Source organism: Primulina tabacum, chromosome 14 (assembly GCF_025594145.1).
Source record: "Primulina tabacum isolate GXHZ01 chromosome 14, ASM2559414v2, whole genome shotgun sequence".
In the NCBI taxonomy this organism is placed as follows: domain Eukaryota; kingdom Viridiplantae; phylum Streptophyta; class Magnoliopsida; order Lamiales; family Gesneriaceae; genus Primulina; species Primulina tabacum.
In genome coordinates, this window is record NC_134563.1 from 3,678,188 (window position 1) to 3,750,276 (window position 72,089).

The 72,089-nt window shown below is 35.3% G+C and overlaps 5 protein-coding genes, 1 long non-coding RNA gene and 1 pseudogene across 6 annotated transcripts in view; 4 read left to right on the forward strand and 3 right to left on the reverse strand.

Moving 5' to 3' along the window:
• Positions 1–7,852: 7,852 nt before the first annotated feature.
• On the reverse strand, positions 7,853–9,278 carry LOC142524594 (transcription factor bHLH36-like). The gene is made up of 3 exons (XM_075628627.1): positions 8,880–9,278; positions 8,406–8,741; positions 7,853–8,302 (listed from the first exon to the last, which is right to left on the reverse strand). Exons 1-3 carry the CDS (start codon positions 9,144–9,146, stop codon positions 8,234–8,236), a joined length of 672 nt encoding a protein of 223 aa, XP_075484742.1. The 5' UTR covers positions 9,147–9,278; the 3' UTR covers positions 7,853–8,233.
• Positions 9,279–20,693: 11,415 nt separating this feature from the next.
• Positions 20,694–22,530, forward strand: LOC142525513 (uncharacterized). Its single transcript, XR_012815083.1, has 3 exons — positions 20,694–20,900; positions 21,500–21,547; positions 22,262–22,530. It is a non-coding gene; the product is annotated as an uncharacterized LOC142525513 (long non-coding RNA).
• Positions 22,531–22,926: 396 nt separating this feature from the next.
• On the forward strand, positions 22,927–27,460 carry LOC142525043 (uncharacterized). Its single transcript, XM_075629216.1, has 7 exons — positions 22,927–23,737; positions 23,806–23,907; positions 24,107–24,748; positions 25,527–26,161; positions 26,336–26,511; positions 26,866–26,955; positions 27,076–27,460. Exons 1-7 carry the CDS (start codon positions 22,927–22,929, stop codon positions 27,458–27,460), a joined length of 2,841 nt encoding a protein of 946 aa, XP_075485331.1.
• A 9,683-nt stretch (positions 27,461–37,143) lies between these two features.
• LOC142525125 (3-ketoacyl-CoA synthase 5-like) lies at positions 37,144–40,410 on the forward strand (annotated as a pseudogene).
• Positions 40,411–42,200: 1,790 nt separating this feature from the next.
• On the reverse strand, positions 42,201–45,573 carry LOC142525225 (3-ketoacyl-CoA synthase 5-like). The gene is made up of 2 exons (XM_075629438.1): positions 44,515–45,573; positions 42,201–42,765 (listed from the first exon to the last, which is right to left on the reverse strand). Exons 1-2 carry the CDS (start codon positions 45,472–45,474, stop codon positions 42,268–42,270), a joined length of 1,458 nt encoding a protein of 485 aa, XP_075485553.1. The 5' UTR covers positions 45,475–45,573; the 3' UTR covers positions 42,201–42,267.
• Positions 45,574–66,884: 21,311 nt separating this feature from the next.
• LOC142524221 (alpha-L-fucosidase 1-like) lies at positions 66,885–69,983 on the forward strand. The gene is made up of 3 exons (XM_075628095.1): positions 66,885–67,535; positions 68,564–68,803; positions 69,184–69,983. The coding sequence occupies exons 1-3, from the start codon at positions 66,979–66,981 to the stop codon at positions 69,872–69,874; spliced, it is 1,488 nt and encodes a 495-aa protein (XP_075484210.1). The 5' UTR covers positions 66,885–66,978; the 3' UTR covers positions 69,875–69,983.
• Positions 69,984–70,589: 606 nt separating this feature from the next.
• The window catches only part of LOC142524219 (cytochrome P450 704C1-like), a 17,211-nt gene continuing 15,711 nt past the window's right edge, over positions 70,590–72,089 (reverse strand). Inside the window, exons 3-6 of the mRNA XM_075628094.1 lie at positions 72,026–72,089; positions 71,282–71,602; positions 70,997–71,200; positions 70,590–70,911 (exon numbers count right to left, since the gene is read on the reverse strand). The exon at positions 72,026–72,089 is cut by the window's right edge and continues 224 nt beyond it. Coding sequence (XP_075484209.1) covers positions 70,720–70,911; positions 70,997–71,200; positions 71,282–71,602; positions 72,026–72,089 — 781 coding nt within the window. The 3' untranslated portion in view covers positions 70,590–70,719. The remainder of the gene's footprint in view (positions 70,912–70,996; positions 71,201–71,281; positions 71,603–72,025) is intronic.

Consider the following 72,089-nt stretch of genomic DNA (forward strand, 5'->3'; position numbering starts at 1 on the left):
TCAGATTCACTCCGATTGTAGACATTCGATACAGACATGACCGAAGTCTAGGAATAAGACGTACAGTTACCCCGATTGGGAGGGTAGGTGACATACAGTGACGTCTTATTCACACCGGGATCCCTAGAGTAGAGTCGAGTCAAGTCAAGACATGATTTGATTTGAATTGCATGTTTATATAGATTGGTTTCATAGACTATGGAGCCCACTATTATTGCCATGATTCATGATTATGTATCAGCATGTATACATGTTTTATACTGGGATTTGTTCTCACCGGAGTTTTCGGCTGTTGTTATGTCTGTATGTGTGCATAACAACAGGTGGGGCAGGATCAGGGTCGCGACAGAGATGAGAGATGGACATAGCGTGGTGATCACGGGCGTAGCAGATGAACTAGTAGTTGTACTTTTGATATGTACTGTATTTAATTACTGGTTTGTAGAATATGAATAAAACGAGGCATGTATATTCTGTTTGTTGTAATGAAATGAATATAGAATTATCTTGTGCTTGAGTTGTAAACATTGATTTAATGTTAAAAGCAAAATTTTGACCCGTATTTTTGAACAAGGATCCGATTAATCCCGAAAAGAATTGAGTTAGAGCCCGGGTCCCCACAACATATCACTAGTGATTATGACAAAAATCAATTTTTTCAACAAGTTGAGAAAATAAAGCTTTCTAAAACTACCAAAAATATTAAAACGTGAACAAGAAAGCAAAAGAAACGTGTGTAAAAAACTGGAGTCATAGAAACACTCTTCAGCCAACTTCGTCCCGGATGTTGTCTGTAGATGTTTCCAACATTCAAAGCAACACATCCAGTACTCTTCAAAACAACAACGTCTTTGTAGAATTATTTGTCTCTGAAATCTCGACGTGCAAAAGTGCATCAGTTATGCATTCATGAAAACCTACAAGCGAAGAGTGAAAACCATAAAAATCGAAAAAGCTCTCTCTTAAAAGTTTGCGTGAATCCTCAATCCAAGAGTTCTCTTCAAAGTGCGTGTATCAATAATCGAGAAGGCTTGTGCACAAGAGAGAGAGAAGAGAGAGTGAGAGATAGAGCTTCAACAATGTCCTAGATCTCTTATTTATAGATGTAGACTTTTATTCTTCAAGGAAACCTATTGCACAAGGAAATTGAGAGTTTAATTAGAAATAAACTCTTTTTAAACATTGATACCATAGCTCATTAAATCATTATCATAAATATAATATCTAGAAAAGGCAAACATAATATTCCACATAATCTTATCAATATGAAATTAAATTTAAGGGAGATATTATATCACAATAAAATCTTAACATAATTATCTAGAAAGAAAAACCATAATTAAATATTATACTCAATCAAATCAACAAGGAAAAGATAATATTAGGAAAATTAATTTAATATGGAAATTATATTTCCCTTCAATCTCCCCCTTTTTGCCTTTCTGGACAAAATCAAATCAAACTCAATTTCTCAGTTGAACTCCAGTTAACTCCCCTTAATATGAGAATTTTTCTCCCCCTGAATAACATCAAGTTAGTACGGGTGTTGTTCGTTGTGTTGGCAACACCTGAGACACCACCTGCAAAAATCATTAGCAGTTCATTAAAATATAAAAACATCACGGAAGCAGAACCTTAACAAAGCAGAACATTAAAAACGAAATCAAGCAAAGGTATCAGATAGATGGTATCATTTGATCCTTTCAATTCACACTCCCTTGAGTTTGAGTCACGTCTTCTCCCCCTTTTTGTCCAGAATGGACATCTACCTCTATAGCCAGACGATAGTCAGAAACTGATATCTCGTAGGAGACAAGATCAACTTTAGCTCGTAACACTATCCAAAATTACTGAGATAATTGCGTCAAAAATCATTTCAAAAATAAATTTCCTGAATTGAAACCCACATCGATTTAACAACACTGAACCATCAAAAATCACACATATTCAATTTTTCGTAAAATCTGGATTTTCAACGAATTTTCTCTGTTGAAATACTCATACCTCATGACACAACAATATTCACAATGTTATGTTTATGCATGACCTATTTATGTCTAATAACATAATGTAACAGAAATGGAAACATGAAAACAAATATGAGATATGTTCACAAATGAAGTGTTTTCACAAATGTTGGCAACATCTTCTGACAACACGCACAATTCCAGAAAAGCAATTTTGATTTTTCTTCACACTTGGTGACTTAACAGCTTTCTGATCATAGAAGTAGTAGCTCCCACACTAGAAGAACGGTCTTCTTTAGGACTCCTCTAGGTAGGTTTTTCTAATTTCTTCTATTTTACCTTCTGTATGAAATTCAGAAGAGGTAGCAGCTCCCACACTAAAAGCACAATCTTCATTGGACTCTTTTAGGTAGCTTTTTCCCATCTTGTCTTCTGATACATAGCATATTGATTTTGTTTTTGTTTTGTTTTGTTTTTTTGTTTTGTTTTTTGTTTTTTAATCTTTTCAAGTCACTTTTCGTATGGGACAATGTCATGGAATACATGATCATCCTTCAACTACTTTGTGATTTAATCAGATTGTTAAGCATATCCAAGTGTGTTAAGTTTAGATAGAACAAGAAATTGTAAGTGCACCAGAAGATTATACATCATTGTGATAACACATCATATAACAGTGTGAATGTAATGCAGAATGCCGAATCCTAAAAATGCACATGCATGTTAGGTGTTGTCCGAGATGTTGTAACATCTGGGACAACATCCATGAATGATCAGGCAGAACACATGCTGAGAGATTTCCTAAGGTTGGAGAATCTCTCAAAGTCTAATGCTTTTGTGAATATGTCAGCCAATTGGTTATTTGTATCAACAAATTCCATCCGAATCAATCCTTTTTCTACTAAATCTCGAATAAAGTGATGTCTAATGTCAATGTGTTTAGTTCGAGAGTGTTGTACTAGATTTTTTGAAATGCCAATTGCACTAGAATTATCACAGTACACAATTAAAGTTTCATTTTTAAATCCATAGTCTTCTATCACTTGATTCATCTACAAAAGTTGAGTGCAACCACTTCTTGCTGCCACATATTCGGATTCAGCAGTTGAAAGTGACACAAAAAGATGTCATAATGCATTTGTTTTATTTGTAAACCAAGAAAGAAACTTAATTCACCAACCATGCTCATTTCAAATGTACATGACATGCACTCAACAAAATTATCAGCATGCTTTTGAGATGAGGAACCAAAAATTATATCATCAACATAGAGTTGACAAATAAGAATCTCACCTTTAGATTTATGAATAAAAAGAATTTTGTGTACCTCACCTCGTTTGAAGCCAATTTCCAGTAGATATTCACTCAATCTGTGAGTATAAGGAGCTCATGCAAATAAGTCCAGCCATCTTTCGGTAATCCACTTTTTCTTTCTTTCGAGTTTGGACACCTTCATGCATACTTCTAATTATTTGAGATGATGGATGGTTTTTCTGAATTTTACTTGGAATATTCTGTCCATCATCTACTGCGTCATCATCGCTATTCGTTTCATCCTCATCTTTAGTGACTTCAGTGTCACGTGTTGTGCTAGGTGTTGCAACATCTGGAGGAACATCTGCATTTCCAGTATGATTGGAATTTTCAGTAGGTTTTCCACATCATCTTCAGCTGTTTTCTTTTTCAAACCTGCACAGTCATCAAAAGCAACATTAATGGATTCTATAATAGTCCTAGTTCGTAAATTAAACATGCAGTAAGCACGACTACTAGTTGCATATCCCAAAAACAAACACTTATCACTCTTTGAATCAAATTTTGCAAGTTGATCCCTGTCATTCAAAACATAGCACTCACAACCAAAAACATGAAAATATTTAAGGTTATGCTTCTTTCCCATAATTATCTCATACGATGTCATAGTCGAACCGACTTCTCAAATACACATTATTTGAAATATGACATGCGGTGTTAAGGGCTTCTGCCCAAAAACGCTTTGAAATGCACTTTGAAGTCAACATCACCCTTGCCATTTCTTGAAGTGTTCTATTCTTACGTTCGGCTATCCCATTTTGTTGTGGTTTCTTTGGAGCAGAAAATTCATGTGAAATACATTTCTTGTCACAAAAAGATGAGAATGAAGAATTCTCAAATTCCTTACCATGGTCAGTCCTGATTCTTCTTACCTTCAAACCATGAAAGTTTGTGATTCTTGTGACCATTTTTTAAAACGTACTGAAGGTATCTGATTTCTCCCTAATAAAACTGACCCATTAAAACCGTGAGAAATCATCAACACAAACAAAGGAATACTTCTTGCCTCCAAAATTTTCCACTTCCACAAGGACCCATAAGATCCATGTGTAGCAATTCGAGGCAACGTGTTGTCCCAAAATAGGGCAACATGTGATGTGACACGCGAGTTTGCTTACTCTTTTGACAGTCTCCACAAAAATATGGTGTACTAGATGATAGGTTAGCCATACCTCGTACAGCATCGTACTTACTCAAATTCTTCAGGGTTTTGAAACTAGCATTTCCATGTTTTTGATGCCATAGGTCAAGTTCACTAACTTCTGCATGTTTGCATAAAAGTTCTTCACCTATTTGGTAGCAATTGTCCGAATACCTTGTACATGTCATAATGCACAAGTTAGTTTCATCAAACACTTCACACGTATGTTTATCAAACTCGACATGCAAATTATCATCACACAGTTGACTTATGCTTATCAAATTCGAATTTAATCCTTCAACATGAAGCACATTGTGGAGCTTTGGTAGGTCCTTCAACATTTAATGTTCCCTTTCCAACAATCCTTCCTTTAGCTCCCCCTCCATAGGTTACTCTACCACCTTTTTGATCAACATAATCAGTGAGATATTCTCGTAATCCTGTCATATGGCGAGATCTTCTACTATCAAAGTACCAATGACCTGCAGTGTTAGTTTTTAAAGGATTATAGACAACATTACAGTGAGTTTTTACCTTTAGTACCCAAATTTGTCTTACTGTAGGTCGATGGTTGGAGGTTTTGCGGGAAATGTTGGACAACATTCGGGGCAACATCCGGCTCGACTTTCGATTCAAGCAGTCATCCCTGAGTTTAAAACAGTAGGGTCTGATATGTCCAGGTTTAAAACAGTAGTGACATACATACCTGCGTTTTCTTTTCTTTGGAGCGAGTGCAACATGTTGTCTTTTTGGTGGAGAACTTTTGATTGAGGGTATGTGTTGTGGCTTTATGGATGCATCAGCTTTCCCTTTCACAAAGACTGTTGATTTGGAATATTCACCAATTTCAAACACACTGTCTTTGAAGCCTAAGCCTTTCTTGTCATATCTTCCCATCAAAAGTATGGAATCAAACTTGGATGTGCTTGAATTAAACTTGGATAAAGTCTCAGTTGCTGTTCGAAGCTCATCCTTGGCCTTGCCAAGTTCTAAGTCTTTTTTGCTCAAAATTACTTCAAGTTTGGCAACCACGGCTCTTAGATCAGTGTTTTCCTTTACAAGAGTGGAGTTAAGCTTGTTTCTTTTGGTCCAATCCTCAAACAATTCTTTATAAAGCTTTTGAACACTCTCAAGAGTCATCTCTTCATCATCAGCTTCTGATTCATCATCTCCACTCGAATTTCCAGAAGTTGTGGATTTCAAACACACTGATTTTTTGCAGATGTTGCGACCAGGTGTGGCAACACCTAGGGCAACACCTAAAGGATTCATTTGCAACCAGCGTTTTTCTTCATTCCTTGGTCGAAACTGTTGTTGGACAGGAGGTTTAGGAGCTGGTGGTCGAAGTGCTCCGTTTGCAAGTGATGTGTCCATTTAAATATTTCTGTTAAACAAAACAAAAACCAGAATCAACACTTAGTATATCAAGAGTAGGCTCTGATACCACTTGTAAGAACTTATTTTGTTCAAGAGATACCACAAATAATAAAAATATCAGAATATGATGTAAAATAGTAAATTTGTGTTTTATCAGAATTAAGTGTTGTGCCAGATGTTACAACATCTCGGACAATATGCAGCGGAATATTATATTTTGTAACACAAATTGACTTTTAAATAAATAGATGAACAAGATTAAATTTACACAAGTATAAATACTTGTACGGTGCCTTATGACAAAAATTAATCACTAGAAAATCAAACCGATTACAAAAACATATCACTAGTGATTATGACAAAAATCAATTTTCTCAACAAGTTGAGAAAATAAAGCTTTCTAAAACTACCAACAATATTAAAACGTGAACAAGAAAGCAAAAGAAACGTGTGTCAAAAATTGGAGTCACAGGAACACTCTTCAGCCAACTTCGTCACGGAAGTTGTCTGCAGATGTTTCCAACATTCAAGGCAACACGTCCAGCACTCTTCAAAACAACAACGTCTTTGTAGAATTATTTGTCTCTGAAATCTCGACGTGCAAAAGTGCATCAGTTATGCATTCATGAAAACCTACAAGCGAAGAGTGAAAACCATAAAAATCGAAAAAGCTCTCTCTTAAAAGTTTGCGTGAATCCTCGATCCAAGAGTTCTCTTCAAAGTGCGTGTATCAATAATCGAGAAGGCTTGTGCACAAGAGAGAGAGAAGAGAGAGTGAGAGATAGAGCTTCAACAATGTCCTAGATCTCTTATTTATAGATGTAGACTTTTATTCTTCAAGGAAACCTATTGCACAAGGAAATTGAGAGTTTAATTAGAAATAAACTCTTTTTAAACATTGATACCATATCTCATTAAATCATTATCATAAATATAATATCTAGAAAAGGCAAACAGAATATTCCACATAATCTTATCAATATGAAATTAAATTTAAGGGAGATATTATATCACAATAAAATCTTAACATAATTATCTAGAAAGGAAAACCATAATTAAATATTATACTCAATCAAATCAACAAGGAAAAGATAATATTAGGAAAATTAATTTAATATGAAAATTATATTTCCCTTCACATGACACTAGACTCGTGAACCTCATGGTATTTATAGTATATTCAAGAACTTTATCTATGAAGTTTGCATAAGTATACAGATAAAGTGAATGTTATAATTAGATTAAATCGTAAAATGTTATTAAAATAAAGATAATTTTAATAAGATTCGATAAAGTCCAAGCCACAAGTTGACTTGCTGGTGTCACGCCCCGAGCACAGGCCCGCGGCTGCGTGACTGCACAATGGACCCCTATAGCAACTACTTCGTATTCGTCCTCGCTTTACGAAAATGATTAACCCTAAGTTGCTATAAAAGTCCATTTGTAAGCCATTATAAACTCATTTTAAATCTTTCATTTTTAAGATGTGGGACAAAGGTATCACAGCTGGACACCTACTCTGACACATTGCTGGTAAAACAAATTGACCTGTTGCTGCAAGATCCAATCTCGATCATTTGAAGGTGGCTTGGATGATCATCAAATATACAGAAGCTAATTTATACACTTCAATATATTCTTCGCACATAAATTTAGAATTTTGCTCTCCCCTACTGACAATTGGAGTATAATTTCCCCGCTTATGATAAGCCAAACTCCAGCCAGCTCCGCCACCGTTTCAGCAACTGAATAGTTAGGCACAGCTCAAACCACGTTATAATACATCAAAACTTTGCAATGAATTAAGAGAGTAAAGACGGGCACTACTCCTGCAACAGAAGGGCTTACAAGCTATTAAAGAATAGAAGAGGACTAATGGATGGAACCGCGCGGAGACACGACATACATGATACACTCCACCAGGTGAGTGTAGTGCCCCATTTTTCCGAACAATGATTCAATGTTCGTTATGCATCTCGTACCACGATATGTACTTCGTAACGAAGTATTTGGCTTATTGCACAGAGACTTAATCACAAGAGGCTAACAAACAGAACCGAACTGAACATCAATTGTTCCAGAAAGTTTGTGCATACAACAAATGTATCTGCACAGAAACGCTAACCAGCAAGTGCAACACACACACACACACACACACACACACAAAAAGAACAGTGTTACGAAGAATCTCTCGAATAAGGATCCAGGGGAACTGAACAAGGTATATTTACGGACAGAAATAAAACCCAATCCTCAATTGGTTGATCTAAAAAATCTTATTTCAAATAACGAGAAAAACCTAAAACAATATAACCATTAATGGAAACACAATTCCCACATGTGTACAATGTAAAGTTCAGATTCTCCTGCCGGGACAACGCTCATCAGTCTCGAAAAAACCCAGGAAGAGATCTGACAGATCCATTCGTCTCCATTAATTAATCAAATGGAGCAGTCTTTCTTGCATAACGGGTAAGTCAATGTCTTTAAGATCATCAATCAACTGCAAATATATGAATCAAGCAGAAAAAAAATCAGAAGAAAAGTGGATAAAAAGAACTAAAAAAACCTAGCTAATTCATCATTCTGATTATCAGAAACTTTACCTCGGCATGGATTTTGTGAAGAAATCTCTGATCATTTTCTTTGGTGGAAAGACAAGAAACAACATTTAGGCCTCTGGCCTGAAGCTCCTGTAGCACGCCCGAGAGCCCGAGACCGAAACTTTTGCAGCTGCTGCTGATAAGAATCTCCACTCCTTCCCGGCCCGGAGTCACCACCACACGATTGACCAATTTTTCGTTACTATTTGAACTTGCCATTTTTGTCCCTGAGAAATTAGATCGCTTTTCTCGTCGCATTTTCAGTTCTAGAATACGCTTCTGCATGTGTTTTATGTAATTCACAGCCTCCTGCATGTGATCTGACACTGAGCGCTTCCCCTATGTAGCATCAACAACTCAGATATGAGGAAAATAAAATCATAGCTAGCACAAACTTAGTACCTGCTAGAAAATAACCAGATGGATAGACTCAAACTTGGAAAAAACGAAAAGGGTTTGAGAATCTTTCTCTCGGACCTTGATATACTCAAGAGGCAGAAGGGTCCGAAGAGAAGCGTAGAGATTAGCCATTTCTTGCCTTCTGTGCCGCTCATTTTCTCTGTGCAAAACCCTCTTCACATTGCATTCATCGCTCCTCTTTCTTTTGCTTTCTTTGGTATTATTATCAGTAAGATCATTATCAGGAAAAGCGTGATTCGCGAACTGATTATGTAGGATTACTTCACCTGGGTGGGTGGAAGGGGCTCCGAAAACCAGCTCATCTCTTTGTTGTAAAGGAAACATCTTTAATAAATACAAATCTCCAAATCCTATCTTCTCGGATTTCTTGAAATTTATAATAAGGAAGAAGATTTGGTTGGTTAGGGGTTGAGATCTGGAATGGCCCTAATTTGGTGGTGTGGATCCATTGCAAGATGCTCGAAATATAGGAGATTGAAGAAATGACCCCACAACTATAATTTTAAATGAACAAAATTTTATTTTGGTGTGAAAACTTTTTGATTAATTATAAAATGATAGATGAATTATTGTACTTATTTAATTTAGTATATTATTAAACTAAAAAATAAACTTATTGTATATTTAAATATTTTGAAAATATTTTATATTTTAGTATATAATTTATCAACTGATATATTATTTTATTAATTAATAATTTTACAATTTTTATATGAAGAGTATAATATTTATTTCTTATTTAATTTATTATAATATTATTTTTAATTAAATATAAATTTATTTTTAAAATTTTAAGCAATAAAATGTGTAGTTAGTTTTAAAAGCAATTTTATTTAAAGGTAAAATTGATTTTTTAGTTGTCTCATGTACTAATTAAGTTATACAATGGCCATCTTTTCTTTGTTGTTTTCCGAACAATTGCAACTAGGGATAACAATGTGTGCGGATAGAACGGATATCTAACCATAACTCAACTCGTTTGGATTAAGTTTGAGTAGTGTTATATGAGTAAGAGTTGGATATGAGTATTCAATTTTTGTATTCGAACGGGTATGTATCGGGTAATAGATTTTACAATAATCAACCCATTCCCATGTCATTTAGGATTGGCAAAAACTTGTGTGAGACGGTCTCACGAGTCTTATTTTCTGATACAGATATCTTATTTGGTTCATCCATGAATAAGTATCATTTTTTATGCGAAAATGATTACTTTTTATTTGAATATCGGTGGGGTTGATCCGTCTCACAGATAAAGATTCGTCAGATCGTCTGACAAGAGACTTACTCTTTAGGTTTTTGTTAGAGTAAAATATTATTACTCTCAATTATAAACATCCAACTTTCCTCTTTGAAATTTTCTTTTATATGGTTTTTTATGGCTTATTTATACTTTAATAGTTAATTATTTTGTTGTGAGATTTTTATGAATTATTGGATTGCAAGAATTGTTCCTTTAATATTTGGTTGAAATTGTGTTGCGGGCTTTTTTTGAATTTTTTTATTCAATTTATGCTATAAATATTGAAGTTCAAATTTTAAATATAAAAAACTGTTACGAACATAATCATTTGATGGGTTGAAGGGGTTTGACGGTTGAAACTAGTTAATTTTTGGGTATGCACAAGGCAACATTATAGGTACTAGCAAACTTTTGCAAGCAATTGCGTGCATACAATTAAATTTAAATATAAATATTTATTTATATATAATAAATTTTTGTGTGAAATATTATTGTGGTTAAAGTAATTTTTAAAATTAATATCCGAGGTTTTATTTTATTGTATTGTATTTTGTTTCATTCAAAAATAATGATATTATGAGAAAATAATATTTTAAGGAAAAAAGGTAATTTGCTTTAAATCACCACACCAAAACTTAATTTGCATTCAATTCTTGTTAGAAAAATAATGTGGTTGCACTCGTTAATCCACGACAAAATGTGTGTGCACTCTCCGAGCCATGTTTTTTTCTCAGATGAAAATCGATAAAAAAATAAATAAAAATATGATACTAATATACTATATTTGAGAACTAATTATTTCAGATTTGATACTAATATATGATTTTTGAGTATCCAAATATGTATAACAAATATTGGTATTAATGACACATTTGTCTTTTCATATGAAATTCAGTACATAACAATGAAAATATGGTACTAATATATGATACTTGAGTATAAGCTATTTTAGATCTGATACTAGTATATATGATACCCCGGGAAGTGCCCGAGTCATCCTAGAACATAGGCAGAGGATAGATCGAAAATATAAGGGAAACTGGGGTAAGAACCTGCCCGAGTAAAGAGACTCTTCAGTAAACCTTCCCTGGATGATCAGACTAGCACATGCTCCAGTAAGCCCGGATTCTCAGCTTAGCCCAGACGGTGTAAGAATATTTAACAAAGCAGGGGACCTGTCGATGTTCTTGCAGCACAATCACTACCCGAGCACTTCGAGACAGCTGGAGAATCTAAGCCCACAAGTGTGGTAAGCCATGCTTCGAATTCATTAGCATGTCATTCAGCGTACGTAAGGGTGACGTAACAAGACTAGAAGCAATATGGGTTTTCAGTTGTGATAGTGTCAGGAGGAAGGGTGGGTATGGGCTTCCATCTTGCCACAAGGAGTGGTAGAGCACTGAAAACAAGGTCATCATTTACTTATCCATTATAAATACTCAGGTTTACTCTATCATAAGACATTCTACTCGCTAAAAAACTATTCACAAGCACTCAATATATATTCTCTATATCGTATTTTCATTTACGTAAACACTTGACTGACTTGAGGTTGGAATAACTATGCCAAAAAACCTTCTACCGCCCCTCTAACGTTCTCTATTCTTAAAAGTGTGTAGATTATTCAGCTCGAGTACTATTTACTCGGTCTCTAGCATTCTCGTGAATCATATATCTGGCCCAGCAAATCGCTCATCCAGCTCGCCCGATTTACCTAACTGAGATCATTGGCGTCGTTTGTGGGAAAAAAATCGATTACATAGATATAGTTTCCACCCGAAAATCAGTGTATAAGGATGATTCCAGGATGGAGATCATAGACTCAGAGGTCCCCTAGTGAATCCACCTCCTCAGCAAACTTTAACAATCAATCTAGAACAGCTAACCCAGTGGATAGCAGTGGCTGTCCAGAAATCTGTTGCAGAAAAGTTACCTCCCACCAACTGTCATATGCATCAAGAAGACATATCATAGGTGAATCTAATCCCCAGGACAAAATAAAAAAGGACGAAATTCGTAGATTTAAGAAAGATGGAAAAAAGTTGCAAGGAAAATCGTGTCCTCCCAAACCACTTGAGTCCAATCAGAAGGGTGTTATTTCAACCCTCAAATAGTTAATGAGCCCTACCTATCTACTACAAGTCGACCAAAGTCAGAGAGTATGATGGTAACACCGATCCCAAAGAAAAATTGATCTTGTTCGAGAACATTACCATGCTGCATTGCTACGAGGATAAGATCGAGTGCAAAGCTTTCTTGACCAAGTTGATGGACTAAGCTCAACGGTGGTTTGAAAAGGTCAAGCCACAAAGCACACACTCTTTGGATGTCTACAAGAGCATTTTCTTGCACCACTTTAGCAGCAGCAAGAGGTAAAAGAAAATTGCTTTCAGTCTATTCGAGGTGAAACAAAGTGAGGACGAGTCATTGTGGGCATACATCTGTAAGTTCAACAAAGCAGTCCTATAAGTGCCTTCCGGTGCCCCAAGACCAAAACTAAAGCCTTTACATTGTAACTCCGGGACGAAGACTTCTTCCAATCACTGGTAAAAAGGCTATTGTGGCTAAATATATCGACGGTTTTTCGTAAAACCGCTAATTTTGAATTAGCGACGAATGAAAACCATCGCTAAAATGAGCGCCGGTTTTTAAATTTGCGACGGTTAAATGAAATTACTGTTCCTAATAGCGACGGTTTAACCATACACCATCGCTAAATTGTCTATAAATATCCGCATTCTAGGTTCATTTTCAACACACCACTTCACAACACTTCAAATTTTTCTCTTTCACGATTTTAGTTTCGATTTAGGTTAAATTTTTTCGCTTTAATTTTTTTAAAATTTTTGAGTGTTACTTAAGATCGTGAATATTGTTAGCATAGTCAGATTATAAGTAATTTTTTTAGATTTATTAAATTATTAAAAATAATTTTTTTTATTTTATTAAAAATATTAGCAATGGACATCATTAAAAAACCGTCGCTACTTAGCGACGGACTTGATGGGAGACCGTAATATTACCTGCAACAACTTGATGGGAGACCGTCGCAAATTGAGCTACAACAACGGATAAAAACCGTTGTCGTTGAACGGAATTTCAACAACACCCTCAGTTACAACAATTTTTAAAGGCCTACGACAACAGATTTTATCCGTTGTCGTTTAGCGTTTTTCTTGTAGTGTGTGAGGAGTTTTGTGATTAAAGTTCTATAGGGTATCATGAGGGATGTGATTGCATGACTCAAAAGAGACAGGTCCATGAGCCTTACAATAAAAGACCTAGCCCTTTTGGGTCTTGCACTCACTGACCTCATGATAGCCCATGCAACACTTACTCACATTTGTACCAAGATTCTTTAATCCAAGTACCTATAGCATGGACGAGGTTTTGCGTTCGAAACCAGGGGAGGCACGTACTCCACAGCCAGTTGTGGGGAGTTCTGTGACTAGGGTTGTATAGGATATCATGAGGGCTGTGATTACATGACCCAAAATGGGTAGGTCCATGTGCCTTAAACCTGGCCTCATAAAATTTTATGATTAATATTCATCAAGTGTTAAGAATAATTCAAGCCTGCCCGGTTATCTTCTAACATTCAAAGAACTTTTACAAGTTTTATATTCATTTATCAAGGTGACTGGATGACATTAACCCAACTTTGAAGGTCCAGTCACTTCTCAACACTTAGAATATTTTTTTGTGCTTATCTTAGCTCGGTCTACTTGAAAATTATAAAAAGAAGTGGATATGGGTAAAATCAGGAAGAAAAATTTTTTTTCGCACGTCGGAAAAGTAAAAATCAAGGCCCAGAGGACAGAAATTCAAAGAGAAAGACAAACTTTTACCAGCCTATTCTACATTATTCGGGACCTCGAACCCTGCAACATCGGTATCCTTCCTTCTACACCTTCCTCATCCTTTAGAAGCAAATTGATAGCCCGTCAAAGTTTGGGAAGCATTCCTTATCTTCCGAGAGAAGTTCGGCCTCTTCAAACTGTTCATGACACTTATCAAAGGCTGTCCGGAAGAAGGAGTAGGCCATGTGCTCAACCACCACTTTAAACTCTTGGGATTGCAAGAAGGAAGTTTGTCATTACTCTTCGGATAGCCGCTAGTAGCCAGGGCAGAATTTGATTCATTGGCCTGAGCCTTGTGACTATTAAGCTCTTAAACCAGGGATTGAACTCGTGCCTCCGAAGTGAGGAGCTAGGCCCTAAATATGTTTGCCCTAGCAATGGCATCCCCGACCTCTATTTGGGATTTTTTCATGCTCTCTTGGGACTCTTCTAACTGTTGGTAGGCCGCTTCAAAAATCATCTTGATCTCGATTACAGACTCATTATGTACCACCCGAGCTCGATACAGCTCATCTTTAACCAGGGCATGGAGTTCACAGGCATCCCTGGTCGGCTCGCTTCTTGTTTGGTTACCAAAGAGACCTATTCATAGGCAGCTATAAGCATTTGGAGGCCCTGAGTAAACGAAAGGCAAGATAAGAAGAGTTGTGATTGACAAACTGAGGAAAGACACAAGGCAAGATTACTTACTGAGAAAGTCCGAAAAGTTCCCACGAACAGTTTGTGATTGGGTCCCAGGCCCCGAGATGATCCTCTTTAGCAGAAGAAGTCAAACTCTTTACAGGTATAACCATAGCCGAAGAGATTATTTCCAGGAAAAGGTTACCACAGGCTCTTGGCAGACTGGGTTGGTGCGGCTCTAATAAGGCTTGAGCGAATAAAGAGGGGGTAGGATCGATTGCTCGAGAAGATCTCAGGGCCCCCTCCTTGGTATCACTCAGAAGGATTATCTTGGGATCAGCTACGGCCTTCCGCTTCCGACAAACAAGGGGGATGTGGTCCAAGGAATTCCCGAGGGACAAGTGAGCAACCGGTTTCTTTCTGCTCAACTTGGGTGATGGTGGTACTGGCCTCAACCCTTTTCCTAGCATCGGCTTTTTCCCGAGCCTCGACAGGCAACCTCTCTTCTCTTCCGCTACCTTATCAGCGGCTTTTCTCTTAGCGAATGCTTCTTGCCTATCGGGATTACCTGCAAAGAACGTGAAATTGTCAAACAATAAAGTGTAAAAAGACAAAAGGAAGTAAAAAAAAGAAGGAACATACTAGGTTGAGCACGTGAGGCGTCAAACTAGTCTATTGCCCTGTCCATAGAGTCTTCAACCTTGGCATTCAACCCAAAGGCCACTAGGTTTTCCTCCAAAATTAGGATAGAAGAGGAAAATTTTCGTCTTTCCATGAGCTCCTGACTCTGGGTATAGGGCTCGTGACTTTCGTAGTAACCAGGGAGCTCGGACTAGGCAGGAAGGTTGGGTCGAAAGCCAATCGGGCATTTAGGAGAAGATGGAAGATTGATACGGAAATACAGACCGTTCCACTCCTACAAGGAAGAAGGGATGTCATCAAGGAATCAGTTGTTCACCCGAGATGTCAAAGAAAAGGCATCACCAAACCGACAAGCAGAAGTTGTGGAGAATAAAAGTGTTAATTAAAAGTTTGTGCATCTTGAAAAATGTAGGACAAGACCATTATACAAAAAGAGTTGGGACCCTGGCCTTCCACTTATGGACTCTACAATCATAGTTCCTGGACCCGGCTCAGCTTGCACTTACTCACAGGACTCACCACCCCTGGCAGTGGTGCACGTGTATCCCCAGGTTTCGATCCAATGACCTCCAGGACAAGTACATTGATCATTGAAACCTGTTATCACTTGACCTCCAGGACAAGTACATTGATCATTGAAACCTGGTATCGCTTGAGCTAGCTAGCTCAAGCGATACCAGGTTTCAATGATCAATGTACTTGTCTTGGAGGTCATTGGATCGAAACCTGGGGAGGTACGTACACCACTGTCAGGGATGGTGAGTTCTGTGAGTAAGGTACTTGGGCTCTCATGAGGGAAGCATTGGCTCAGTCCAAGCAGGCCCAAAAGAGGCAGGCCCAGGTCCTTACAAAAAATGTGAAATAAAGTAAGACGGTTAGTATTTATAGGACAGAAGAAGGTGATCCAAGCCATTGATCTTGAAATAAATGAACGAACAAGTTGAAATTGAACTGGGTCAACCCGAGGAGATGGAAAGTCCGGTCAGGTAAATGAATCATATTCTGCCAGGAATTTGTCTCTTTGATTGTTAGGTCTTACATCATGATTTCATCAGCCCTAGCCTGCGTAAATTCAAAATAAAAATTAATATCTCGCCCGAATCCAACAACGAGTGAGGTTCTAGTCCGATTATAGATGGAGAGAGTGGTGATATCCCAGGAAGCACCCGGGTCATCCAGGAACTCAGGCAAGGTATAGATCGGAAAGATATGGGAAGTCGGGGTAATAATTAGCTCGTGTAATGAGACTTTTTAGTAAACCTTCACTGGATGTCCAGACCGGCACATCCTCCAGTAAGCTTGGATTCTCATCATAGCCCGAACAGTGTAAGAATATTTAACAGATCGGGGCGCTGTCAATTGTCTCGCATCACGATCACTACCCGAACACTTGAAGACAGCTGAAGATTCTAAGTCCAAATATGTGGGAAGCCATGATTCGAAATCATTAGCATGCCATTCAGCGCACATAAGAGTAGTGATGTGACAAAACCAGAAGCAATATAGGTTGTTGTGACAGCATCAGAGGGCATGATATGGGCATCCATCCTGCCATGAGAAGTGTATGAACACTGAAAACAAGATGATCATTAACTTTTTTCCTATAATTACCCCGGTTTATTTGATCATAAGACATTCTACTCACAAAACAGTTTTCACAAACACTCAATATATAATCTCTAGATCTCATTTTCCTTTACGTATACACTTGATTGATTTGAGTGTCGGTGTGACTATGTCGGAAAATCTTCCGACGCTCTACTAACGTTTTTTGCTCTTAAAGTGTGCAGATCATTCAACTCGAGTACTATTTGTTCGGCCTCTAGCATTCTCGTGAAGCACATATCTGACCCGATAAATCGCTCATCCAACTCACGCGATTTACTCGACTGACATCAATATAATTTTTGAGTACTTTGGCTTTATTTATAATACAAATTCAAGAATCTAACCACCCCCAGCATCGATTATCTTTTTAATAAAATAAAATTTGAAGGAACAAATTCTACAGTTTTATTCTTGGAAGAAACGTGGGAAGAATTCCTGAAGTTGACCCTCGTGCCGACAATACCAACAGTAAACATTAAAATAACATTGTTGGGTTACAGTAGTAGAGTGGGGTTTTGACTTTTCCAAATTAATAAGTTAAATCAATAGGGGAAAAATAGACTTGTTGTCATTTAGAAATAATTCACACTATTTTATATAGTAAAAAGGGTACGGGAAAAGTAAAATAGCAAAAGTGTCATTTAAATTGGTGTGTATTAGATTTTAATTAAAATTATGTCTCATACAGTAACTTGACTTCTTCTGATAATTAGTCATTTTTTCATAAAATTATTGACATTGTGTTGGATGTCGTCGACATTGGTTCGACATTATCACAGCATTAAAAAAAAAATGACTAAAAATATAAAAAAAAAATTAAGCGATGAATTAAAATCATAACTTTTTATAAGAATAAATTCCAATTTGGACAAACTTGCATACCATTTGATATCTTGATATGTTTTTTTATAAGTTCTTTAATGAATTGTCCTTTTTTAAATTAATGGGTATAATATAATTACTAATATAAATTCACAATTAACGTAATACTTACGTAAATAACGTGTAAGCAGCAATCATTAGTATTAATAATAGAAGACCAATAATGAATTGTATAATATTCACTGCCAATAAACATCAAAATGATTTGAAAAATCTTATGTACAGAGTTGAAAATTTAATTTTAAGTGCTGAGCGGCACAAATTGATTTCGTGGAGACTTAGACTTTAATTAATTTAATAATTTTTTTTATCTGCGTTTATTAAGGTTTTTAACATGTGAGTATTTACTTATCAAACTCGTGTTTTAAATGACTCAAATTGTCGCATTTTAATGTAAAAATATATACCATAGGACAAAATAATTTTTTTACTGTACATATATCATGCGGTAGACCCGATCAAATATCGAGACCTTCTAAAGTGAAAAAATATGTTACTGCACATGAGAGTCTGTTGGATAGCCGGGACAAAGTACTCATTTTGGGACGAGTATTCCTTTTAAAAGTTAATGAAAAACTGTAATTTTAGTTTTGTAAGTTATATATTTTAGATTTTAATCGTGTATTTTGTTAAAATTTAATTTTTACGGTGTAATTTGGATTTTTTGGTCATCATCCTTTCTTAATATTAAACTCATATTTTTTTAACATGTTGATCTCTTAGGTCATCTCCAACCCAAAACTCTATTTTAAAGCAACTCTATTTTAAAATAGTGCAATTTCTGCACCAAATACAATATTCATCTCCAACGCATCTACTTCAAATCTTACTCTTTTTATTTTATTTATTTATTTTTTTTATTAGTTATTAAATTTATATTTTTTAAATGTAGTGATATAATTTTAATTACATTTTATATTGGATATATTCAATATTATATTTTTAATAGTTGCAATAATATTACATTTGAAAAATATTTTGGTGATTTTGGAGATCTAGATCTGGATCCAATTTTCAAATTATTGATGATTTAGTTTGTTTATTTTTTATTATATTTGTATTTAAATTAATTCGAATTCGTATTTTATTTTAACTATGTACTTGAATGTTTAAATATTAATCAATAAATTTGTGTGTTAGATGTTTAATTATAAAATTATTTTAAAATATATTTATAAATTTATATAATTTAATATTTTAATTTTATGATTAAATATCTAACCATTAAAATAATAGAATAAATATGATTTAAATATATCTAATTATTAAATTAATATACTAATAATATCATATTATCATATAAATAATATTTATAATTATAATATAAATATTTATAATTAAAAAAACATAAAAAAAAATTAAATTTTCCGACGCCAATTAGAGGGAATGGGAGCTGCGCTATTTTGAAGGCCTCTGACGCCATTTTTGGCGCAGAGATTGGAGATGCTCTTATATGCTTCACATGCCAAAAATAAAGCTCATTTTATACGCATTAAAATTCATTTAAGTGCAAATGAAAACGACATCCAATGTTTCAAAATCAGAGGAAAAAACTTGTTTTTCTTTTAATGTTGCTTAAATAGATTCTAACATGTGTCAACTAAGCAATATTTGATGAGTTTAGTTATTTCGAAAAAATAACCAAATAAAAAAATCCAAGTTATTAGATAAAACCTGACTTCGACAAGTTGCGAGACTAAAGTCAAAACAAATCAACTTACAACATAAAAATTATAATTTTGCCATAAAATAATAAGAAGAAAGAAAGAAAAAATTGTTGTGTTGATTTTAGGTTGTAGGTTAATGATAAATTTAATATCAAGATAATTACTATAATCATCTTACAAATTGATATATTTTGGGTTGTGGTTGTTTAAGTGGTTAAAATTTGATTATAGTGTAATAAGTTTGTTTAATCCAAGATACTCATGTTTTTTATAAATATTATATATAAAGATATATGCATTATTAATTAAATAATAGTATATAATAACCTCACAAAATAAATATATAACCTAAAGGTAAAAACTTGTGTGAGACAGTCTCACGGAAACAAGTCGTTACACCTTGGTAATCATCATGCATATTATTTATAGAATAAATAATATTTTTTGATTGCATATTTATAGGATAATTGTAAATATGAGACAATTATGTCGGCAGATCTCATGCATGTAACAAACTATGTACTATATTTTATTGTAATTGATTTGAAGGAGATTTGGTGTTGCGGTTTGAAGATCGAGAGATTTCCCAAGTTAGAAGGATCGAATGACGTTCTCCACGATTTTAAGGGTTTGGGCTCGAATTTTGAAGGGTTCGAAACTTTTTTTTAATAACTTCGATTGTTTCTTCTTTGACTTGGAAATGGTCTCTTTCATCTCAATTTGATATATCGCAACATGAGAATTGGATAATAAAATTGGTAAAAATTACAGAATCTCTCAAAAAAACTGGTTTTGATTTTAATCATTTAACTGATCAAAATTTGAGGAGAAATTTTCTTGTTTATCATTTTAATTTTATTCTCTGAAACACATTTGGGCTTAGTCCCATGTCGTATGCAATCATAATAAGGTTAAATGTTGTGTGTGGTTTTTTTAAGTATATATGTATAAATTATAATACAAATATATAACTAATTGGGAGATTTGTTTTTAAATTCTCAACAACATAGTTAAATATGTGTAAGGCCCTGTATTTAATTATCCGGTAATTTGGCATAATTAGAATAATTATTGAGTTGTAAATTAAAATAATTATTTATGCCAAATAAATTTTAGAAGTGTGTTAAAAATATGTATTTTAGAATATCGGAGAATTTAACGATATAAAATACATATAGAGTTTAAATAACATACGAGAGCAAATAAATACAGACCGGGATAAATGGGCTTGAGTTACTATTTTAGTAACCAAATACACAAGATATATATATACGTATACATAAACATAACTTAACCAAATAAAAGATAAAAGAAACGAGAGAAGAAGGAAAAGGAAAGAAAGAGGAAACCCATTCCCGTCACTTGTGTAGCGGCTGCGGGAAAATCGCGATATCTCCTCCGTCTGACGTCAAAATCTCGATCGGTCTGAAGGGGTGTCTTCCTAACATCATAAGCTTCGATTCAAGTCAGAAATCGCGAAGTTTGAGCAAGGATTCGGGTAGATCGAAGCTGCTGTTCGGGTGCTCTGTTTCTGCGAGAATTCTTCCGATTTTGGGTGAGAGTTTTGGGTTGCTGCGACTTTTGTATTTTGAATTTGTAGAAATGACTTAAAAAGAACTTGTAGCTCTGTTTTTTAGCTTTCTATAGCCGCTAGAATCATCGAATTTGGATAAGAAACGGAATTGATATGATTTTTCTACCAAAATATGTCAAATCAAATTCTGAAATGGTGCTGTGCAGGACAACTGCTGTAATTCGAGTTTTTGTCAATTATGCGCTCGGATTCTGGACTTGTGATTCAAAAGAAAGTTGTATAGCTATGTGTTTTCTTCGTAATGATATAAAATTCGTTAAATTCCATTAAGAATTGAGCAAGTTATGCTTGTTTTTCTGGAACTGCTCAGTGTGTGAGATTCTGTCCGCGAATTCGTAAGTAGCAGTGTGTTCTTGGAAATTCTGAGCTTTATCTACTGAGATTTGGAAAATGGTTTCTTCTAGAAAAAGTTATATATTTGAGTTATCTTTCATTTCCAATTGGCGGATATTGAATTGAGTTAATATTGAGCGAGATATGAATTTTATGCTCTTTTGTGCCAAATCGGACATTGGTGTGGAATGTAGTTTTCACGATCGGCTTATTGTGGTTTTGTTTAGGCCGAGAGTCTTGAAGTGAAGTGATATTGGATTGTCAAGTTGGTATAGGTATGTTACAGCTCGCGACGGTAAAACATAAATTATGTTTAATTGTCATTCTGTGTTTCATTGATCGGGTGTGTATGACTTGTTGGTTGTTGTAAATTGTTAAATGTCTTCGTTGTGATATATGTTTATGTTTATGACATATTATTGGCATTTATCATTGGGCATACAGTTATGACATTCATGTTGAGCCCTATCGTTCTTGTTAGCCATTGTTGATATCCGTTGTTATCTGGCACTGTTGTTTATCTCGGGATCATTGTGTGGCTGATAGGCCTATACACATGATACTGTAGATGTGATTGAACAATCCCATGGTTAGTGCAGCCTTTTGAGGTGAGCGCTGGGATTGTGTCATCTAGTTCGTTCTGTTGTGCCATCCTGTTATATCGTATCAGCTGTATGGAGGCCGAGTCAGGGGTGTTATTCAGCACAGCTTGGCATACTTCGCATACTTGGCAGGGCGGTTTAGCTGCATGACGATGTAGCTCCCCTGTGTTGTTGCCCGAGCATTATTCCAGTTGTTATCGTACCGTTTGTTGGCTCCTGTTATCCCAGTTATTCGTTGAGCCTTTCATGCATTGCATATTACATTTTATTATATGATTATGCATGATTTATGTTATTGTTGTTATTGTTGAATTGTTTCATACCAGAATCCTAACCTCAGTTGTTTACTGGGGGGGCTGCTGTGGTTGTTATTGGACACCATGGTAGATCTCCCGAGTCGTTTTGCAGCATCAGGCCGAGGTTCCGCCAGTGGAGCTCGGGATTGAGGTTGGATTGCTTGGTTCTGTTCAGTGGAGTCTCCCAGTTAGTTTATATGTATGTCTTGAGTTTGTTTCAGACTTGTATTGTACTTTATTTGCCGGAGAGATGCCCCGTGTATCTGTATTGATATTTGGTTGTTCTGGTTATGTTCTGAGCCGACTCTGTGATATTCTTGATCTGGTGAGTATTTGGTAAGTTTTAAATTCTGTTTAGTCCTGGCCAGTGCGACTATAGGTTGTTGACTTTGGTTGTTGTTTTAATGACTCTAGTTGGAGTATATTTTGATATAAACTGTTGTTTGAGTTTTCGGGATGTCCTACTTACGGGAAGGTCATGCCGAAATTTTTCTAGGCCCTGAGGTCCGTTTTAAAGTAATTTAAACCTTTTTCCGTTGCAGCTTTAAGTCAAACCATTATTGTTTGATCATTAATTGTCATTAGAGTAAATGGGCCTCACATCTTGGTATCAGAGCGTAAACTGGGATACGCTCGAACTAGAGTCTTGGCACTAAAATGGTTGTTGCGCATGTGTATGCTACTTGACAGAATGTTTATGTGATTATATGATCTGTTTACTTCCATTCTAATTGTTTTGGTGTTTTATTGTATAGAATGGAGGGAGGTGGAGAAATTCTTGTTGATGAGATTCCTCTAGCTCGAGGTCGAGGTCATGGTCGAGGTCGTGGGCGTGGTAGACCTCGTGTCCGGGTTGTTGATGATGCTTTTGTGGAGCAAGCTGCTGATCAGTTAGAGCATCTTAAGATGGATGAGTTAGTTGCACGTTTCCATTCTATGTATCCTCCTCGATTCAATGGTTCAGAGGGAGCTGAGAAAGCTGATTTATGGGTTTCTGAGATTGAGGAATTGTTCGATTTGATTGAGTATCCTACAGAGTGTCGATTGAGATTAGCTGTGCATCAGTTGAAAGATCGTGCCAAAATGTGGTGGTCTACTACATTGATGACTTTAGATGCTCAGAGGATCATTCCATCATGGGATATATTCAAGCTGAAGTTTAAGGAGAGTTATTGTCCTCCATCATTCTACAGTTCTAAGGCTTCTGAGTTTCATAACCTGAAACAAGGCGATATGTCAGTTGCGGAGTATGCAGATTCTTTTTATGCTATGCTGAGATATGCTCCTCATGTTGCTGCAAGTCAGGTTGCTGTTGTTGAGAGTTTTATTGAAGGATTGAACGATCATCTGCACCCTTTTGTTTCTACCGGTAAGCCACTGAATTATCTTGAAGCAGTGGAAATAGCAAAAAGGGCTGAAGCTAGTCCTAAAAGGAGTGTCAATCGAGTTCCTACCCAACATCATCAGTCGGGGAGACAACAATTCAGTTCATCTGGTTCTGCATCTCTTCGTCCACGTGGGAAACAATTTAAGAAGCCCGATTCTAGTTCTTCGAGTTCAGGAGAGTGTAGGGAACCGTGGTGGATATCGTTACAGTGGACTTTATTGTGATCACTGTGGGGGCAAACATTCCAGTAATCAGTGTGTTGGAGTTCAAGGGGTTTGTAATGTTTGTGGTCGGCCTTGGCCATTTTGCTAGAGTCTGTCCTAGTAAGACGGGAAAATCAGCCCAGGCAGGTAGGTGGAGCTCAAAGTAATAGAATTCCAACAGCGTCCCAGTCCTACCATCAGCCTAGTCGCCCTTCGCATCAGAGCAGAGGGCAAGGTGGTCAAAAAAATCAGTCATCTGTTCATGTATTTGCCTTGACTGAGGATGAGGCTCAGGCAGCTCCAGGTACTGTCATTACCGGTAATTGTACTCTATGTGGTTTTATAGCACGAGTGTTATTTGATACTGGAGCATCTCATTCCTTTGTTTCTCATGCATTCGTTGTTTCGCATGATCTTCGCACCACTAGTATGAATTCCAATCTATCTGTTGTTACTCCGATGGGTAAAATGATTATCACTGATAATGTGGTGTTCAATGCGGTTTTGTTTCACGATAAAAATGTTATATATCTGAATCTCATAGTCCTACCTATGCATGACTTTGATTGTATCGTTGGTATGGATGTTTTGACTGCAAATCGTGTCACTGTTGACTGTTATCGAGGAATAGTTCGTTTCAGACCTAGCTTTGCTCCTAAATGGAATTTCTATGGTCGTGGTTCTCAAGCCAAGATTCCTCTAGTTTCTGCCATTGAAATGAATCGATTGTTAGATTCTGGTCATGAAGGTTTTATGGTTTTTGTTGTGGATCTATCGCAAGATGAGCGACGGATTTATGATATTCCTGTAGTCCGTGAGTTTCCTGATGTGTTTCCAGAAGAGATTCCTGGTTTTTCACCAGAACGAGAAGTTGAGTTCAGTATCGAATTAATGCCAGGAACTGAACCCATATCTCGAGCACCATATCGTTTAACCCCTGTTGAGCTGAAAGAACTGAAAGAAAAATTGCAGGATTTGTCGAGTAAAGGTTATATTCGTCCGAGTTCTTCACCGTGGGGTGCACCGATTCTATTTGTCAAGAAGAAAGATGGTACGATGCGGATGTGTATTGATTATCGGCAACTGAATAAGTCTACTGTCAAGAATAAATATCCACTCCCTAGGATTGATGACTTATTTGATCAGTTGCAAGGTACTTCGGTGTATTCTAAGATTGATCTTCGTTCAGGGTACCATCAAGTGAGAGTTAGACAAGAAGATGTGCCAAAAACAGCTTTTCGCACGAGATACAGACACTTTGAATTTTTGGTTATGCCTTTTGGTTTGACCAATGCTCCTGTTGTGTTTATGGACTTAATGAATCGAGTATTTCGTAAATATCTCGATCGTTTTGTGATTGTATTCATCGATGATATTCTTGTTTATTTCAAGTCCGAGGAAGAACATGTTAAACACTTGAGGATAGTTCTTCGAATTCTTCAAAAGAAGCAGTTGTACATCAAGCTATCCAAGTGTGAGTTTTGGTTAGATAGAGTGGTATTTCTGGGCCATGTCATATCTCAACATGGTATTTCTGTCGATCCAAGTAAAGTGGAAGCAGTTCTGAACTTGGGCACGACCGACAAATGTGCCAGAGATTCGCAGTTTCATGGGTCTAGCTGGTTATTACCGGAGATTTATCGAAAATTTCTCAAAGATTGCTAGACCTATCACTCAACTGACTCAGAAAAATCAGAGATTCATTTGGTCTGATGAATGTGAGTCAAGTTTTGTCGAGTTGAAGAAGAGATTGACTTATGCACCAGTTCTTATCATTCCAAATGGTTCTGGAGGATTTGTGGTTTGCACGGATGCATCTAATCGAGGTCTAGGTTGTGTTCTGATGCAGCATGGCAGAGTTGTGGCCTATGGTTCTCGTCAGTTGAAACCGCATGAGTCTAAGTATCATGTTCATGACCTGGAATTGGCTGCTATCGTTTTTGCTCTCAAGATTTGGAGACATTATTTGTTTGGGGAGCAATTTGTAATCTATTCTGATCACAAAAGCTTGAAGTATATGTTCTCTCAGTCAGATCTGAATATGAAACAGAGACGTTGGATGGATCTTTTGAAAGATTATGATTGTGAGATCCAGTATCATCCGGGAAAAGTGAATGTCATTGCCGATGCTTTGAGTCGTAAGGTTGTTGACGTCAATTTATCCTCAATTCATGTTTCTAAGTTACGAGAGGATATTTGTACTTCTGGGTTGGATTTTCAAATCCAAGGTAATACTATTTGTGTATCTCAGATTTATGTTGAGCCAGAGTTGATTCAGATTTTAAAGTCAGCTCAGAAAACTAATGATCGAGTTCTGAAATCTTATGAGTTAGTATCTCAAGGACACCAATCTGGTTCCTCAATTCACTCAGATGATTCTCTTCGGTTGAATGGTAGATTGGTTGTCGCAGATATTCCTGAATTGCGTACAGCCATCCTTAAATAAGCTCATTGTACTCGATATAGTATCCACCCAGGAGGAAGGAAAATGTATCATATTCTACGGCCTCAGTTTTGGTGGAAGAATATGAAAAAGGATGTGGCTGAGTTTGTGTCTCGTTGTATGATCTGTCAGCAAGTCAAAGCGGAACGAATGAGACCGGGAGGATTACTGCATAGCCTTGAGGTTCCTCAGTGGAACTGGGAGCACGTAGCTATGGATTTTGTCACGCATTTGCCACGTACTTCTCGTCATTTTGATGCCATTTGGGTGATTGTCGACAGATTATCTAAATCGGCACACTTTATTCTGTATGAGAGGACATATTCGTATAAGAAAATGGCTTGTCTGTATATTGAAAATGTTGTGAGACTTCATGGAGTTCCAGTTGCAATAGTCTCAGATCGTGACCCTAGATTCACATCAAAGTTTTGGACTAGTTTCCAAAAAGAAATGGGTACACGACTTGCGATGAGTACTGCGTACCATCCTCAGACAGATGGTCAGACAGAGCGTACGATTCAGACACTCGAGGATCTGCTTCGAGCTGTAGTCATGGATTTTAAAGACAGTTGGCAGGAAGCTTTACCACTAGTAGAATTTTCATATAACAACAGTTTCCAGGTGACTATTGGTATGGCTCCTTTTGAAGCTTTGTACGGCAGACGATGTCGATCACCTCTTTGTTGGGATGAATTTGGTGAAAAGCAGTTGACTGGACCTGAGGTTGTTCATGAAATGCATGATAAAGTCCAGTTGATTCGTCAGAGAATGAAAGCTGCCCAAGATCGTCAAGCTAGTTATGCTAACTGACGTCGTCGACCTCTAGAATTTCAAGTTGGAGATTTTGTGTTTCTGAGAATCTCTCCGTTTAGAGGTGTTGTTCGCTTTGGTATGAGAGGTAAGTTGTCACCTCGTTTTGTTGGCCCCTACGAGATTGTTGAGCGTATTGGGACTTGCGCTTATCGTTTGGATTTGCCCCAGTCATTGTCTGGCATCCACGATGTTTTCCACGTTTCTATGTTGCGTAAGTATGAGCCCGATCCGTCCCATGTGATTCAGCCTGATGAGGTTGAACTTGATCCGTTTCTATCGTATACTGAGTATCCTATTTGTATCTTGGATCGTAAAGATAAAGTTTTACGCAATAAAGTTATACCACTTGTACGTGTTCAGTGGTCGAGGCATGGTGTAGAAGAATCAACATGGGAAATAGAACAGAAGATGAGAGCATCTTATCCATATCTGTTTGATTCTTAGTAATGTATTGTTGGTTTCGTATCGTGTGTAAGATGTATGTGTATAAACAGAAATTTCGAGGACGAAATTTGTTTTAAGGGATGGAGAAGTGTAAGGCCCTGCATTTAATTATCCGGTAATTTGGCATAATTAGAATAATTATTGAGTTGTAAATTAAAATAATTATTTATGCCAAATAAATTTTGGAAGTGTGTTAAAAATATGTATTTTAGAATATCGGAGAATTTAAGGATATAAAATACATATAGAGTTTAAATAACACACGAGAGCAAATAAATACAGACCGGGATAAATGGGCTTGAGTTACTATTTTAGTAACCAAATACACAAGATATATATATACATATACATACACATAACTTACCAAATAAAAGAGAAAAGAAACGAGAGAAGAAGAAAAAGGAAAGAAAGAGGAAACACATTCCCATCACTTGTGTAGCGGCTGCGGGAAAATCGCGATATCTCCTCCGTTCGGCGTCCAAATCTCAATCGGTCTGAAGGGGTGTCTTCCTAACATCCTAAGCTTCGATTCAAGTTAGAAATTCGCGAAGTTTGAGCAAGGATTCGGGTAGATCAAAGCTACTGTTTGGGTGCTATGTTTCTGCGAGAATTCTTCCGATTTTGGGTGAGAGTTTTGGGTTGCTGCGACTTTTGTAGTTTGAATTTGTAGAAATGACTTAAAACGAACTTGTAGCTCTGTTTTTTAGCTTTCTATAGCCGCTAGAATCATCGAATTTGGATAAGAAACAGAATTGATATGATTTTTCTACCAAAATGTGTCAAATCGAATTCTGAAATGGTGCTGTGCAGGACACCTACTGTAATTTGAGTTTTTGTCAATTATGCGCTCAGATTCTGGACTGGTGATTCAAAAGAAAGTTGTAGAGCTATGTGTTTTCTTCGTAATGATATAAAATTCGTTAAATTACATTAAGAATTGAGCAAGTTATGCTTGTTTTTCTAGAACTGCTCAGTGTGTGAGATTCTGTCCGCGAATTCGTAAGTAGCAGTGTGTTCTTGGAAATTCTGAGCTTTATCTACTGAGATTTGGAAAATGGTTTCTTCTAGAAAAAGTTATATATTTGAGTTATCTTTCATTTCCAATTAGTGGATATTGAATTGAGTTAATATTGAGCGAGATATGAATTTTATGCTCTTTTGTGCCAAATCGGACATTGGTGTGGAATGTAGTTTTCACGATCGGCTTATTGTGGTTTTGTTTAGGCCGAGAGTCTTGAAGTGAAGTGATATTGGATTTTCAAGTTGGTATAGGTATGTTACAGCTCGCGACGATAAAACATAAATTATGTTTAATTGTCATTCAGTGTTTCATTGATCGGGTGTGTATGACTTGTTGGTTGTTGTAAATTGTTAAATGCCTTCGTTGTGATATATGTTTATGTTTATGACATATTATTGGCATTTATCATTGGGCATACAGTTATGACATTCATGTTGAGCCCTATCGTTCTTGTTAGCCATTGTTGATATCCGTTGTTATCTGGCACTGTTGTTTATCTCGGGATCATTGTGTGGCTGATAGGCCTATACACATGATACTGTAGATGTGATTGAACAATCCCATGGTTAGTGCAGCCTTTTGAGGTGAGCGCTGGGATTGTGTCATCTAGTTCGTTCTGTTGTGCCATCCTGTTATATCGTATCAGCTGTATGGAGGCCGAGTCAGGGGTGTTATTCAGCACAGCTTGGCATACTTTGCATACTTGGCAGGGCGGTTTAGCTGCATGACGATGTAGCTCCCCTGTGTTGTTGCTCGAGCATTATTCCAGTTGTTATCGTACCGTTTGTTGGCTCCTGTTATCCCAGTTATTCGTTGAGCCTTTCATGCATTGCATATTACATTTTATTATATGATTATGCATGATTTATGTTATTGTTGTTATTGTTGAACTGTTTCATACCAGAATCCTAACCTCAGTTGTTTACTGGGGGGGCTGCTGTGGTTGTTATTGGACACCATGGTAGATCTCCCGAGTCGTTTTGCAGCATCAGGCCTAGGTTCCACCAGTGGAGCTCGGGATTGAGGTTGGATTGCTTGGTTCTGTTCAGTGGAGTCTCCCAGTTAGTTTATATGTATGTCTTGAGTTTGTTTCAGACTTGTATTGTACTTTATTTGCCGTGGAGATGCCCCGTGTATCTGTATTGATATTTGGTTGTTCTGGTTATGTTCTGAGCCGACTCTGTGATATTCTTGATCTGGTGAGTATTTGGTAAGTTTTAAATTCTGTTTAGTCCTGGCCAGTGCGACTATAGGTTGTTGACTTTGGTTGTTGTTTTAATGACTATAGTTGGAGTATATTTTGATATAAACTGTTGTTTGAGTTTTCGGGATGTCCTACTTACGGGGAGGTAATGCCGAAATTTTTCTAGTCCCTGAGGTCCGTTTTAAAGTAATTTAAACCTTTTTCCGCTGCAGCTTTAAGTCAAACCATTATTGTTTGATCATTAATTGTCATTAGAGTAAATGGACCTCACAATATGTGTTCAGTTTTTGTCAGATTCAAACTTTATATGCAGTTTTCGATTCACACAAAAAATATTTATGCACTCTCTGGACCAACAATTATTATTTTTTGATGAAATATAGTACAAAACATTGAAAAAATAGAACACATGTATGATACTGCAAAACAAATTGTTTTAGATTTGATACAAAAGATAAAAAAATTACAAAAGATAAAATTTTTGATCATAAAATTTGAACAAATATATTAATATCAATATTTTTTACATTTGTTTGTGTGCTCAGTTCTCATATATTAGGATCATAACGAAAAGAGTTTATACTGAAATATCATATACTAGTATCAAATTTTTAAATGTTTTATATCAATTTTCATCCAGAAAAAAACATTAATACCAAAATTGGTTATATATGTTTGAGTACTCAAAAATCATATAGCGTTGAATACATTTAATACTCAAATATCATATATCAATACATTCATCCGAAAAAAACGTGTCATTAATATCAAAATTTGTTATATTTATTTGAGTATTCAAAATAATATACTAATATCATATCTAAATCATTTAATTCTGAAATATCATATATTTGTTTTATATTTTCAATATTTTGTATCAAATTTCATCCCAAAAAACGTGTGAGCCCAAGAAACGTGTGAGTCCAAGAAATGCAGAAACTTTTTTGTATTAGTAAGAGATGCTATAAAAAAAAATCGATCAGAAAAAAACTGAACACTAATTTAATTGATGAAAATTTATTAATCTTTTGCTATAATAATATTATTTTAAAAAAAAAAACAAAACAAAAATTTCAATAATTTTCAAGATGTGGTACTGGTACAAATTATACAGTTATGAATTGAAGGTAGGTCAGGTCGACTTCTGCCGCTTGATTAACTCAACGTGAAGACGTGTGTCAGAAGTCACCATTTTATACTTCATATGTCATTAATTTGAAATGCTCACTTGTCAACGCTCCAGTATGATAAATTTGAGGTGCAATGAATAGTATATCTCTGGTTTAAATTGTTATCACATAATTATAACACTGAAAATCTAAAATATACTTACCAAAAAAAAAATCGATCAAGGTTAGAAAATTTAAACCAAGTATATATTAACTTCTATCTCTCTTTATGTTGCCATAAAACCCAAAAATTTTCCACTTCGGACCCCAAAAGTATACTTGGATATATTCAACTTTACCCCATACTTCCTCAAAGTTGAGAAAGTCTCCTCGAGATCAAGAATAAGTAATGTTGTCTTTTCAGATTTAATCAGAATATCATCCACATAAATTTCAACATTTCTCCCTACTTGCTCCCGAAAGATCTTATCCATCAAGCATTGATATGTGGCTCCTGCATTCTTTAAACCAAACGACATAACAGTGTAACAAAAAGTACCACCAGAGGTTACTAAGCTAACTTTTTCTTGCTCGTCTTTATCCAGTGGATTTGATGATACCCCTGGTAGGCATCCATGAAGCTCGGCAATTCATAGCCAGAAGTAGAATCTACTAGCCAATCAATCCTCGGCAGAGGGTAACAATCTTTGGGATACGCTTTGTTTATATATCTGAAATCAACACACATTCTCCACTTACATGTAGTCTTTTGGACCAACACCACATTAGAGAGCCAAGTTGGGAATTGAACTTCCCAAATCTGACCAGCTTTCAAAAGCTCATCCACTTGGTCTGCAATTATTTTATCTTTTTTCGGCCAAAGTGCCTCTTCTTTTGTACCATCGGCCGAGCATTTGGAAGGGTATTAAATTTGTGCTCGGCTACATAGGCTGGGATGCCTCCAAGCTCTGCCGGACCGGACAAGGCGAAAATATCCATATTCCTCTGTAAGCATTTTACCAATTGTGCCCAGGTGGAAAGATCCAGATCCTGGGAAATTTTGGTGGTTTTCCCGGGAAGTCCGGGAACTAAAGTTACTTCTTCGTGCTCTTCTTCTACGATGGCATGCACTTCTTCTACCACACTAACTTCTCCTCGCGACCCCTGGTTACCATCACTTCTCGTGGTCCTCTTCTTCTCAACTCAGACTGTCTCTGCATAACACTTTCGAGAAGAGGGCTGTGAGACCCCGAAAATAAAATAGTATTGATGGTATTTTTGTAAATAAGTTGAAAAATATTCAATTTATTTTGATGGCATTCTTGTAAATAAGTTGAAAAATAATGAATTAATTTAAGGGCAAAATGTTAATTATATTATGGTTTTTAACATAATTGTCTGAGTATTAGTCCAAATGATTTGAGATTTGGATATAACGTAGAAAACTCAAAGATGTAGAAGTTTCATGTTTTGAGTTTTGTGAAATTTAATCGTTTGACTGGTCAAAAGGATGTACCGATGTTAAAATGTTAAATAGTATATATTATATTATTTTATATTAACATAATATAATATAATATTAAAAAAAAAAAGAAAAGATAAAGATAAATTGAAAAGCTTCATCGAGGAAGCTTCATTCTTTTGCAGAGAGATAAGAAAGAAACAAATAGAAGTAGGGTTTCGAATTTTTTTTCGATCGTGCGACTTATCGGTTTATCTAATCGACGAACCGACTTCAGTTCCGGGATCGTTGATACGAGGTCTTCGATTTGAGGTATAAATTTTATATTTTTGGTGATATTTGAAATTCGTCGATTTTCGAAATAAATCCGATAAATTGTTAAATCATACAAAAATTGAAGATTGTTGAATAGTGTATGATTTTAACGAAAAAGAGATGATTATAGTGATGTTATTTTGAATTATTTCTAATTTATTATAATTAGGGAATTTTAATCGTTGGATTGAGATTGAAGAATTATTTGTCAGTTATTATTAATTATGATAAATATATGCAGTAGAATAACCGACAAGAAACTAAGTTTTGAAGTCGGAATTGAATTATGTTATGATTTCAATTTGATATGAATTTTTGAAGTTTCAAAATATATTTGAAACTTATATTGTTGATTTTGAATGATGTTATTGATTGAAATGAATATGTTATTGATGTAGATAGATTATTATACTGATATCTTCAAGCTACATCGACTGGAACGAAGAATTGAGGTATGTTGCGATCGAGTAACATACGAAAGGTATCTGTATCATATGATATATGTTGGATTGATTTATTTGATTGGAATGAGAATACATGTCTATATGCCTTATTTGTTGAGTTTATGTGGCATACATGACATGCACGTTGAACTATGATCCTTGGATATCCTGATATGATTTGATTTGATTCCAGGGTTTGTGAACACGATGCTATGTTTGGCATTATGTGGCCCTTAAAGCATAGTCATTAGTGGCCACGATGATTGATTGAGATTTGGGATTTGATGGCGCTTTGTCGACGCTATCATACGAGTATCCCTGATTGAGGCCGGTGTGCCAGCTCGAGCATTGATTTGATAGCGATTCGATTGATTCTGACATGTGCTCAATGGATGTGCATTTGACCTGATACCTCCACGACATACAAGCATTGCATATCATATATCATTGTTTAGATATCTGTGGTATATATTGTGGTTGCTTCAGACTGAGCTTTGCTCACCCAGAGGAGGCTGTTGTTGTCTTTGTATGTCGACAATAACAGGTACGACATGTTATCAGGAGACTGGAGATGGTACTTCTGGAGGGAATCATGATTGATTTGAGGTTTAGTGGTCTATCCCAGTATATATGTATATGTATCTATATACCAAGACATGTCCCGAAGATATGATTGTTTGTCTGTATTTGGGTTTGATTATGTGTAGGCATGTTTTATGATGTGAGATTAAATACTATTTTTAGTATTCAAATTATAGAAGAGATATTTTGGGCTCATTGTAAAGAAAATTTAAACTTGTTTTCCGCTGTAATTAATTAACCCTAATAAAATTGTATTGTAATAACGATTAGGAGCTAAGGGCCCCACAAGGGCTGATCACTTTGCACCTCCCCGATCATTCCATTAACTAGGAAATTGATCTTCTGATGACAAGTGGAAGCTACTGCCTTGAAGGCAGTCATAACTGGCCTCCCTAGTATAACATTGTAGAAGATGGTGCGTTGACCATAGTGAAAAGGGTCATTACCAACTTCCTTAGCTCCCCGGATCCCAGAGTTATGGGGAGCATGATTTTTCCTCGGGGGTGGACAGTATGTCCAACAAATCCAAAGAGTGTTGTCTCAACGAGCTCCAAAATATGATTCTTTATATCCATGTGATCCAGAGCTTCCTGAAATAAAACATTAACAGAGCTACCGAATGAACGAACACCCTCCTGATATCATAATTGGCGATCTTGGCATGATGAACCATATCATCATTATGTGGTAAGCAAATGCCCTGTAAATCTTGGGGCCAAAAGCTGATAGTAGGCTCATCTTCTCTTTAGGAGTTGTCTACTCCCAAAATATCTCTCCAACTCCAAGCTTTCCTCGCCTTGTTGGAGTCCCTGTCTGTAGATCCTCCTGAAATCATTTTTATCATCCCCAAGGTGGGGGATTTCCTCCGATCTTTGTCTTCCCGGGCCTTTTCTGATATATGAAGCTTGTCTCTAATGCATGAGACCGGTCTGGAACTTGGAGCTCGGGCTGGAAAAATAGGCCCCGAGCTCCGGGGTACCCAGGGGGGTTCCCTAACTTCCTTAGATGTTGGTTTGGTTTCTTCAGGATTTGTTCGAGGATATACTCTCTTTAATTGCCTGCATTCACTGGTGTCATGATGACACTCTTTATGAAATGAACAAAATTTCTTACCCATTCCCTGAACAGGGGGAGGAGGATGTGTTAGAGAACCGACCTCCTTCTCATCACAAAAATGAACATCTTGGCTCTTTGAATGCTTCTTGGGGGTGTATTGAGAGAAACGCCCAGAGAACTTCATTTAGAGACCCGCTCATCTGGTCTTCCTGACCTCTCGCCTCTTTTTCTTCTCCCCGTCTCCTTTTTTTGTTTCTGTGCCTACTCCATGTTGATATATTTTTCTGCCCCGGACAACAAATCTTCAAAGTCCAGGGGTAGTCTTTTTACCAATGATCGGAAGAAATCACCTTCTTGCAATCTCTGCGTGAAGGCAGTAGTTTTTGTCTCGAGGCACATGATGGTACCTCTATGCCGCTTCGTTAAATTTGAGAATGTAAGCCGGAAATGATTCATCTCGGCCTTAATTTCAAACAGGCTGAAAGCAGTCTTCTTGTACCTCTTACTCTACTGAAATGGTGCAAAAAACCCTCTTGAAATCCTCAAAATTATGTATGCTCCGGGGCTCCAATCTATCAAATCATCGTTGAGCAGAGTCCACCAACGTAGTCATAAACGTCTTCAAATCGAATTAATTGTTCTTCTGGATCAGAACTACCATCATACTCCCTAATGCTTGTCGACTTGAAATGGGCAGGCAAGGGCTTATTAATAATGTGGGCAGAGAAAAGGCATCCTCTCGGCTGGGCTCGAGGAACACATGAAGATCCAGCTTGCCCTTCCAGCTTTTTAACATTTTCCCTCAAATCTTCTAGCTCATCGGCCATAGTTGGGGCCCTAGAGCACTCTGACGAACTTTCTGCCTCTTCGTCTTTTCCTGGAGGGGAAGACTTATCTTCTGCCCCCTCCTGGTGTTTTTCTTGGTTGTCACCAGGAGGTAACTTTTCCAATACAGCTTTATGGAGGGCTGCAGCTATGATTTGAGTAAGTTTCTCTTGGTTTAATACAAAGGTCGGTTGAGACGAACCTCCCTGAGGGACCTCTGAGTCAGAGGCATTATCCCTCCTTGTGGTTTTTCTTGTGGAAACCATGATCAACGTCTTAGATCGAGATTTCCCAAAGACGACGCCAATAATGTGATCCGAGTGAATTAGGTGAGTTGGGTCGGGGCAATCCACCGAATCAGATAAGTGTGTTGTTAAAGAAAATGAGCAAGGAAATATATCTTGAAATGAAGATATATCTGTATATTGTGGCTGCAACTATACCCTGCAAACAAGAAGATGAACTCGTGAATGGGTGCCGGAGGAGTGTGTGGCATGGCCACTTCGATGCTTAAGTCAGCAGGTGAAGATGATGAAAACAGATGTGCGTGTTGGTGTATGAGTATACGTGAATCTGTGACTATGCGAAAAATCCCTTGAATAGAAATCAAACCTTTAATTTATAGGAAGGAAATCAATGATTACTTTATTTTCAGTGCTCACTTACTAATTAAGACAAGATGGCTTTTCATACCCTACTTCTGACAACTTTTCTGACAAGTCAAAGCCATGTGATTCTGACAGTAATGATTGTCAAGCATAAGGTATCCTACACTGGTGCACTCGAGTGAGGTGATACTTCCGACTCATCCATGATCCGAGCTCTTCCAGGGTATCACCAATGGTACATATATTATTACTGAGAATATTACATAACGACAATAGATCAACCAGTCCAAAATTTCATAATTGATACCCCCTTAAGGACCCGAATCATCATTGACCCGGGATATTAATTGGATAGCCCAGGTCAGAGACAATATGTCGGGTACTTTCCTCACTACCCGGGCACTTCTTCTTCTCTCGGATAATCAACAGCCCGGGCCCTCATACAAGCACCCGAGTACCTTACCACCCGGGCCACCTCGAGAATTGCACCACAATCGAGTATGATTGATACATGCTGTCTAATCTGTCAGAACCACTTGGATTTGGAGTGTTCTAAAAGTCATCAGAAGCTATAGTATGGGCAGCCGACTTGCCATACTTAGTAGGTGGCACTGAAAACGAGGTACTTACCCCATTTTCTACTATAAATAACAGGTATTAATGTCATTTACAGATTCTGAAATCCTTGAACTCTCAAGCACTCACATATATTCTCATATATTTGCTTGTGTTCATCTTCAACCTGCTAACTTAAGCATCGGAGTGGCTACGCCGGATACTCCTCCGACGCCCATTCACGAGTTTTTTTCTTGTTTGCAGGTGTTAATTAAAGCCATTACCTTCGCTCAAATTCCTAAACACTAAATTATTGATTTGATCCGGTAGAGCCCTTTATCCGACTCATCCATTTCATCGAGATCACATCAATAATCAATACATGTTTTTCATAATTAATAATATGGTAAATTTTTATTGATGTTACATATACTATTACTGGAAATATTACAGAACGATACAAGATCAACCGATCCAATTAAAAATCAGAACATTTCCGGAAGGACCTAGAGATTATAGGGAGATGAAAAAATTGCACTCACCGCCTTATGCCCTCGTACCTATTGGCTGCCGAACATTCCACAAATGACATAAAACTAAACAGAGTTTCTCGCATGATGTATGATGCGTGAATACTTCTCGAAAGAATATGATGATGCCATTTAGTGCATCATTCGGTCATACCCCACATTCAAAAAATGAAAAATTAAACCTACCTGATAAGGTGAAAGAATGTCATTTGTTCCATCTCAAGCGTATATATATTTGAACCCCTTGGAACCCCGAGTTCCTATCATCATGAACTAAAAACAAGATTTTTCTCCACCAAATCCTATAACCATGCCCAAAACAAGCGAAACATCTATTTACCCCGAATTCTCAATCAGCCAAATCTATGCATCTCTAACAGAAGTTATGAAATTCACAACTGTCCTAATCTTGTTTTCTCTACAAACCCTATTCATCATTCAAAAAAGGGATCCCATTTACCATATTCTCACCACTTCATGTCTGCTTGTAGCCATATCGAAACACTACGTCTCAAGACCTTCACCAGTGTACCTACTCGATTTCTCATGCCTAAGACCTCCAAATTTCTGCCGAGCTCCCTTGTCAACCTACATCGAACATGCCCAAATGCTGGATTTCCTAGACAAGAAAAGCGTAAGTTTCATGTCTAAAGTTCTGGCTCAATCCGGGCAAGGTGAAAGAACCTATATCTCTCCTGGTATATCCTTCATCCCACCAGAATCAAGCCACCGAGAAGCGCTTAAAGAAGTCCATCTAGTCCTGTTCCCCGTTGTCGAAGATCTCTTATCCAAAGCCCGGATTTCGTCATCCGAAATCGGCATTCTGATAGTGAACTGCAGCGGGTTTTGCCCGAATCCATCGCTTTCTTCTATCGTGATAAACAAATTCTCCATGAGAGAAGATATCAAAAGCTTCACAATCAGTGGAATGGGTTGCAGTGCAAGTGCATTAGCTATCGATATGGCTCAAAATATCCTCAAAACAAACAAGAATTCCACCGCCATGATTCTTAGTACCGAGATCTTGTCCACTGGTTGGTATCGAGGGAAGGAACAGTCGATGATGGTGCCCAACTGTCTCTTCCGCATGGGGGCTGCCGCGATTTTGGTGACGAATAAGAGAGAAGCGAGACGAAGAGCAAAGTATAAGCTGCTTTATACGCTAAGGACTCAAAGAGCTTTTGATGATAAGGCTTATCATTCAGCTATTAGGGAAGAGGATGCCGATGGGTTCACAGGGGTTACACTCCGAAGGGACTTGATAGAGGTAATTTATTCTGTGAAATTTTCTGAAAGATCAGGAATTTTCCACGAATTTTTAGGATTTGGATCTTCTATTGAAAATATAGTACATAGTGTGTGCATTTTTTACGCTGTCAGTTGATCATACGATAAACATCACATAAATTTGAAAATTTGTCAGATTAATTAATGATATATATATTGCCACTGCCCGTTCAAGTTCTCCTTTTATACCCTTCAACAAGGGGATGGGGGAGTTGGGAGCCACTCGCCCCTCAATTTTCTAAAAAAATATTTTGTAGTAAATAAATTTTTATATAAAATAAAATAAAACATAATTTAATAATATTTATTCCTCTTTCTATTTCATTTATTACATTTCACCCATGTTTTTTTTTCTTTTGTATGTTATGAACCTTTAATTTATATTTTCCGCATAAATTTGTAAAAAGTTATGCTGGTTGGATTATAACTAATTGTATATTTTCTAATTATTTTTTGTAAGTGCACTTGCATTTTTTTTATACGAACAAACTATTGCCATATTTTTCACTTTTCTATTGTTTTCATTTTCATTTTTATGGCGTCGATGAATTGTCAGAAGAAGTTTGATTAGTTTTGTGTAATGTTTAAACATTATTGGACTTGTGTCTTACACTTTCTTTTTACTGGACTTGTGCTATGCGTACGGCGTTCTAGTAGGTCTCTTGTGAGACGGTCTCACGAATCTTTATCTGTAAGACTGGTCAACATTACCGATATTCACAATTAAAAATAATATTCTTAGTATAAAAAGTAATATTTTTTCATGGATAGCCCAAAAAAAAAGATATGTCTCACAAAATACGACCCGTGAGATCGTCTTACACAAGTTTTTGTCATGTTCTTTATGTATAAGAAAAAAATTGACCTTATAATTTCAAGAAACGAATATGTTTTGAAGATAAATACTGGTCAGAGGAAATTTTTATGAAATATTGAAAATTTTGTATTATATCTTGTAATCTTTAATAATTTATTTTTGATAAATAGTTCTATTTTTTAATTTTAAATTTTCTTGTAAATATATATCAAACATAGTAAGTAGTATTATTATTATTGATATGATGACGTAAACAACTTTGAAAACAATATATTTATATTTTAAAAAAATTAATGTTTCTGATTTATTTGGAGAACAAAAATTTGTACCTTTACAAATAAAATTCTTACTTCGCGGAGCCACGTATATGGCTATACGGGGCCCAAAGTTTTATCATTTTAAAAAATCTTAGAGTTAAAATTTTAACTCGAGTAAATTAATAATTCTTGTTCCGCCGCTTGCAAACAACTCATTGGTTAATTTATATATTAACGAAATATATACTAGTTCTATCGCCATATTAAGTTGCCCTACTAGCTGGTTCATTCTAAGACCGAAGGAGTTAACTTACTCAAGATTATTTCTGATTTCTGTAACATCTTAAACGAACTCAAATCGTTTCTTGATTTTAATAACCGTAGTTTCTCACGTGTTGTACAGGTCGCTGGCGATACCCTAAGGTCTAACATCTCCATTCTTGGCCTGGAAATCCTACCCTACACCGAAATGTTATCATACATCGTATCCCTCTTCAAAAAGAAGTAAATAGAAAAGACCACATACATTTACGTGCCGAACTTCAAGTCGGTGATCAAACATTTTTGCTTGCCTGTTTCTGGAAAATCGGTGATCGGGAGATCGGAAAGGGTTTGAGGCTTGAAGAGATGGATCTGGAGCCCGCATTGATGACATTGCATAGATTTGGGAATCAATCTTCTTCTTCACTGTGGTATGAACTTAGTTACATGGAAGCCAAGGAAAGAGTTAATAAGGGTGACAAAGTATGGCAGCTTGGGATGGGAAGTGGGCCCTAATGTAACAGTCTTATTTGGGAATGCATTAGGCCCATTATTGGAGAGGCCCAAAATGGTGTTTGGGCTGATTGTATTGACCAGTATCCGGTTTCAACAATTTAATCGTCATATACCCACGTAGGTAATGCTACTACTCATTCAACACATGACACGTGTAGTCAGTGGATAAATCATAGTAACTCATTCAACCATGATGTATAGATGCAGTGGTCATGATTCATCAATATGCATACATCACACATGTCATGTGTTGAATCGATGAGAGCATTACGTATATAAGTAGCATCTACCAAGTCGATCAGTTAATAAGTAAACCGAAAATTAATAAATTTTCTTTGGCTTTCCTATAATAACTTTTTCATTTGAAATAAAATATGTACGGTTCGGTTTTGGTCTGTCTTTTGGTTTGAAACATATAAAATATGTACGGTTCGGTTTCGGTTTAATAGACGGAACATAATCTGAAAGACAAACCAAATCATTTATTTTTTTCTTTGCCAATTTCGCTTGTTGTGTGAATGGAACAAATAAAACTAAAATCTTAATTACCTCATAAATAATTTATTCGAAATTTGTGTAGTATTTTGATTTAACCCTCCATTAATCATGTACTAATCAATGATTTTTTATATTCGTTGTGTGCTTGTAGATTCTTTTTTATGATTAATTTGGTTTATATTTAAATAAAAATCATATCATAATTATGAAAATTTGATTGTCCCGATATTAGTTGAGTAAATTGATTATCTTCATACATTGTTATACGTATCGAAAATATGATTTCAGTTTCATCTCACAAATTCATTGAATCGCTATCTAATTTCGGTTGCAGTCGTTATTTCTTTTGTTTTTCATTTGCCTTGCAGTTTTAGTCATTTCTTTGCGAGAGTTTTAACTTGCAGAAAAGAAAATACTAGAATTGCTAACCAATTACTGAAATTGCGATTTAGAAAATGAGACTAAAGCCTAATTTTGACAATGTAAAAAACTAAAACTAAAAAAATGCTAGACGAATATTGCCTTTTTTATTTTTATTTTTACGTAATTAATGTTCGAAAACACATGATATAAATGTATTTTTTTAGTACTGATAAATGTATATCTATTTGAATGATTATGTGTTTTACAAAAAATTCATGTGAGAGTTAAAAGATTTGGGGAAAAAAATCACAATAAAAAAGAACAAAATTGAAAGGAAAAAAAACAATGAATTAAATTGAAATTTGACAAAATAAATAAATTTAAAAAAATATTAAGACCAAAATTACATTTTTCCCTATATTCTATATGTTTGACTTTTACGTCGTACATAAAAATTCACTTTCATCTTTAGAATAGTTTTTTAAAATCGCGATATGTTTGTGTTTAGCCCAAATCTTTGAGCTGGAATTGCTCAGTGAAGTTGAACAAAAACAGGAAGGAAGAATCAGAAAATGAGCTCAACAAAGGCTACAGCAAAGCTATGCAGAATTCTCTCGATTCTATGTCTGTTTATTTCAATTTTCAGCATTCAAGTATTTGAATTTTTTACATATTCTTTCAAATTTCTTGTAAAAAAGTTGATCAAGTTCATAGCAACATAATTATATTTGATGTTGATAATGGATTACTCCTGTAATTTTGTCATATTCCTCATTTTTTGTTTGCGTTTTTGAGCCATTTCGAAGGAGTTAGAACTTACGACCGAATCGAGACATACAACGTTTGGTTAAAGGAGTCGGACTATGTCACAACTTTGGTACGATCACGTGCCTGGCGCGCCCCGCAATTTTCGAGTCAAACAGTTTGACTTATTGTTTTGTCAATTTTTGCCTATAACTATAATCAAATATTAAAAGTATAAATCAAGAATATTAAAAACTACATAGAAGTTCAAAAACAAAACCCGAATCAACACAAGAACTTGAATTATTTTTTTCATGTCAAATCATAAAATGCCCCGAGCCCATAACATCAGTTCTAAGACAAAGAAGTTCTTTTATCACCTCGTGAAACCGGATACTTGTCAATGCAATCGGCCCAAACTCCATTTTGGGCCTCACTAATAATGGGCCTAACACACTCCCAAATAAGACTAGTGCATTTGAGCCCACTTCCGAAACCTAACATCCACACCCTATCACTTTTATCAACTCTCTTTTTGGCTTCCATGTAATTAAGTTCATACCACAATGAAGAAGAAGATTGGTTCCCAAATCTATGCAATGTCATAAATGCTGGTTCCAAGTCACTCTCTTCAAGCCTTAAACCCTTGCCGATTTCTCGAATCACCGGCCTGCCGGAAGTTGGCAAGCAAAAATGCTGGATCACTGACTTGAAGTCCGGCACGTAAACGTTGATTGACTTGTCGATGTACTTCTTTTTCAGAATCGATATGATGTATGATAATATCTCAGAGTATGGCAGGATTTTCGAACCGACGACAGATATGTGAGCTTGTATGGTATCTCCAACCATCTGTAATACATACAAGCTTCGAACTTAAGGGGAAATCTTTTTATATAACATAACAATTTACAATACTAAAGTTTTCAATACTTCACAATAATCAAGTTGGAAAAAAAAATAAAAATTAAAATCAATCATTGTAATCCACTTAGTATTATAAAGTATAATTATTTATTGTTTTTATTATTAAAATAAAGTTAATAAAATAAGATTTGAGGAGGGTGCGAGTGATTTCAATTGTCTAATTACCAAAAAAAAATTATATTCAAATTTAGGGGGTGTGACAAAGTGGAACGGGGCCCCCTTGGCTGCAAAAATATCGACATATTGCTAGATAAATTCATTTTACGCAGTGGACGGACAGCAATTTCAATTTAGATTTACATTAAATCCGAAGACCGGCCCGGTACGATTCTTGTAAAATTTTCCAATGCGATCTAACTCTTTAGAGGTAAGTTGACAAAGACAGATCGAAAATTAATGTACAAGGGCCAAAAAAAAAAATTTATATAATTTAAATATTTGCCCATATTCGTCTCCCAACCCAAAGCATTAATTTTGAAATATGTCTCTCCAACCCGACCCAATTAATGAAAACATATCAATTTTTATGTCAATATAATACTATTCAATTTAGTTATGAAACTGGTCAACTTGTCTCAAAGATATAGAACAATGTGATCGGAGATCTACTCATGCTACAACATGTGGAACCCAATTAGAAGCAGAGATCAAACCCAAGATTACTTGGCAAAATTTTAAATCAAGACATCCTATTATTTTTAATATAAAATGTAATACCAAGGAAAAATTAGATACATAATGATTTTTTTTTTCCTGATAAGTGCTGCCATAGCCGTGGAATACCAAATTTTATACCAAATTTTGTTCAATTTTATATATATATATAAGCCAAATTTTGTTCTTTAAATTATCATATCGAACTATTTTTAAAATTATTCCAATCAAAAAATTATAAAACATTTTCAAAGTCAGATGGTACCATTTTCCAAGCTAAATATCTTGACAGCCATTTTATTATATTATCCAACATTTATGAGTTATATAAAATATAACTTGCCATAAAGTATGTATTAATCTAACTATTCGTGTTGCTGAAATAAGCGATGATTTGGTCAATAATAAAGAGTACGATTTCTTTTATCAATATTTTTTCGGATGAGATTCTCACACTTACCACGTTAAAGTAGTTTGTAGACTATTGTGTTAGTCCGATTTTATCCATATGGGTTTTATAAAGTTTTGCTCATCTAATTGATCTACATTTGATATAAGTAATTGTGTTTGGTTGGAGAACTTAACCGATTTAAAAAAATTGTTTTAATAAAAATAAAATTGTTTGGTTATAAAATCTTTTTATAAAAACACTTATTTAATTGTTCTTTTAAAACTCATAACTTCTGACTTTTAGACTTTTACTTTTATTTTAAAATAAAAATAAAAATATTTTTTAATATTTATCAAAACGTAAAATCGTCTTACTTTTTTTAATAAAATTTGACTTATTTAAAAAAAATTAAAATTATAATTTTTATATCCAAACTCGCTAATCTGATTGCCAATTCCCATGAAAATGGTACTAAATGTGAAAAAAAAAAAAAAAAAATCACTTTATCTTGTTAAGACCAAATTTTGACCGTTAAAAATCCAAACGACTTCTATGTATTAAGATTTTTGGATATTTTTTTTTTGAAAAAATATGAAATACGAAGTAGCTGCAAAGGAAGTGGATATAACCTGTATTATGTCTTTTCGTAGTGTAACCCCTGTGAACCCATCCGCATCCTCTTCCCTGAATGCTGAATAGTAGGAGCTGTCATCGGATGATGTTTGGGTCCTAACAGTGGAAAGCAGCTTATATTTTGCTGTTCTTCTTGCTTCTTTTTTGTTCGTCATCAAAATTGCAGCAGCACCCATCCGAAACATACAGTTGAGCAGCATCATGGACTGATCTTTTCCAGGATACCAACCGGTGGACAAGATCTCAGTGCTCAGAATCAGAGCGGTGGAATTCTCATGAGCATTTAGTATGTTTTGAGCCATATCGACAGCTAATGCACTCGCGCTGCACCCCATCCCACTGATGTTGAAGCTTTTTATATCTTCTCTCATGGAGAATTTGTTGATCACGATGGAAGTAAGAGACGGGTTCGGGCAAAACCCACTGCAGTTCACGATTAGAATGTCGATCTCCGATGGCGAAATCCGAGTTTTCATGAGAAGATCTTCGACGACTGGGAACAAGACTAGATGAACTTCTTTTATGGCTTCTTGGTGGCTTGATTCTGGTGGGATGAAGGCTATAGCAGGAGGGAGATAGGTATTCTCACCTTGCCCTGATTGAACCAGCACTTTACTCATGAAAGCTACGCTTTCTTCGTCGAGGAAATCCAACTTAAGGGCATGCTCGATGTAGCCTGAGAACGGCACTCTACAGAAATTTGGAGGTTTTAGGCATGAGAAATCGAGTAAGTATACCGGTGAAGGTCTTGAAAAGCAGTGCTTTGATATGGCTACAAGAAGTAGTGATGAGATGGTCAGAAATTGGTAAAAGGGATCCCATTTTTGCAGGATGAATAACGTCTGTAAGGAGAACAAGATTACTAGGGTCGTGTAGTTCATGACTTCAGTGAGAAATGAATGGATTTGGGTAAAAAGAAACTTGTGGGAAGTTGATGTTTGGCTTGTTTTGTTCATTGCTCGAGGATTTTGTAGGAAAGGGTTGAAATCTTGGTTTGAAGAGGGGTCCGAGAATGGGTTATAAGCCTATGATGAACTAAGTATTATAAATAAATTCCCTTTGCCACTTGCCTCTTTTTCGTTGTGAAATTTTTAAACATTTATTTGATTAATATCTTGATATATAAATTTCTTACTAATTTTTAAATATTTGTTTAGATCATTATTTATATAACCTACCAAAATTATATTGTAAAATTTTGAGAATATCAAATATGATTGTTGGAAGAAGCACATACAAACGAAGGAATCTCTTAGATGAAAGAAGAGTGATGAATACACAAGAAATGATTAATCGGCATCATTATAATGAACCATCGTTCTCGAATCACCATTGATGCACAATCTCTCAAGCAAAGAAATATCCATCTTCACGTTCGCGCATCACCTACATATCTGGTTAACCAATGAACACATTCAAGAATCAGATCACGACTTCAAAGTCTACATAAGATCATCAAGGATCATTATAGTCGCCCTGCTGCAACTTATTGCTACACCAAGGCGCTACCTGCACAGCATTTCGAATCAAAAGGAGAATAATAACGATTGTAGATGTTAGATCGGATCACCAGACTTGTCGTTTGGATGATCGATAGTGGGTCAATTAGGGCTTGTCGTCGTGACTGACTAAGTATGATCGGACTTCTAACTTAGAGTGTTATTTCAGTTGGAGTGGTTTGTATAACAGCTTTTTATAAATCAAAATCATCTAGTGAAACTTTCTGGAAACAAAGGAAGATGAGAGGTAGAGAATTTGGTCCTCGGAGTTCCAAAAAAAAAAAAACGTGTGTGTTGATTTATTTGTTTTCACATGATCAATTTTGAAACAATCAAACTTTGATGTCAATTTGGCCAAAAACTTTATCGTATCAGTTCAAGTTATTTCCGTATTTTTTTATGAATATACTCGACTGATTAATTTAGATCAAGAATAGCCTAATCGGTTGTTAATCCAACCTTAAAGCACTTGTAAGATATCCCAACATGTGACATCACAGCGTGTTGGGTGTAATAATTGTCCCTGCTTGGTAGAGCGATCGAACCGTGGTACTTGAGCTGCTGTGCGGTTTAAAAGATTTGAGTTGCATCATTACCACCAGCTATAATTTTTGGTAAAGCGGCAAGCGCTCGTTCCTATATTTGGTATCAGAGCCAAGGCCACGGGTTCGATTCCCATTGATTGCAAGGAGTTCAATTATTGGGAGGGAGACTGTTGGGTGCAATAATTGTCCTTACTTGGTAGAGCGATTGAATTGTGGTGCTTGAGCTGCTGTGCGGTTGAAAATATTTGAGTTGCACCATTACCATCAGCTATAGTTTTTAGCGCTCGGTCCTACATAGCGGGTTTTTCTTGATTTTCATAATATCAAATCTTATGAACTATTTGTTAGTCGCAAAGCTGAAAACCATACTTACTAAGACATTAAGAGTAGTGTTTGTTGAAAAATATATTTAAAATGTGTATATTGAATATTTGAATGTTGAATATTTGAATGTTGAAAATAAGAGTTGTAAATATTGAAAATTAGTGTGTGATGATGTAGGTAATGATGTATTTTATTTTTGGATTATTTGTAAAGATTTCCTATAAATAGATCTCTCATTTGTGAAGAAAATCACAATTGAGTAGAGAGAAAAATATTATAAAGTGTGTAGTTTGGTAAATTTTGAGAGTTTGAAATTTTTACTTTTTACCATAAATTTTTACTTTTTCACAACACGTTATCAGCACGAAGCTCTAAAAGTCCTCCATCCTTTTCCAAGCTCCAAACAGAAGAAAAAGGTAACAAAAGTAATAATATTTATTTTACTGTTATTTATTTATTGTGTATATATTTAATATATAATATAATGTTATTATTAGAAATAATAAAAATAAATTTTTCAAAAACTTGTTATAAATCCTGGGAGGATGTTAAGACGACATCCCACACTCCCGGTAAGGGATACGACAAGTATAAAAGCCTATAAGGTTTTTAAACAAAATAACTTACGACACCTCATTATAATAATGTGATATGATATACATAATTATTTAAACATGATTAATATTATATTCACCATATTATTACCATAAAATTATACAAATACATACATTTATTTTTTTGTACACCAACGGTCATAAACGGTAACAAAACGGCTAGTTTTTACCCTATAAATATCATCTCACAAACACATTCAATCACTCCAACTTTCTCTTCTTCTCTAAAAATTATTCTTCATCAAATTTTTCGAAGAAAAAAGAAGATGACTTTCTCAAAGTTATTTTTAATTATTTTGGTTATCATACTCACGAGTCTTGTATTTATCGGAGAATATCCTCATCGTGCGTTTTCTTTATTTTTACAAATACTTGTACTTGTTGTTTATCCGTTACTTTGTATTGCAATAATTATTAACTAATAAAATGCATCGTAATTTTTTTTAGTACCACCATGTCAAATTTAACAAAGCTCGAATTTGTTGCGCTCGACATCACGGGAAAGAATTATATGCCATGGACTCTAGATGTAGAAATGCATCTTGAGTCATTGGGTCTAAGCGATACCATTAAAGAAAATGGCATATGCACGTCACAAGAAAAGGCAAGAGCCATGATATTTTTGCGTCGACATCTCGACAATGGATTGAAATGTGAATATCTGACTGAAAAAAATCCCATGGCTTTGTGGAAGGGATTAAAAGAAAGATTCGAACATATAAGAGAAGTTATACTTCCGACCGCCCGGGATGAATGGAATACATTGAGATTCCAAGACTTTAAAAAAGTCAGTGATTACAATCCGGCGATGTATAGAATAATCTCGCAATTAAAATTTTGTGGACATGAGGTCACAGAATCTGAGATGCTTGAAAAAACATTTTCCACGTTTCATGCATCAAATATTACTCTACAGCAACAATATAGAGTACGTGAATTCGCGAGATATTCTGAACTCATCGCATGTCTTCTTGTGGCGGAAAAAAACAACGAGCTATTAATGAGAAATCATCAGTCCCGACCCACTGGATCAACAGCATTTCCAGAAGTAAATGCTGTAAATAAAAATGAATTTAAACCTGGAAACCAAAATCAAATTCAAAGACAAGGTTTTGGTCGAGGTCGAGGTCGTGGACGCGGACGTGGACGTGGACGTGGAATTGGCCGTGGTCGTGGTCAAGGCCGTGGTTTTGAAAATAATCGAGATAGTTATTTTTATAACTCATCTCAAAAGAACGTCCCAAACCATCCACAGAAAAGGCATCATGAGAATACAAGTGTTAATGAGAAGCACTCAAAAAGATATGAAAGTTCTTGTTACAGATGTGGTACTCCAGGACATTGGTCCAAAGTTTGTCGAGCCCCTGAGCACCTTTGTAAACTTTATAAAGAATCATTAAAGGGGAAAGAAAAGGAGACCAACTTCACTGAACGCAGTGACCGTTTGAGTGATTCAACTCATTTTGATGCTCGTGATTTTATGAATGATTTCTCTGGAAATGATCAATATGTTGGTGGGATAGAAATGAACAATATTGATGATGCAGATTTTCTCAACGATTTCTCTGAAAATGAACAATATAATGGTAGAATATAAATGTACAATAATCTATTTTTCATGTATTCATAGAATAATGTTTTATTGTATAATTATGATTTGTGTTATATTTAAATATATATTGCAAGTAATTTATTTCATTGCATATTTTTTTTGAAGTTCAAATATGGAAAATGCTATGAGCAAAGCTGAAGTTTGCATACCCGATAGTGGTACAACGCACACTATCCTCCGAGATAAAAGATATTTCTTGGAACTAAAACCAACAAAAACAACGGTGAATACAATATCAGGTCCTGTAGACTTGATTAAAGGATGTGGTAAAGCACAATTTTTGTTACCTAATGGTACAAAATTTTTGATCAATGATGCTTTATATTCACCACAATCGAAAAGAAATTTGTTGAGTTTTAATGATATATATTCCCATGGGTATGATACTCAAACAATGAATGAAGGGAATGAGAAATATCAGGAAAGAAATATGTGATTGAAAAACTACCAATGCTCCCTACTGGATTGCATTATACACATATAAGTCCCGTTGAATCAAACATGGTAGTTGATAATTCTTCGATATTAACCAATTGGCATGATCGATTGGGACATCCTGGTTCAACAATGATGCGAAGAATTATAGAAAATACACATAGTCATCCACTGAAAGACCAGAAGATCTTTCAGAATAATAAGTTTCAATGTAAAGCATGTTCTCTTGGAAAACTTATTATAAGACCATCACCAGTCAAAATCCAAATTGAATCACCAATGTTTCTTGAACGTATTCAGGGTGATATTTGTGGACCAATCCATCCACCATGTGGACCATTCAGATACTTTATGGTATTGATTGATGCCTCCAGCAGATGGTCACATGTATGTTTATTATCAACTCGAAATGTTGCATTTGCAAGATTACTTGCTCAAATAATAAAATTGAGGAATCAATTTCCCGATTATACAATCAAGAAAATTAGACTTGATAATGCCGGTGAATTTACTTCCCAAACTTTCAATGATTATTGTATGTCTATGGGAATCATTGTTGAGCATCCTGTTGCTCATGTACATACACAGAATGGATTGGCTGAATCATTGATTAAACGTCTGCAAATGATTGCTAGACCAATGATTATGAAAACAAAGCTCCCTATTTCTATATGGGGACATGCAATTTTACACGCTGCTTCATTAATTCGCATCAGACCAAGTGCATATCATAAATACTCCCCATTGCAGCTTGCATTTGGTAAAGAACCAGACATTTCTCATCTGAGAATTTTTGGATGTATGGTGTATGTGCCTATTGCACCACCGCAACGAAAGAAAATGGGACCTCAAAGAAAGGTTGGAATTTATATCGGTTATGATAGTCCATCAATCATTCGATATCTTGAACCTCAGACAGGCGACGTGTTCACAGCACGTTTTGCTGATTGTCATTTTAATGAGGAAATCTTCCCAATGTTAGGGGGAGAACAGAAACATACCGAAAAGGAAATTACATGGTATGTATCATCATTGTTACATCTGGATCCAAGAACAAAACAATGTGAAAAAGATGTACAACAAATTGTACAGTTGCAAAGAATAGCAAATCAAATACCAGATGCATTTGCTGACACAAAAGGGGTAACTAAATCATATATACATGCTGCAAATGCCCCTGCTCGAATTGAAATTCCAAAGAAACAAATGGAAGATACTCATGATGTCATTAAACGCCTGAAGCGTGGAAGCCCAGTCGGTTCCAAGGATAAAAATCCTCGAAAAAGAAAATTCATAGAGAAACACGATGATCACAAAATAAAGAATGACGTTTTTGAAGAAACACATGATGATCACAAAATAGAGAATGGTGTTCCTGAAGAAACACATGATGATGAAAATGTTCTGTCAGAACCACAAACTGACGAGAATCATGAAATCTCTATCAATTATATTAATACTGGAAAAATATGGAACCGAAAAGATATAGATGAAATTGATGATATATTTTCTTATAATGTGGCAATCGACATCATAAATGATAACGAAGATCATGAACCAAAATCTTTTTTGGTGAATGTAAAAATCGGCAGGATTGGATAAAATGGAAAGATGCCATCCAGGTTGAATTAAATTCGCTAAATAAACGTAATGTTTTTGGACCTATAGTCCTTACACCTGAAGGTGTAAAACCTGTTGGATACAAATGGGTTTTTATTCGAAAGCGAAATGAGAAAAATGAAATAGTAAGATATAAAGCTCGACTTGTTGCACAAGGTTTTTCTCAAAGGCCTGGAATTGATTATGAAGAAACGTATTCTCCTGTGATGGATGCAATTACGTTTCGGTATTTGATTAGCTTGGCGGTATCTGAAAATTTAGAAATGCATCTTATGGATGTTGTTACAGCTTACTTATATGGATCACTTGATAGTAATATATATATGAAAATCCCTGAAGGATTTAAGATGCCTGAAGCACAAAGTTCAAAACCCAGGGAATGTTATTCTGTGAAATTACAAAGATCATTATATGGGTTAAAGCAATCAGGTCGAATGTGGTATAATCGACTAAGTGATCACTTGATGAAAAAGGGATATGTAAATAATTCAATATGCCCTTGTGTTTTCATTAAGAAAACAACATCCGGATGCGTAATTATTGCTGTATATGTTGATGATTTAAACATCATTGGAACGAATAAGGAAATTCAAGAAGTTGTGTCATACTTGAAGGAAGAATTTGAAATGAAGGATCTTGGAAAAACCAAGTATTGTCTGGGTTTACAAATTGAACAAAAAGAATGTAGAATGTTTGTTCACCAGACAAATTATACAGAAAAGATCCTTAAACGTTTTAATATGGATAAAGCAAATCCTTTAAGTATTCCAATGGTTGTTAGATCATTAAACATAGAAAAGGATCCATTCCGTCCATGTGAAGATGATGAATATATTCTTGGTCCAGAAGTACCATATCTAAGTGCCATCGGTGCCCTTATGTACCTTACAAATTGTACAAGGCCTGATATATCTTTTGCCGTGAATCTGTTGGCAAGATTTAGCACATATCCAACAAAGAGACACTGGAACGGAATTAAACATATATTCCGTTATCTACGAGGAACGACAAACTTGGGACTTTTGTATTCAAAAGATGCTAATCCAAGTATAATTGGTTATGCTGATGCTGGATACTTATCTGATCCACACAAGGCACGTTCCCAAACTGGATATGTATTTACTCGTGGAGGCACTGCAATATCTTGGCGTTCTCAGAAACAAACGTTCGTAACAACTTCATCAAATCATGCCGAGATTATTGCACTACATGAAGCAAGTCGTGAATGTGTGTGGTTAAAATCAATGACCCAACATATCCAAATTTCATGCGGATTATCATCTGATGAGAAGCCTGTGATACTATATGAAGATAATGATGCATGTGTTGCTCAAATGAAAGAATGATACATAAAAAGCGACAGAACTAAACATATTCCTCCTAAGTTCTTCGCATTCACCAAGGAGCTTGAGAAGAATAGATGTATTGATGTTCGTCACATTCAATCAAGTGAAAACTCATCAGATCTCTTCACAAAGGCACTTCCTACGTCAATATTAAGAAAGCACATATATAATATCGGGATGCGCAATCTACGAAATTTGTGAAGAATTGTTCATGTCAACATCAGGGAGAGTTTACGTGACTGCACTATTTTTCCCTTACTATGGTTTTTATCCCAATGGGTTTTTCCAAGTAAGGTTTTTAACGAGGCAGTATAAAAACACGTAATGAAGACAATCATTATGATCATCATCACAAGGGGGAGTGTTGAAAAATATATTTAAAATGTGTGTATTGAATATTTTTTGAATGTTGAATATTTGAATGTTGAAAATAAGAGTTGTAAATATTGAAAATTAGTGTGTGATGATGTAGGTAATGATGTATTTTATTTTTGGATTATTTGTAAAGATTTCTTATAAATAGATCTCTCATTTGTGAAGAAAATCACAATTGAGTAGAGAGAAAAATATTATAAAGTGTGTAGTTTGGTAAATTTTGAGAGTTTGAAATTTTTACTTTTTACCATAAATTTTTACTTTTTCACAACAGTGTTTTCTTTTTTTTATCTGTTTTTATTGCATATATTAAAACATAATGTATCAGTTCGAGAGTTTGGACCGACTTGCTAAAATCAAGCAATATATCCAACTTTTGTACATTATTTACATTAATTGTGTATGCTACATGTCAAGGGAGAACTATTACTATAGAGAAAAACAAAAGATCTTGTCTAGGGGGAATAGCTTGATTTTAAAATATTTTGCAAGGTATATTTTGATCATATTTATCGGCTTATATAATTAATATCTTGGTAAACAAATATTGAAGTAAAGTATGGAAATAATTGTTGAAAAATAAATTACACTTATACGAAATATTCGGGTTACATGACTAAAACTTAAAAAAAATAAATAATTAACTCACGAGATTGAAATTACAAAATTTCACGATTTTAATATTAAGATGATCAAATCTCAAAAGAGAACGATTTGGAGAACCATCTCGACAAATTTCTCCATATTATATACAGACATCTGTAGCATAAGTCAGCCTATAGAAAGGAAAGATGGGTTTATTTCAGAGCAATTTTATCTAGGGGTGTCAATCGGGTGGGGTGGGCTGGGTCGGGTTTTGGGTCAACCCGCGAAATTTTTTTATTTTTTTCAACCCGAACCCAACCCGAACCTGAAACAACGCGAACATGAACCCGTATAACTCGACTCAACCCGTCTAACCCGCCTAACCCGATTTTTATTTATTTTTTTAAAAATTAATAAAAAAAATTCAAAAAAATAAAAAATAATAATAATATTTTAATTTAAACACATAATAACAAAATTTTTGATTTAAATTTGAATGTTTAATCTAGAAAATTAAAAGTATATTTACTAAATCAAATAAAAAATTGTTAACAAAATAAAAATATGCAAAATAAATATTAAATGATGAAAATTTATCATATATATATACAATAAATTTTGTTCAAACATACAATATATAAAAATATAGGTAATATTTTCAAAAAAAAAAAGTTCGCGGGTCAACCCGCGACCCAACCCGACTCAACCCGAAACCCGCCTAACATGGCACTAACCCGAATCCACCCAATCCGAACCTAACCCGAACCCGAAAAACCCCAACCCGAACCTGATTTTTTTCGTGTTGAATCGTGTCGCATTTTGACACCCCTAATTTTATCTTCAGTCCCCGTTTGACCCAATTCTTTCTTCCCACTCCCTTCTATGTACCAATTACCAAAATTACCCCTCAACCTTATATTAAAATAATTGATTTTTCTTTTTTAAATAATGGCTCATCATGCTTCCGTAAAATAAATTAAATCTTTTACCTCTTTGACCGGAGTACCACCGGGTTATATCCACCGTATTTTACGAACTGCTCCTCACAGTCCAACCACGCGATCGCAACCGATGGTTACCGACGCAGATTCTTTCAGCAGTACTTGGCGCAACTCTAATTCGTTTCCTACCTTAGAGTGTACAATAAAAGATAAATTTTTTTGAAATAATACATGAGAGGGGTTAAGAGCAAATATCTCTTTGTTCAAACACAACCATTTATTATTACATTGAAAACCTCTTGTAGAGGAGGAGAAACTTGTTTAGCTACTAATAGTAGCCGAACTTGAAAAATACATAAACTAGAAAGAAAATATTACAGTTTATTATTGAAAGAAATGAAGAAAATGTTCGATGATCTTCACTTCTTCCTTCCTGCCTTATTTATAGAAGGCTTCTTCGGATTTGAACTTCGGATTTCAAATCTTCATAAACCTTTACAGCTTGCACATGGACCATGTAGTGGTTGAGTGGTCCTCTTAAGATGGTCCCTCCATATTTCTTGATTTGTCTTCTTCTAGATCATTAATGTAGAAACAGTCATTTCTTGAATTTTTATTTGTCTGCATAAATAGTTGATATGCACCTGGATCAAATCAGCTTGTATTTCTCTTCCTGTTTCTTTGAGCCTTTTTTGAAATTTTTTGAAATTTTTCAGCTCTTTTCTTGTTGCCTTAATCCTTTTTCTGGAAACTCTGAGATATGAAAAATACATTTTGTTTCCAGTTGTGGTTTAAGTCTAGTGTGATTTACTAGTTCTCGTTTGGTCTTATTTATAGATTTAACTGGGTCAAGTTTCTTGTCTGTTTATCAGATTTCCATTATCTCTAAAGATAAGGAATCCAATGTCTTTTGTCATTTTTCACCGATTATTGGTGGTCCTTTGAATTCCACTCACATGATTTTTCACATGGTTGTCCTTTTTTTTCTTGGTGGGATGATCACATGCCCACTTTCAACTTTGTCGAGGAATCTTTGGCTTTTTGTATCCTCGAGGAAAATGTGCTGGTGGTCCTTCCCTGCTTGTCCTTGTTTCGGTAAAATGTTTTCGATTAGATCTCGGTTTGAAACCTTTACCGAATTCTGGTTCTTTCTGATTCTAGCATTCAGGACAGATATTTTCTGACCATCTTCCTACATGTGCCATATTGAAGAATTTCCGACGAGTCTCTTTACTTTCCGGTAGCTTGCTGTTCCACAGAAGATTTCTTTTCTTTTCAATTATTTCTTCTGCAAAACTTGTGGTTTTTCCTGTCATTGTATTTAACAGGAATGATCCATTCAAAGAATTTTGATAAAACTTGAATGAAAACTTGACTTTGTCCATCTCAGTGAGACAGACCCATAAACCCCATGCTCTTCTGGTTGAAATATCGTCTTCAGTAGTTGAAGCAACCAGGGGTGTTTCTTCTGTCGGAGGGTCCTTGATAAATTTCTGAATATTTGTATCCAGCCTCCTTAACTTGATGAAATGAAAGGCTTCGTGTGAACCTTTCCCTGCTGGTTCTGGTGCTGCACTGAAAAAGTATAGCTCCAAAACATCTCCTCTGGACAAATAATCGTTATTCGCCTAAGTTTCATGAACAGCTTCCTGGATCTATTTAGGTAATCCTGAGATTTCCGGAAAGCTGGGTGATGTGGTATAAACTGAGGCAAGGTCCCCGAATTCATACCAAGCTTTGACCTCCTTGGGATATGAATTAGGTTTCATCCATACCCTAGGATATTTCCCTGAAACATCAACCCTATTGGTAGCTGGGTTAATGCCAACTCTTGTTTTTAATTTCTCTCAGTTTTGTTGGTAAACCTGAAATGAAGAAATTGTAACTTCATTAGAACCAACCTTAGATTTTCCTTTGTCAGTACGAGGCCTAAGGTTGATCTCTCCCTCTTCAATCCCCGATGTGAAGGGTGACTTGATGACTCAAGATAAGGATCAGGAGTCTCAATTTTTGTTTCAGCCGACTCATTTGGAGATGATCCCGACTTAACACTTGTGCTAGGGGTATTTGAATCCCCTGCTCCAGGTATAGAGTCATGTACTCGAAAACTCTCCATTTGGGAAACCAATGGCTTCTCAATGCCTTGGAGGATAGGTCTTTGTGTTACAGATCATAACTGAGTCTACGCCTGTAAGCATCCTGTAATTCGATCAGAGACAACTCTCTTATCGGCTTGTTGTAGTCTTCCCGCAACTTCTGCATTTACGACTAGCTTGTTAAACTCGTTTTGAAGCATTTCAAGGTGTTCCCTCAAAAGCCTCTGCATCTTGATGATGGCATCAATATCACCGCTGTCCATCTCTTGTTAAAAAATCTGCAAGAATATTTTCATAAGATTTTATTATCACAATATCAAAAATATAATTCTGACATAGTGCCTGCCACCTTAATAATCTAGCCTTCTCTGGTTTATACTCAATTCTATTCCTTAAGAAAGATTTTACTTGTGTGTTATCAACTTTCAAAGTAAATTTCTTTGCAAGTAAAAATAATGGTCATTTTTCAAAACCCTTTTTTACTGCATAAAATTCTTTTTCGTTGATATGCCATCTGATGGCTTCTGCATCTGAGAATAACTCACTGCAATATCTACATGGTTGTTCTCCATCTGGTGTGAGCTTAGTAAGAACTGCTGCCCACCAATGATCACTGGCATCGGTATATAATATCAGATCATCTTCGTCTTGAGGAATAGCCATTTTTGGAAGATTCTTACAAATCTTTTTTAAATGGACAAGTCCTTCTGTGTGTTCTTTTGTCCATATGAATCTTGCATCTTTTTTCAATAATGGACTGAACAATTTCCTGTGTTTTGCTAGGTTTTTAATAAACATCCCAGAAAAATTAACAACTCCTAAAAAACTTTGAAGTTGTTTCTTGTCTTTGAGACTTTCTGGAAAATTCTGCACCTTTTCGACTATGTGGTCTTGCAGAATTATTCCTGACTCATCGATTTCAATTTGGAGGAATTCAATCTTTCTTGTTGCAATGACTGCTTTTTTTTCAGATAAAACCGGTCCTTCTTTTTTACAAACCTTAGAGAAAATCTCCAAGTATTTAACATGTTCGTCCATATTTCTAGATGCTATTAAAACATCGTCAATATAACAAACATAAATTTAAAATAATCTTTAAAAAGATTATCCATTTTCCTTTGAAATATCTGGGGTGAATTAGCCAATTTCATTGGTAATACTTCCCAAATATAATGTCCTTGAGGTGTGGAGAAAGCTGTGAATTTCTTGCTCTCTTCCTGTATCCGAATTTGATAAAATCCAGACTTACAGTCAAACTTAGAGAATATCTTGGCGTTGCGTATGCAACTAATCAAATGTTCTCTACTAGGTATAAAATACCCATCAAACTCCAGAATCTTATTAATTTCTTGATCATTAATAACTAATCTGGGTTAACCTCGTTTTATCTCACCATGATTTCTTACCAAGAAACCTGGACTGCTATATGGTGATATACCTGCTTTGATTAAACCAAGGTCCAAATGTTCCTTGATTATAATCTGCATATCCTTTTGATCAATGATATTCATTGGGATAGGCTTACAACGGACAAATTCATACTCTTTGTCTTCCTTAATCTTAAGGCGAGCTTTGAGTTGATTTCTGTCCCACCATGCCAAGGGATCTTCATCGTAATTTTCTTTGATCCTTTTCTTGACATCTTCCAATGATACCTTAGATTCGAACTCTACTTCATTTGTTTATAGAGTCATCTTAAGGCATTCTATATCTTCTGGTTGGAGTACTTGATCTGCTCTTAACTGGAGCATTGTTTCTCCAAACCGTCTTGAATCTTTCATTTTTGGGTTCAGAAGTTGTCCTGAATCACCACGCTTGCTGCGAAACCGGATCGGCAATTTTCTGTAAAATGCCTCTCGTAGTCTCTGGACTATGATTTTGTGATCATAGGGTGTTGTGAACACTAATCGTCTAGTCTCATTTTCTTGAGTATAGGATTTGAACATTTGTAGGAAATTATTTCCTAACAATATATCAGCTCCTGTATCATGAAAATAAATTGGTGGTGTCTTTACCTTGTACCAAGGTGTTTGCCCAGCACCGCCAATCATGATTTCAGTCATCTTAATCCCTTTACATAAGATTAAAATTCTTCTGGAAAAATCTCTTCCAGCAATCTTGGGTAATTCTTCTTCCAAATTATTTGGAAAAACTCCTCGTTTTGCTGTACAGATTCTAGCACCTGAATCAATATAAGCAGCAAAATATTATGCCTTATATTGTTCATACAACATTCCTACTGGAATGTATATGGAGAATGGGCTTGTGGTCATTGGATTTTCCACATCTTATCTTCTGCCATAAACTCCATTCCGTATTCTAGACGTTTCCAAGGTTTGTGTTCCTCGAGAAACTTTAGTCCAAGAATCAGTCGGTCTGATTCTTTCCCTGGAATTCCTTGAACATGAACCTCCAATTCTCCGATATTAATCAGTCCTTGGTAAGTTTCTATCATCGGTTGTTCCAAATAGTATATTGAATTACAAGGAACTTGATTCCTTTATTTTGTAACATCAAATACTATTTCTATTTCATTCCACCCTTCTGGGCATCTAAGTTTTCCTATTGTAGAAAAACTTTTCGACTCCTGTTGGGTTTCTATGACAGGCGTTTTTCCCCACCTGTAACTCGTAATTCTATCTCCCTGAAAAGATAGTCTTCTTGATTCCAATCTAAGACTTTGATTCCTTTGTAGAATCGGTTTGTCTTGTATTTGGATATCTGTTTCCTGTATTAAAGGAAACTCAACTCGTTCTGGATAAATTACCTGGGCAACTTTTCCGAATATCTCGGGTATTTCAATGAACTCGTTTCTAATAAACAACTCAGAATGATGTGTATTAAATAGAGCATATGAAATATGATAAGTAATAGAGTATGGTCTATTACCTTCTTTCATCAGTCTTTTTTTCTTGAAATTCTGATGTAATGTCAAGGTTCGGCTGAAATCTCAATCTGCCAGGTTGTAGGCTATCCTTGGATAGATTACTCCCACAATTTTCCCTGCACAGAGATTTCCTGAGATTGTTCCCAGTACTGAATCTTGTAGATTCCACATTCTTTTAACACATATAGCAATGTCAATAGGAGAATCTATCTCTTCTTTGAAAGTAGCCTTTATCATAATCTGGATTGCTCCAATATGAATAAATGACATAGTTCTTGCTACTTTTATCTTGATTTTTTGTAATTCCTCCTTAATTTCTTCGGAAGGAATTAACTGCATCTCCATTCTATTTCCCATAAATTCCATCAGGATTGCCATTTCCCTTCTAGAAACTTTATAGATCAGATGATGCTTTCTGTTTCTTAGGCCAAGACTTCCTAAGAACTTTTCTACCTGTCCTGCAGAGAAACCTTGATATCTCTGTAGACTAGGACTTTCTCTCATGATCCTTTGGACCATGTTATTAGATATTATTTTCTGGCTGAAAAACCCAGACAAGTCTTCATGTGTTTCGTGTCGAAACACCTCGTCTTCATTCTGATTCCGATTCTGTTCCATCAGATTCCTCCTGACTTAAGACTTCTTCTTCATATATACTTTCTTCTGAGGCAATGTCCTCAAATCAGTATACTTGAATAAGATCTTGGTAATAAACTGGTTCTTCAATATCCGGTGTAGGATCAAAGCGTTTAATACCTCTTTTTTCATTTTCTGGACAATTGGTCGAGATATGACCTCTTGCTCCACATGTCCAGCAATTACAATCCTTGAAACTTTCATTTGCTCGAGTATGAGCTCTTCTGAAAGTTTTCTTTGTAGGTGTTCTCTCTGTGCTTCGAGATGTACTCGATGCTTGGGATGATATCCTATTCCTTGATGGTCCGCTTATTTGTCCAGATTTATAAGATCTGGCTTTCTGTCTAGACCAAACAGTTCTTGGTTTCGAAGAACTTCTTCCACTTCGAGTATAAGGATGAGTCGTAAAACTTTTCCTCTTATGCTTCTGTGGTTTACTTCCAATAATTGTCGGAAGATCATTTTCCTTACAACACAAATGAGTTCTTTTGTTGATATCCCTTAAGCGTTTGTAAATCTTTTGTAATGCTGCCATGTGACACAATTCTGCCAATTTTCCTTTAAGGAAAGAGGCTCTTCTTGCCAACGTATCTGGATTATCAGGTACGTATTCCCTTATGAGCATTTTTCTCCAAGGACTTGGCATTTTTGCGAAGAAAAGCTGCATAGCTAAATCTTCTTCGACTCCTGAATTCCATCGATATTTAGTGAATAACATAATGTATTCATCCACTAAACATATATCGTGTAATTCAAGACTATACAGAGCCTGAGTATATTTCTTTCTCTTCTCTGTAACTTGACTATTATAATAGTCTACCCCTATAAATTGTGCTTTAAATAGGGTAGCCATTTTTCCGGCTATCTCGCTCAGAGATTTTCCGGATAGGACTGACTCTTTCATTTCTAATGAAGTCATGTCACAAGCAATCTTTACTGATCCCATAAGACTCATTTCTAAAAGTTTAATGAATCTTTCTTTGTTGAGATCAAGGGTTCCTGCTGCGATTCTCATAGCAGATGTCCAATCATCTATGAGGTCTTCTCTGTTTTTGAAATCTAATACATCAAGGTTAAGCATAACCCCGTAAGGATGTATATAATCTAAAACAGTCTTCCCGTAAGGTGTTTGGTGCAAGGGAATTTGACTTCTCCTTGTCCTTGTACCCACTGGGTGTGATCCTCCATCAGTATGGAAATCAGATTGGGGTTCTCTCATGTTAACATTCTGAGATCCCACACTTTCTCTTGGTGGTTCCTGAGTAGATGACCATGTTATAGCAGATATTTCAACTTCTGCTGTGTTCATCTTTAGATCTAACACTTTGAGATTTGCGAAGGATTTCGCAAGCTCTTGTAGATCCTCCAGACCAATCATTTCTAAAGTTGTCATCAGATAAATTTCTTTTCTGAGACAGATTTAATTAGATTGATCATCTTTTCTTCTTCAGTCAGAGGTTTTGACACCACTCTGGCCTTTCCTTGTTGGTATAACAAGGGTTCAGTACCAAATGATGGTGGTAACCAACCTCCTGAAGTTCTTTTACTAGAACTTGGTTGTTGTTCTAGTTTCTGAATTCTTGTTTGAATATCCTTTAATATTCCAAAAATTTCTTCCTGGTTTTTAAGGATTTCTTCAACTCGTTGAGGTACAAAATATAGCATGTTGCCATAATTTGGTACGGTTTTCTGGATTTCTCTAAGATCTAAAGAGAGTTTAGATGAATCTGGTACTATTTTCAGAAACTTATTTGATTGAATCATAAGTTTACCTGAGAATTTACCTGAGGGTGCTGTTGCTTCCCTTTCTGTTTATGATATCTAACAATAGTTAGATAAACTTGTGTATATTCCAAAATGTTGGAATAAATCTTGTAAATTATTTTTCTCGAACCTAAGTTCGGATTCATAATTTTTTTCGAAATTCTCCTCCTCAAACATTTTAGTTTCTCTTGTAATAATAAATTATGTGTTTGGAATAAATCAACCGATGCTCTGATACCATTTTGAAGCTCGCAATTAAAATTAAATAAGGAATAAGGATAGTATAAGGGTAGTTTTGGTATATTTTAACAAATCTTCTCTCACCAGGGAGTTGAAGCAAAAATGAGTTTGGTTTGGATACTGATATCCCCAATTCTCCCTTTATTTGATGCATGTACGTAGTGGGCAGAATTGATTCAAACTGTGTATATTGATTGCTATATTTATTTGGGTTTGACTTCCTGCAATGACTTTCGAGTTCATTTCACATTTATTTCGTCAACTCCAACCAGAAGGCAATTGGCTATTTAAGTTTATATATTTTGAATAAAAAAATGTTATCATGAATTTATTATTTTGTTACTTTTTTAGCACATGCAGTCTCTCTTTTGTCGGTAAAATATCAATTCATCAGTCAAAGATGTCCTATTATATATACATAACGATATATTCGCATCCTATTTCATGTAACACAATAAGGTTTTTTTTTTTTTTTTCAAAAACTTATGTGAGACGGTCTCACAAGTCGTATATTGTGATATAGATATCTTATTTGGGTCATCCATGAAAAAATATTACTTTTTAAGCTAAAAATATTATTTTTTATTGTGAATATCGGTAGAATTGATCCGTCTCACAGATAAAAACTCGTAAAACCGTCTCACAATAGACTTTACATTTTTTTTTCAGGATTGATAGGTTGGTAGACAATTAAAGTTGACGCACTATGATCTTATTGATAATCTTTTCTTAAGCCCACGACTTGTTCGATTGAAATGAATATTTTATTTCTTAATTAATTTTATTTGTTAATAATATTCTGATATTAATATATGAAATTTTGATCCACAGAGTCACTTTTCATCCTCGCAGCCATTTTTTTACATGCACCAAAACACCCAACACATGAAACTACATCAATATGTAAACTACCATCAATATGTATACCACATATGCATACACGTTCATAGCCAAAAATTGAAAATCTCTTCCCTTTGCTCAAAACCCTAACCGATGTTAAGATGTTTTTTATCGGTTGGATAGAATTCATAAGAGTAGTATATATGAACTTGGACAATTCTCTCCTGTTAACTTTTGTAGGAGTTAGGTTCAAGTCACAATTTTAACGACCATTAAAAATTTACTATTTTTTCTACTAATTAATTCGAATATACGACGTATAATGTATTATTAATTATAAAAATATCGGAGCTGATGATTTATATGTCCCTCTAATTTCATTAAAATCACTATTGTCCATTTCTGAATTAAAAAAATTGATTTATCGGTTTTAAAACTAGACTCATACCTATCCATCACGGCATTTTTTCTGCGGATATATTGGTGCATTGAATATATATATTTCACACTGGATTATATATATTAGTGATTTTTGGCGAGCGTTATTTATTTGTACAATTTTTTATAATTAATTTGATTTATATTCAAATAAAAGTAATATCATAATTGCAAATATTAATGAAGTGTCATACTGCAATTATTAATTATATTTGAAAAGAAATTAAACCATAATTATGTAAAAAATTCTCTCTTTTATGTATACTGAAATAAAAGTGGTTAGCATGTATTGCTTTGTGAAAGAACATGACAGCATAGTGTGTCATCCGACAAATTATTATCATTTCATGACATCATATTTAATGTTATCACTAATGCACTCCAACTGCCTACCCAAATTTCAGTATTGATGATATTCACATCTTCCGTACATTAAATGAGATGTGTCCGAATTTAATTTCTTCAATAATTTATATATTTAATAAATATCAACTCAATATGGCCCTATCGGTACAAAACTAAAAAAAAAATTGAAATAAATCATATGACACAAAAATTTGTGTGAAAAAAGTCTCACGGATCATATTTTGTGAGACGTGTTTCTTATTTGGGTCATGCATGAAAAAATATTATTTTTTATGCTAAGATTATTACTTTTTGTTGTAAATATCGGTAGGGTTGACCCGTCTCACAGATAAAGATTTATGAGACCGTCTCACAAAAGACCTACTCATCATATGAAATTTTCTACAAGACATTCCATTGTAAATCTCCTTAGTACAAGAGCTAGAATGATGTACCTTTTCTTCTCGCATTTTACATATCGGATTCAAATCTAGAACAATTACACAACCCTAAACTTAGAATATATAACATCTCTACTTGAAGACAATCAATCGTATACCAATGCACACTATTGTTGGGAGGGATCGTAGATTTTGTCGGGTTTTTTTAAGCTCGAGGCATCACCAATAATTAAAACTATTATTTTAATATTTTTATTATATATTGAATTATCTTTGTTTTAAATAAATTATGATGTTCCTTAATTTTTCAAAAATTAAAAATAATAATAATAAGTTTAATTCAAAATAAATACAAACGTAATAATTTTCTAAAGTGCGTGATATTTTTTTATAACATTTAATAATAGTTCATTATATCAAACATAAGACCGTGCGTACTAATTAGTAATAATTATATAAAACTTTTACATTTAATTTTTTTAGTAATCTATTTTTCTAATTTGTTTAATAAGAAATCTTCTTAAAAATTTCTAATAAACACGATAGAGTTTGATTATTTATCGAATCCAAATCTTAAAGTAAACGCAGCCCAACTAAATCCATTCAGCAAAAGGCATTGGTGGATAAAGTGCCGAATTTTAAATGAAAAAAGTTTATTTTCTAGCCTAGTTTCGAAGTGGGCCTATGATTTTTTGAAAATTCATTTTTTATTTTTCATCCAAAAGCGAATAAATTATTTTTGACAACATGTTTTATCCGGACATTAATTTTTCAAATTCTATGTCATAAAACTTAATTTATTATTAATACGATATTTAATATAGTAAGTATAAAATGAAGAATTTAAAAATTAATTGAAAATTTAGAAATTGTCGTTTTATTTAAATTGTAAGTTTTGGTTCTTGGATATGTGAGCTTTTCCATTTTTTGATGCATTCAACCCGGAATGTATCTTTATTCTCAAATGATGAGAATCAACACGCAGCAAAGAACCAGCTCGGACCGGAGTTCGAAAGTCTATAAATAGGTCATTCGAGATTCATTCCAATTGCACCATGTACATATTATCTCTCTCGAATCTAGTAATATCTTAGGCTTTTCTAGTCGATTCTATAGTCGAGGAGAGTGGTGAAGCGCTTCCAAACTAGGCGACAACTCCAGGATAGGTCAACGAAACGAGCGTTCCCAAAAGACTAGCGACGGAAGAAGGTATAACCCGAAAGTCCTGGTACAATAATTTGGGAATAAGATGTTATGATATTAGAAAGTGTGTAAAAAAGTACACATATTAGCTAGAAATAAGTGTTCGAATCTGAAAAGTTGGTAATATATTCATTTTGTTGTAATGTCTAGATCAAAACGTAGAAGCAAAGTTGCATTATTATATGTTTTTATTGGATTTTTCATCATAGGGACAGGCTGATCTTGTCTGATAAGAAGCAAAGTTGCAATTATTATATGTTTTTTTTAAAAAAGAAATAAAAAAAAATTTGCTGGCCCGTGAGTTATTGTTGGAAGCGTACAAATAAATGGACCATACGTTAGATGTTTTTATAGAACCAAACAAAAAGCTTCAATTCCAAGGCATATCTATTTTGGAATAGTGGGTTGTCCAAAAACTGCGTGCACCGTTTTTCCACTATAGTATTGTGTATCGTCATTTTGAAAATATGAGTTTTTCCTTTTTTAATCTCTCAAAATTAACTTAGGGAATTGGGAAAACTATTAAAATTTATAAAAGTTCAAATTGAAGGAACCGATTTTTTTTGTTTTTTGTTTTTAAATCTGAAAAACCTATTTGTCAAACAAAAACAGAATTTATTCCTACAAGACCCCCCTTGAAAAGAATATTTCAACTTAGTGATTTCTCAGTAAATAAATAATACAAACAAATTATGTAAAAAATTATCTGTATTTAAAGACGTTATTGAGTTTGGGATAGTAAAAACTAATATTTAAATAAAATAAAATTAATTTTTTTAAATGATTTTTTTTATAAAGATAATGAATCAAATCTACTAAAAATAGGTTTTTATAATATTTTTTATTAAACAGAAGTGTAATGTTTTTGTAAACTGAGAACATAAGTTTTTTTTGGTTTATCAAAAGACTATCCAAAGTTAATTACTCTAAACCCCTCTACCTTAATAATATATTAGTACATCGACGCACGCCTTGTATAATATTTTTTATAATTTATTTGATTTATATTTAAATGAGGATCAAAATAAAATTATAAGAAAGAATGAAGAACTGCACTTTAATTTATATATATATATATATATTAAAAAATAAATTGAAAAATAAAAAAAATGACGTCAATAAAAATTGAACCTATAACTTAAACCCCAAGAAACATTGACCATATACACTGAACTACATATAACTTGCATTAAAATTATAACATTTTATTAATATATTTAATTATTAAAACAGACCATGACACCAAAGTTAGTTACTCTAACTGTCTCAGAATTTGCCAATTGCTAAAGGAGTGCTTGCAAAAAAAAAAAAAACTATTGTAGAAGCGATTAAATTTATATATTAGAAAGAAGTGAGTAGTGTTTAAAAATAAAAATGAAAAATAAAAATAAAAATAAGAATTAGATAGAGTATGATAAATAAGTTATTTTAATTTTAAGTTACTAGCATTATCACTATTGGAGAATCAAAACCACCACATGACTCGTTTTTAGATTTCAATTAAATTAAGCAGAAGCTAACTCAGAACCTGAGTTTAAAAATACACAAAACTTATTTTTTTAATTCAAAATCCAATATTAACTTTTTTTTTTTTTAATGATCGGCTACTTAGAAAATCTTAGAGAATCCCCTTCATCTTTTCATTCGTCCCCACCATTTTCTTTATCATCTAATACGTCCCACCAATAACTAAAGAACCACAATTTGTTTATGTATGGCTAAGCCAATTATTTCCTCGTACATTTTCACATTCTTTATGCTATTGCAATTAATCTTATCACGAAATGAACATATCAATCAACTCAAAGTCACAACTCCTCCATTGCCGATTCTCCCCTTACCTTCATACTCCCAATTGAAATGGCAACAAAGAGAGATCATAATGTTCCATCACTTCGGTGTCAATACCTTCAATGATTCAGAATGGGGCACGGGGAACGAAAGCCCGGCTATTTTCAACCCGACGGGACTCGACACCAACCAATGGGCGGACGCTGCGGCCCAGGCCGGAGTCTCCCTCGTGATACTCACAGCCAAGCATCACGATGGGTTTTGCTTGTGGCCTTCAAGGTACACTGATCATTCTGTCATTGGAAGCCCTTGGAAACATGGGCGTGGAGATGTGGTTCGAGAGTTCGTCGATGCGATGAAGGCTCGAAATATCGATTCGGGATTGTATCTGTCGCCGTGGGATCGACATGATTCAAGATATGGACATGCTAACAAGTACAATGAATACTATTTGGCTCAATTGCAAGAACTTCTTAAGAGGTACGTAGGTTATACTTTGTATGTAGGTTTCTTAAAGGACCATGAATTAGTTAATTAATTAATCATTCCAAATTTGAGTAATCAAAACTTGAAAATAACATAATAAATCTAATAAATCAAGTTCATTTTCTTCCTAGTTCATAGATCCCAAAAGGCGCGCGCACGCACACACACATATTTTATATTTATGTTTAAATCTATTTAAGCTTTTATTAGGTTTTCGAGAATTTATAATTTTGATATATTTTTATCTAATTTCCTATATAAGTACATACAAGCATATTTATCACAAAAACTTATCGAGTAGGTCCCTTGTGAGACGGTCTCACAAATTTTTATATGTGAGATGGGTCAAACCTACCGATATTCACAATAAAAAGTAATACTCTTAGCATAAAAAGTAATATTTTTTCATGTATGACCCAAATAAGATATATGTCTTACAAAATAAGACCTGTAAGACCGTTTCACACAAGTTTTTGTCAAATTTATCAACTAGAGATTTGAGCTATCAATATACAAACTTATTGTTCACAAACATAAATTTTTAATTCAAAAACTATTGAAGGAGTGATATTTACGCTTCAAATTTTGTTAATCATACTTCATCCTACTTTTTTAATTCATGAGGTGACCATAATACCCTTTGTTACTCTTATTTTATACATATAGTTGCACCTAATTTAAAGCTCTAGTTAATGTTTTTCCATTTTATTCATTTATTTTCATAACATGAATATTCTTTTTTTTCCTTTCATTTAAGTTTTTCTTATTTAATAAACAAATTAAAATTTAAATGAAATTTTGACATAATTTCTGTATTATTTAGTAATTCTAAAAATATTTGTGATGAATTTAATAAAATAATAATATGTCTATTAATTCTACATCTTTAAATCATTATCCGCCTAGATACATAAAAGTATACATATCAAATATTATTTTAAACAAGAGATCAAAACCGAATAATATTAGTTATAGTTTAATTAAATGCAATTCATATAACATAAAAAATGTAATTTTTGCAGGTATGGAAGTGTTGAAGAGATATGGTTTGATGGAGCAAAGGGTCCAAATACCCCAAACATGACTTACTACTTCAATGATTGGTTTTCAATGGTGAAGGAATTGCAAAGTACAATCAACATATTCTCCGACGCGGGACCAGATGTCCGGTGGGTCGGGGACGAGAAAGGGTTCGCCGGTAGCACTTGTTGGTCCACCGTCAATCGGACCTCTCTATCAATCGGCAATGCTAGCATTGTTGAGTAAGTAAAGTTAAATTCACTTTATATTATCACTTTTTTAAGTAAAATTCAACAAATTTTTAGTGTTATATTGTGTGTTTGTTGGATTGCTTTCAATTTCATAATCGATTAAAACTTAAGTTTTAAGTCTCAAACTACTGAGCCAAAAACTTGTGTGAGACGGTCTCACGAGTCGTATTTTGTGAGACAGATATCTTATTTGGGTCATTCATGAAAAAATATTACTTTTTATGCTAAGAGAATTACTTTTTATTATGAATATCTCACCAATAAAGATTTGTAAAACCGTCTCACAAGAGACCTAATCAACTACTAAGTGGGCTGGGGTTCCCACAAGGAAAAATAATTGGTGGGTATCTTTTGCAATTTTAATGCTGCAGCTATATAAACGAGGGTGACCCGAAAGGGACGGATTGGCTGCCCGCCGAGTGCGATGTTTCCATCCGAACAGGTTGGTTTTGGCACAAGTCACAGTCACCAAAAAAGTTAAGTGAACTCCTTGAGATTTACTACAATTCCGTGGGCCGAAACTGCGTGTTACTCCTCAATGTGCCACCAAACTCAACCGGACTAATACCCGAGTCCGATGTGCGAAGATTGAAGCAATTCAGACGAGCCATCGACACTATCTTTTCCTCGAACTTGGCCTTAAAATGTTCGGCCCATGCAAGTAGCCAACGCGGAGGCGAAAGTAGTGATTATAAGCCCGAAAACGTGCTCGATGATGACCATCTGTGGACATATTGGGCTCCGAGTGAAAAGGAGAGAAGGGGTCAGTGGATCCAGTTTAGGGCGAAAACGGGGAAGATCAAGTTTAATGTAGTTAGGATTCAAGAAGCCATTGGACTAGGCCAAAGGATCAAGAAACACGAGATTTACGTCGACGACGGTGAGATGGTTGCGAAGGGAACCACAGTAGGATACAAGAAGCTGCATAGATTGGAGAAGGGTGCCGTTGAAGCATTTAGTGTGAGGATCAAGATTGTGAAAGCAAAGGGGGTGCCTTTGATTTCGTCTTTCGGGTTGCATTTCGATCCATTTTGGAACCCTCAAGGGGAAGTGGATTCATAAATAATTCACCAAGTTGGCATTCTTGTGGTGTTATTGGTTCATATGAATTTTCTCACGATCCATCTTTAAAATTTGTTCAAAATAAAATATATAAATTTATATTATATCATTAGTCTAAGGCAGAGTTGGAGGCTAGCTGTAATCGCTTGCATGTCGGTCTCTCTTACATATGACTCATAGGTTCTATTGTTTAAAAGCTCCCCTTGCGGAGAATGGAGAATGCCGCGAATCTCCGTATACCTAGCCATAATTGACTCCCTTCTAAAACCGTCTTCTACTAATGGTGCTTCGACATACCGTTCCACTACGACTTGATTGTCAATAATGGAAACAATGCGCCCTAAGTCATCATTACCCCCTAAATTAAGAAGGGAGTATCGGGTATAAAGAATGTTCCTTCGGGCGTCATCCGAAAGAAGAGGGTGGTCTAATTGGGGGATAACGACTGGTTGCAGTACCGGCGGAGCCTGGGGGGAGTAACCGGTTCCCCGGCAATGGCACCGGAGGGGCAATAAGACGTTTTTCTCATCGCAATAGGCGATTTCAGGATTACTTATATTTGTAATTACTTATCCGGTTATCCCTCTGTTTTTGCCAACTTTTACGAGATGATTTTGTCTAATTCTGTTTACCTACTTTTACACCATATCCCATATCTAACAGATGACGTCTCCTTAGAACAGGGAGTCTTCACATCTAAAAATGATGATGGAAATATATCAAGCAAGCATATATTTTCTAATAGACAAAGTTGATATCAAACAAGCATATATTTTCATGAAATATATTTCACACACAGATAAAAGCATCCACAGTCGACAATTAATGACTTCCTACTCACAAACTTATGCATCGATTGTTCTTGAACGGGCACGAAGATGGAGCCCACCATCGATCTGCAGCGTTAGCATGGTTCTGTACTTCACCGGTTTCATTTCATCTGCTAAATTGAACACGAAGGCGCCCAGCAATACCGAAGCAAAAATTTTCATCTGCCTGTAAGCAAATTCTTTTCCCAGACAGATCCTTGGCCCCGCCTGCATACCATAACTTGGCTTTCGTGAACCAATCAATATGCATTAAGATCGGTCAAAACAGAATCGAACCAAAGAACAAGCTTACCTGAAAAGCTGTGAATTTAAAAGAGCTTTCATGCTGAAAAAATCCATTTTCATCGAGCCATCTCTCAGGACGGAAAACCTCAGCATCGTCACCCCACAAAGATTTCATCCTTCCCATAGCGTAAGGTACATATGAAATCAAGTTCCCTTTCTTGATACTGAATCCATCTGGTAAAGTATCATCCGAAAAACACATCTTTCCATCCTATAAATGAAACCATGTTGTAAGAAACCTATAGATACGCCTATATGTGATCTTAAATAGAAATCGAAAATCGATTGTTACTTCTGGCACTGCAGGATATAGTCTGAGAGTTTCACTGAGAGCAGCATGGAGGAACTGCATCTTATCTAGTGCTTCTTCCGTAATACTCTTCGCTATTTCATCGATACTCGAATTTACTTGAAGATTTGCTGCCTCCTGCACTTCTTTTACAATCTTTTCTTGTACTAGTGGGTGTTTGCACATCATGTAAAAAAACCATGAAAGAGTACTAGCTGTCGTGTCTTTTCCGGCAATTATAAAACTTAGTATTATGTCCTTCAGGTACTTGGGATCTGTTTCGTTCATTTCAAGAAACCTCGACAAAATATCTCCTCTATTCACCTGTAATCCAAATATATATGATACCCAGGGATGAACCCATCAAGATCCGGCCCAAATTCCCGGCCCATCATTAAGGCCCACAGGTGAATGGCCCATGACAAGCCCAGGTATTCTTCTATAAATACCAGGTTGGAGCGTATGATTATTGGATTCACTATATTGTTTTCAGCAGCGCCCTTAGCTGCTCCCCCCATATATCCTCAGTCTCTGACTTGAGCGTCGGAGGGGCTACGCCAGGATACTCTCCTGGCCCCCTCCTAACGGTCTTATTTGTGATTTCAGGCCCAGGGTAATTTTGAAGCCCGTGTCTGGATTAGTGACGCTTGCGTGGATCGGACCCTAAATTTCCCGTGAGTATCAATATAGATTCTTACCATCATTAATCAATTGGAAAGGATGCGATAATATTTTTAGTTAACTCACTTGACGGTCGTCTTTGGGCTTGTTCATTTGTTCAGTCTTGCTTTGTATGACCTTGTAAACAAAT

Excerpts from the sequence above, each read along its gene's own strand:
- LOC142524594 (XM_075628627.1), bottom strand. The coding sequence starts at position 9,146 with ATGTTTCCTTTACAACAAAGAGATGAGCTGGTTTTCGGAGCCCCTTCC. Across the intron at positions 8,742-8,879 it reads TGCCTCTTGAGTATATCAAG|GGGAAGCGCTCAGTGTCAGA; the intron begins GTCCGAGAGAAA and ends GATGCTACATAG. Across the intron at positions 8,303-8,405 it reads TTCACAAAATCCATGCCGAG|TTGATTGATGATCTTAAAGA; the intron begins GTAAAGTTTCTG and ends ATATATTTGCAG.
- LOC142525043 (XM_075629216.1), top strand. The coding sequence starts at position 22,927 with ATGGAGGGAGGTGGAGAAATTCTTGTTGATGAGATTCCTCTAGCTCGA. Across the intron at positions 23,908-24,106 it reads GGGAAAATCAGCCCAGGCAG|CACGAGTGTTATTTGATACT; the intron begins GTAGGTGGAGCT and ends GTGGTTTTATAG. Across the intron at positions 26,512-26,865 it reads AAATCGGCACACTTTATTCT|ACGATGTCGATCACCTCTTT; the intron begins GTATGAGAGGAC and ends TTTGTACGGCAG.
- LOC142525225 (XM_075629438.1), bottom strand. The coding sequence starts at position 45,474 with ATGAACAAAACAAGCCAAACATCAACTTCCCACAAGTTTCTTTTTACC. Across the intron at positions 42,766-44,514 it reads TACGAAAAGACATAATACAG|ATGGTTGGAGATACCATACA; the intron begins GTTATATCCACT and ends TATGTATTACAG.
- LOC142524221 (XM_075628095.1), top strand. The coding sequence starts at position 66,979 with ATGGCTAAGCCAATTATTTCCTCGTACATTTTCACATTCTTTATGCTA. Across the intron at positions 67,536-68,563 it reads TTGCAAGAACTTCTTAAGAG|GTATGGAAGTGTTGAAGAGA; the intron begins GTACGTAGGTTA and ends TAATTTTTGCAG. Across the intron at positions 68,804-69,183 it reads GGCAATGCTAGCATTGTTGA|CTATATAAACGAGGGTGACC; the intron begins GTAAGTAAAGTT and ends TTAATGCTGCAG.